At 34.7% G+C, this 62,059-nt stretch overlaps 7 protein-coding genes across 9 annotated transcripts; 4 read left to right on the forward strand and 3 right to left on the reverse strand.

Annotated features, from left to right (window-relative positions):
* Positions 1-23,198: 23,198 nt before the first annotated feature.
* LOC101896214 (uncharacterized) lies at positions 23,199-28,705 on the reverse strand. Its single transcript, XM_005178979.4, has 3 exons — positions 28,404-28,705; positions 23,660-23,827; positions 23,199-23,588 (listed from the first exon to the last, which is right to left on the reverse strand). The coding sequence occupies exons 1-3, from the start codon at positions 28,422-28,424 to the stop codon at positions 23,439-23,441; spliced, it is 339 nt and encodes a 112-aa protein (XP_005179036.1). The 5' UTR covers positions 28,425-28,705; the 3' UTR covers positions 23,199-23,438.
* A 4,903-nt stretch (positions 28,706-33,608) lies between these two features.
* On the forward strand, positions 33,609-38,217 carry LOC101890584 (uncharacterized). Its single transcript, XM_005178942.4, has 3 exons — positions 33,609-33,793; positions 37,851-37,933; positions 37,995-38,217. Exons 1-3 carry the CDS (start codon positions 33,764-33,766, stop codon positions 38,110-38,112), a joined length of 231 nt encoding a protein of 76 aa, XP_005178999.1. The 5' UTR covers positions 33,609-33,763; the 3' UTR covers positions 38,113-38,217.
* Positions 38,218-39,213: 996 nt separating this feature from the next.
* LOC101890755 (U6 snRNA-associated Sm-like protein LSm6) lies at positions 39,214-40,324 on the forward strand. Its single transcript, XM_005178943.4, has 2 exons — positions 39,214-39,366; positions 40,111-40,324. The coding sequence occupies exons 1-2, from the start codon at positions 39,276-39,278 to the stop codon at positions 40,257-40,259; spliced, it is 240 nt and encodes a 79-aa protein (XP_005179000.1). The 5' UTR covers positions 39,214-39,275; the 3' UTR covers positions 40,260-40,324.
* Positions 40,314-41,132, reverse strand: LOC101896386 (uncharacterized). Its single transcript, XM_005178980.3, has 2 exons — positions 40,822-41,132; positions 40,314-40,763 (listed from the first exon to the last, which is right to left on the reverse strand). The coding sequence occupies exons 1-2, from the start codon at positions 40,849-40,851 to the stop codon at positions 40,353-40,355; spliced, it is 441 nt and encodes a 146-aa protein (XP_005179037.1). The 5' UTR covers positions 40,852-41,132; the 3' UTR covers positions 40,314-40,352.
* A 1,941-nt stretch (positions 41,133-43,073) lies between these two features.
* LOC101890929 (charged multivesicular body protein 4c) lies at positions 43,074-45,380 on the reverse strand. The gene is made up of 4 exons (XM_005178945.4): positions 45,090-45,380; positions 44,077-44,254; positions 43,708-44,006; positions 43,074-43,641 (listed from the first exon to the last, which is right to left on the reverse strand). Exons 1-4 carry the CDS (start codon positions 45,265-45,267, stop codon positions 43,601-43,603), a joined length of 696 nt encoding a protein of 231 aa, XP_005179002.1. The 5' UTR covers positions 45,268-45,380; the 3' UTR covers positions 43,074-43,600.
* A 1,144-nt stretch (positions 45,381-46,524) lies between these two features.
* Positions 46,525-47,679, forward strand: LOC101891217 (pre-mRNA-splicing factor 38). The gene has a single exon (XM_005178946.4). It carries the CDS (start codon positions 46,628-46,630, stop codon positions 47,615-47,617), a length of 990 nt encoding a protein of 329 aa, XP_005179003.1. The 5' UTR covers positions 46,525-46,627; the 3' UTR covers positions 47,618-47,679.
* Positions 47,680-48,448: 769 nt separating this feature from the next.
* Positions 48,449-60,630, forward strand: LOC101891392 (ATP-dependent 6-phosphofructokinase). Of its 3 annotated transcripts, none has more exons than XM_011292382.3 (8): positions 48,449-48,958; positions 53,094-53,435; positions 53,515-53,669; positions 56,888-56,996; positions 57,715-58,170; positions 58,243-59,023; positions 59,083-59,305; positions 59,437-60,630. In XM_011292382.3, the coding sequence occupies exons 1-8, from the start codon at positions 48,806-48,808 to the stop codon at positions 59,573-59,575; spliced, it is 2,358 nt and encodes a 785-aa protein (XP_011290684.1). In that variant the 5' UTR covers positions 48,449-48,805; the 3' UTR covers positions 59,576-60,630. The 3 variants fall into 3 exon arrangements, with proteins under 3 accessions (XP_011290684.1, XP_005179004.1, XP_005179006.1); XM_005178947.4 differs by lacking the exon at positions 56,888-56,996 and adding an exon at positions 54,743-54,851 and having other exon boundaries at positions 48,450-48,958; XM_005178949.4 differs by lacking the exon at positions 56,888-56,996 and adding an exon at positions 54,743-54,851 and having other exon boundaries at positions 48,450-48,958; positions 57,715-58,164.
* The last annotated feature ends 1,429 nt before the right edge of the window (positions 60,631-62,059 follow it).

Genomic DNA, 62,059 nt, shown 5'->3' on the forward strand with positions numbered 1-62,059 from the left:
CATGGAATGAAAGACCAACAAAAATTTCCTCAAAAATATTCCCTATACATATGTATGTCTGGCGGGCTTATGTGATGACGAATGAATGGCCTGATAGGCCGTCGGACAGACGAACTGACAGACAACCAAGCGAGTAACTTGTTAAATGCAATAAACATTTTGCAGCCTAAAAGCATGCTATGCAAATATGGCTTAACAAGCGTTTATATAAGCTTTTGTGTGTACCGAGTATATTCATGGATTTTCCAATTTTTATTCGTTGTTTTTCTTTTCAGCCGAAAATTGTGTTGTGGTCGTCATCATCATCGTCGTCGCCATCGTCGTGATCGTTGTCGTTGTTTTTTCTCACTGCGAAAAGGGAATTAAAACTTTGTCTGCAATTGGTTTCAATGTTTCCTCATCCACCCCAGCAGCCGGTTACACATTCGTCATGGCAACAAATGTTGCATACAGTTTTTCTTTTTTTGGTGCATACATTTTGGCGCTTTCGTTGCTGCATTCATGCATGAGCTGTGTGAACGTAATTCATCTCACATAATGAAATTTTTTATATGTTTGTTTCATCAATTGCCAAAAACAGAGGCAAAACAAAACACCAACGATGGGGGTGGAGGAGTGTATGCTTCGCGAAAAAATTCGGAAAAATGTATAAAAAAATAGACCACAATAATCACTCACTCACCCGACGAGACCCATACCAATACATGGATAGACAAAATTTCATTTTTCCCATTTAAATTGTATGTAATTGCCCATAAGCCGCCATGGTATGTTGTTTTTTTGGGCATCCAACGGGTGGTTGGGGATTGGCGACGGACGGGTCTTATCCTCTTTTCAGTTTATTTCATTGTGGCAATTTTGTATTCCCAATTTTTTTGCTGGATTCTTTGTACTCTCATGTATAGCAACTCCTCCCCTCCGCGCCCCTCTTTCCCCCAACCCGGCGAATGTATTGAATTGTATTGAAAGAAAGTTGTATGCATTTACATTTAATCGAAATATGGATATTCCAATCGGCATTTTGTATGGCTTTTATTGAATTTAAATCAAATTTAATTGCAATTTTTTGGAAAAATATAATTGTTGCAAATTGCTGAATGACATTTTTGTTGGAATTTTAGTTTTATACTATTAAATAAAATGGAAATATTTCAATAATGAATTTTAATTAATAGAAATTAAGATGCGCAATTCTTATTTATGGAAATAAGTTCTGATAAAAATAATTTACATTTTATTATAGTACTAAATCAAGAGAGTACGAAAAAAGTGTCTACAGAAGATCTGAAAAATACAGTACACATATATAAAAGACTATGTAGTTATAAAGATGTATTGAAGGTGTTTTACTCATAATAGAAGGGCTTTCGGTGGTATTCTCTTCTTAGAAGAGCTTACAAATGTCTTTCAAAATATTTTTACAAATGAGATTTCAACGATCATTTTTATGAAATAGTGTTTGAATGTTTTCTATGAATAGAAGAGGTTTTGATGGTTTCTTACACATAAAAAAGCTTTTGAAGGCCTCCTTTTCGTAGTAGAGTTTTTGAAGAAAAAAAAATCATGCAAACGTTTTTAAGATCTACTGCTCATAGAAGAGCTTTTAATGGTATTACATTTAAAGAAGAGCTTTTGAAGCTTTTTATTTATGGAGAAGCTTTTGCAGGTCTTCCTTTTATATCCTCCTCCATAGTATGGAGGGTATATTAAGCTTGTTAATCCATTTGTAGAACCTCGAAATATACCTGTAAGACCCCACAAAGTATGTACAGGGTGAGATAAAAAAACTGCAATAGAGTCAAACGCCATAATTTTTACATTTTTTTTTTTTAATTTTCTTGAATGAAATCAAAAAATGTCGGAAATAGCCTGAGAATTTAGAATAAGTTTAGATTTGTCCGAATTGGTCACCTTTGGTATGAATTATGGCCTTCAAACGGTCAATGAAACAATCTTACGCTGCCCGAAGCGGTTGCTTGAGGTAATCGACACTTTGGTATTTTTTATTGCCAACCTTGCTTTCCAAAATACTCCAGACATAATAGTCCAGCGGATTGGTATCCGGAGATTTTGGTGGCCATTTTGCGCTGGAAATGATGCGAGGAACCTCATTTTGTAACCATTCTTGGGTGGCGCGTGCTGGGTGCGTTGATGCTGGGTCCTGTTGGAATATCCAAGGTCGGCGGCCAAAATGTTTGCGTGCTAAAGGCTTTAATACACCCTACAGAATATTTTCGCGATAATATTCGGCATTTATTCTGATGCCACGGTGGATTTATACGAGCGGAGAGCGAACATCGGCTGTTATGGCGGCCCACTCAATCACCATGGCCGGCGCTTGAATTCTGGTGGCCAACCGAAGGTGCACATTTTCAGCTGAACTCTTTGGCAAGTAAACACGATCATTTTGTTTGTTTACAAACTGCTAGACAACGAATGTTTTCTCATCGGAGAAAACCAAATTCGGCAGTTCACCACTTTCGGCCAAGCGAAGTAACTCTTTAGCCCTTTGAGTGTATTTTCTTCCGTTGCGGTGTAAGTTCTTGGACTTTTTGGAATTTCAATGGCCGAATGGAATATTGCGATATGTTCAGCTCACGAGCCATTTTCCGGCTACTGCGACGCGGGTTTCGATCAAGTCCGTTCTTTTCTTTTCGAACCATTTCTGCTGATGTTGCTGTTTTCTTTCGTCGACTTCCTTGACGTCGGGCTACGCTACCAGTATCACGAGCGATGATACGAGACACAAAAGATTTATTCACATTTAAATGCTGGAGTGCTCTAACGATAGCCACCTGTGGTTTTCCAGCCAAATATAAAGAAATCGCACTATCACGCTTGAATTCAATCTAGAATAACTTTTTTTCTGGAAAATTCTCACCAAATGTTAACAGCTGTCGGACGAGTTGTTTAGAAGTGACAGCAGTCTGAAGTTGAAGAGCTTTCAAAGAATAGAATAAGCTTTTAAAGGTACTCAACACATAGAAGAGCTTTTGGAATTTTTTCGATCTATAGAAATCTTCCATATATAGAAAACTTTTGAAAATTCCCTAATTATAGAAAGCATTTCCGTAGTATCCTTTGTGGGTCTCTATATATTGAAGAGAAGTCTAATTGAAGATCATACGTCACAGAAAGCTTTTTAAGGTCTACAAAATATAAAAGATATTTTGATAATCTGAAAATCTCTTTAATCGATAGAAGCCCATATGCATTGATAATATTTGATTTAAGAGGGTTACAGTTTGTACTTACAGAGTGTCTCATAATTTTGAATTCCAAAAGATTTAAAAACAAGTAAAAAATCTGTAAGTTCGGCCGGGCCGAACTTTGAATACCCTCCACCATTTGGAACAAATTTGACAATTTTCAAAAAAAAAAAATAAAATCCGTTAACAATTCTGTTAAAATCTTAGAAATACCGAATGTAGCTGTTATATTAGGGTCAATACGACGACATGGACCTGCATAGGTAACTTTTGTCATAAGCCATTACAATATTCAAATGCGAAACTTAGAAAAAATAATGTAGCTAATGTCATTAAAATACCGAATATCGGGAGGTACCGTTATATGGGGGCTATACGCAGACGTGGACCTGCACAGACAATTTTCTGACTTAGGATGTAGTATTAATTGCGAACTTAAAATACCAATTTTGAAACAATTCCGGTGAATAATGTCCCTAAAATCATCAAAATACCGAATATCGGGAGGTACCCTTATATGGGGGCTGTACCAAAACGTGGACCTGCATAGACAATTTTCTGTCCTAGGCTGTAGTATTCATTGCGAAAAATGTCGCTAAAATCATCAAAATACCGAATATCGGGAGGTACCATTATATGGGGGCTATACTAAGACGTGGTCCTGCACAGACAATCTCCTGTCATAGGCTGTAGCACCCACTACGAAAATCAAATACCAAATTTGAAAGAATTCTGATCAATATTGTCGCTAAAATCATCAAAATACCGAATATCGGGAGGTACTGTTATCTGGGGGCTATACCAAAACGTGGACCTACATAGCCCATTTTCAATACCAAAAGTCCTGCAGATATAATATACATTTGAGTTAAATTTTATCAATCTACTTCTATTTGTTGGGAAGCTAGAGCGATTTCCACAGACGGACGGACATCGCTAAACCGACATAGAATTTTATGCTGATCATGAATATACATACCTTGTGGGGTCTAAAATGTATTTTTCGAGGTGTTACAAACGGAATGACAAACTTTATATACCCTCCATACTATGGTGGAGGGTATAAAAAGAAGGGATCGGAAGAAGAAATTCAAAAGCCACGTTCTAAATGTAACTTATTTATAGAGGATGTTATTAAAAGGATTATTATTTTTCTACGAAAGCTTTTGTAATATTTTTTGGTAGGAATTTTATTTATCACTTCAAAGGATAATTCAGTCAAAATTTTTAATTTTCCTGCAACAAATAAAAAAAAACAAAATACCTGTTTTTAATGACTTCCAAAATTCCAACAAACTCTCAATGACAGAGAAACTCCAAAAAAAAAAACTCCAAAAGCAAAGTAAAATTGATAAAATGAAATCCAACATTTCCTATTCAACTTAACACAGATCCTTCATTTCGTTATCGATATCCTTGACGAAACATTCCGACTAGCTTTTCCGCCTCCAATTGCTCGATTTGTTGTATTAAGTTTCCTCTTCAATTCATTTGATTACAATATAATTTCATTGCCAGCCAGCCAGCCAGGAGGAAAAAAATTGGCAACAGTTAAGAAAAATAGTAGGAATCCTTCGAGAGGCGAAAGGAGAGAGAAAAGAAAAACATTCGATTTTGTTTTGTGGAAATTTGTGGGTGTCTCCCTTCTTCTCCCCGGGGCAGATGCCAAGTGATGTCAAGTCTGTCAGTTTTCCATTTTGTGTGGTCGCCTCTTCGGTCCAATGTCGTCTCCATTGCATACTAATGAAATCAAATCCAAAAAATCAACAAACAAATGAAAAGAAAATTCAATAAAAATCACAAACCAGCAAAAAAAAGTAAATAAAGACAGAGGGCAAAACGTTTTGACTACTTCTCTCTTTCTCCCTAGTTTGATGGGAAGATTGCCGTATAAAAATCTGGAAAAAGTGATGAAACAAAAGAAAAGCCAAAGACTGTTTCCGAAAAAAGTAACCAAACAGAAAATTAATTGAAAACGTTTGCGTTGTTATTTATATGGGTGTCTAAGATGCCATCGAAGCCAACAACAATAAATGCCAATGACACCAGCCAAACACCAAATACGCAATGCCAGCGAGAACAAAAAAAAAACACCGAGAACACCCATTTTTAACACGCATCGCTTAATCACAAGGATAACTTGCTGAAAAATAATCATTACCTTGCTTTCGTCCTTGTTTCGCTACACCCCACCCCCTCTCTAGAAATCAAAGCAAAAAAATCAATTTCGCAAAAAAAAAACACCAATTCAAATGCATTAGGAAAACATTAATGCCACCGAGCACTTGAGAGGTCTGCCGGGGTAGTGGCCTAGCCGTGTTTAGCTTTATTTTATAAATGCTATTAAACCTTTTATCAGGTTATTGCCTGGCAGAGTGCCTCCTTTCTATGTAAAAGAAATAACTCTTTCTCCACCGCCTCTTGGGCCAATAATAGGTATTTGTTACAAATATCCTTGTAACAAGAATTGTGTGGCATTAGAGGAGGAGGAGGAAAAAAGTATGCGGAAAATACAGTGCCAAAAAATTGGAAAGAATTTTTAAAAGTATAAAATTTTGAGTTAGCGTAGAAAGTGGACTTAGAACATTCGCAATTTTTTTAAATAATTTTAAGACCGTTTTTGAGAATATTAAATTCTATTGGTCATCTACTGGAAGATACGTTAATCACCTACCATAATGTCAACTAAAATTCTATGTATCATGGAACTTAAATGAATATATCAAGAGATCTTGATTTTTAATAAGAAGAGTTCATGGTATTTTATGTGCGACTCTGCAGATCTTTCATGGGAAGATGTGAAAATTTTCAATTTCGACATAAACTACGATCATCTCACATTCTAAAATAATGCAAAAAATTGACAGATTTTCTAAGGGTAGAATAAATTATTAAGACGTTCAGACTAGCAATAGATCTTTTATGGACAATAGAATTGGAGGAAAGTTTCTGTAAATAGAAGACCATGCAATGACCAGAAGATCTCCAATATTATTGGTTATACAGGGTTATATAAAAAACACCTGCAACAAAGGCAAACGCCATAATTTTTACATTATTTTTATACCCTCCATCATACTATGGAGGGTATATTAACTTTGTCATTCCCTTTGTAACTCCTCGAATTACTCATGTCAGACCCAACAAAGTATATTCCTGATCAGAGTAAAATTCAATGTCGATTTAGCGATGTCCTGTCTGTCTGTCCGTGTGTCTGTCTGTTGTAATCACGCTATCTTTCGAACGAATTGAGATAGAAGGCTAAAATGTTGCACACGTGTTTATTTTTCCAGTAGGCAGTAGGATAAGTTCGTAAATGGGTCATATAGGTCCACGTCTTCATATAGCCCCCATATAACGGTACCTCCCGATATTCGGTATTTTGATGATTTTAGTAACATTATTTAACGGAATTGTTTCAAATTTGGTATTTGAAGTTCGAAATGGATACTACAGCCTAACACAGAAAATTGTCTGTACAGGTCCACGTCTTCGTATAGCCCCCTTATAGCGGTACCTCCCGATATTCGATATTTTGATGATTTTAGCGACAATGTTAACTGGAATTGTTTCAAATTTGGTATTTGAAGTTCGTAATGGATGCTACAGCCTATGACAGAAATTTGTCTATGATGGTCCAGGACTTCGTACAGCTACGATATAACGGTACCTCCCTATATACGAAATTTTGATGATTCTAGCTGCATTATTCACCGTTTATTTCAAGTTTCGGATTTGAATATGGTAATGGCTTATGACAAACAATGCCTGCAAAACTCAATGCCTCTGGAGGTCCACGTCGTATAGACCCCACTATAACGGCTATATTTGGTATTTTTAAAATTTTAACAGAATTTTTTAAGGATTTTATTTTGTGAAAAGTTTCAAATTCGTTCTAAATGGTGGAGGGTATTCGAAGTTCGGCCCGGCCGAACTTACTGCTTTTTAACTTGTTTAATTTTATTGAATGAAAGCAAAAAATGTCGGAAATAGCATCAAATTTTAGAATAAGTTAAGATGTGTTCGAATTGGTCACCTTTGGCACGAATTATGGCCTTCAAATGGCCAATGAAACCGTCACACACTGCCCGAATGTTGCTCTGCGGTATTTTGGTCCATTCCCAGCGAAGCGCTTGCTTGAGGTGATCGACACTTTGGTATTTTTTAGTGCTAACTTTGCTTTCCAAAATACTCCACACACACAATAGTATAACGAATTGGTATCCGGAGATTTTGGTGGCCATGGAGTGCGCTGGAAATGAAGCGAGGAACCTCATTTTATAATCATTCTTGGGTGGCGCGTGCTGAGTGCGGTGGTGCATATTCCTGTTGGAATGTTCAAGGTCTGCGGCCAAAATGTTTTTCGCGCCCTAGGATTTAATACACCCTCCATAAAATTTTCGCGATAATATTCGTCATTTATTCTGATGCCAAGGTAGATTAGTACGAGCGGAGAGCGACCATCGGTTGTTATGTTGGCCCACACTATCACCATGGCCGGTGTTTGCGTGCCTTAGGCTTTAATACACTCTCCAGAATATTTTCGCGATAATATTCGGCATTTATTCTGATGCCACGGTCGACTAATACGAGCGGAGAGCGACCACCATGGCCGGCGCTTGAGTTCTGGTGGCCAACCGAAGGTGCACATTTTCAGCTGGCCTCTTTGGCATGTAAACACGATCATTTTGTTTGTTTACAAACTGCTGGACAATGAATGTTTTCTCATCGGAGAAAACCAAATTCGGCAGTTCACCTCTTTCGGCCAAGCGAAGCAACTCTTTAACTCTTTTGAGTCTATTTTCTTCCTGTTGCGGTGTAAGTTCTTGCGCTTATTGGAATTTCAATGGCCTTATACCGAGCTCATTTTTCAATATTTGCCGAATGGAATATTGCGATATGTTCAGCACACGAGCCATTTTAAGTCGCTTCGTTACTTTTCGAACCATTTCTGCCGATGTTGCTGTTTTCTTCCTTCCAATTCCTTGACGTCGGGCTACGGGCTACCAGTATCACGGTAACGAGCGATGGTACGAGACACCAAAAATTTATTCACATTTAAATGCTGGAGTGCTCTAACGATAACCACTTGTGGTTTTCCATCACACTATCACGCTCGGATTCCATCACGAATAACTTTTTTCTGGAAAATTCTCACCAAAATGCTTTTGTACACTTGTAAACAATATAATGAGCTGTCAATGGAATAATTTTAACAGCTGTCGGACGAGTAGCTTAGAAATGACAGCAGTCTGAAATTGGTTGCAGTTTTTTCATCTCACCTGTACCTGCACAACTTCTAAGGCGAAGGACTATAGGGTTTCTATTAAAAATTATTTAAATCTTATTTTTGGTAAGACAAATAAATATTTTCTCCATGTATTGGAGAGCACATTTTTTTCATATTCCCTAAGTGCTTATAATGTTAAGAAATTTGCCATTTTCCTCTTGAGGATTTTCCCTCCTTCTCCTTTTCCCTCCATCCCCCGGAGCATTGCTTACGCTTTGTTTGTTAAATAAATCCTTTAATAGTTTGCCAAATGCATTAACTTGGCATGACTTGGCTATGAAATAAGCTTTTATTATAAGCTTATAGACGTTGTTGGACTTGTAATAAAATACAGTAATAGGTTCTAGCCAGCCAGTATTGTGTTCACACATCTCGTGTATCCTATATCCACAGCTTTGCAGAGATGTTTATATTTTCCGTTTTTTTTTTTTTTTTTTTTTTTTTCATTGTTGGCGTCTTTGATTTTCCATTATTTTCTCAATACTAGTTACCCACCATTATGTTGTTGAAGAAAATCGATTATTTTTAAGTATTGTTGGTTTATTATACACATATGCAAATGTGTGTGTATGTGTGAATAAGCCCGTGTGTATAAGCCCGTGGAAATGGGTAGCAGCACTAAGTTAAATGGCTTTGGTTTTGCAAAAAATATTCAGATATTAGCCTTTATTTCAATGAAATAAAATATTTTTTACGTATTATTAAATTTGTTTGTTTACAAAACTCGATATCATAATTTTTTTACATCATAAAATAAGTTCTGTTTTGGAACGACTTTTTCAATTTATTTAAATTAATGACATCGAAAATAGGAAGTCCAAGATAGAGTGTCTTTGGAAATTTTAATGTAAATTTCTTAAAGCAAATATGCCTAAACTGTATATGAAAGTTTGTGACAAGGTCGTTACTTCATGCTCTTTTCATAACCTCCACCATACATAGTATGGAGGGTATATTAAGTTCGTCATTCCATTTGTAACTCATCGAAATAATAATTTTAGACCTAACAAAGTATATATATTCTTGATCAGCGTAAAATTCTAAGCCATGTCCGCCCGTCCGTCCGTCAGTCTACCTGTTGTAATCACACTAAAGTCAAAACGAATTAAGATAGGAAGCTAAAATTTTGAAGAGATCAGTTCGAAAATGGGCCCCGATATTCGGAATTTTGAAGATTTTAGCCACATTCTTCAATTGAATTGCCTCAAATTCTACACAAGGAGTCCTTTGTGGGAACTTTGCCCCATTGAAGAGGATTGTCTATATTGGTCCACGACATTGTATATTCTTCATATAACGGTCGCTTTTTATATTCGGTATTTTCATGATTGTAGCCAAATTTTTTACTGGAATTTTCTGAAAATCCACACAAGGAGTTTCTTCTATATTATATATATAGGTCCAAAATATCGTATATCCCCCATATAACGTTACCTCTCTATATTCGGTATTTTATTGATTTTAGCCACATTTTTCAGTGGAATTATCGTTAAATCCACACAAGGAGTTCCTTGTGAGTTCCCTGAAAGAGAATTATCTATATAGGTCTACGATATCGTATATCCCCCATACAACGGTGCCTCCCAATATTCGGTATTTTTATGACAAAGCCAAAATTTTCCATGAAATTGTCTGAAAAAACACACAAGGATTTCCTTTTGAGTACTTCACCCCCTGGAAGAGTATTGTCTATATGGGTCCACGAAACATTATATCCCCCATATAACGGTACCCCCGATATTCGGTATTTTATTGATTTTAGCCCCATTTTCAATGGAATTATCGTTAAATCAACACAAGGAGTTCCTTCTGAGTACCTTACTTCCTGAAATAGAATTGTCTATATAGGTCCGAAATATCGTATATCCCCCATATAACGTTACCTCCCGATATTCGTTATTTTATTGATTTTAACCATATTTTTCAATGGAATTGTCGTTAAATCCACACAAGGAGTGTCTTGTGAGTACTTCAACCTCTGGAAGATTATTGACTATATGGGTTCCAGATATCGTATATCCCCAATAAACTGTACCACCCGGTTTTCGGTATTTTAATAATTGTAGCCACTTTTTTCAATGGAATTGTATAAAAATCCACACAAGGAGGTCCTTGTGAGTACTTTACCCCTGAAAGAGAATTGTCTTCTGAGTACTTTAACCCCCTGGAAGACAATTTCCTACATAGGTCCTTGATATCGTATAGCCCTTATAACGGTACCTCCCAATATTCGGTATTTTCATGATTTCAGCGACATTTTTCATATTTAAAGCTTGAAGCTCGTATGACGAAAAATGTTCTATACTGGTCCACGTCTTCGTACAGCCCACATATAACGGTACCTCCCTTTATTCCGTATTTTGATGATATTAGCCACATTATTAACTGGAATTGTTTCAAATTTTAGCGACATTATTCAACGAAATTGTTTCAAAGCTCGGCATCGGTACTACAACCGGTGACTAAAAAATTACTTCTGCAGGTCCACGTCTTCGTATAGCCCCTCAAGATCCTTAACAATTGGCCCGACCGAACTTATCTGGTTTTTTACTTTTTGTTGTCTGTTATTTTATACCCTTAGCCATATGGCTACAGAGGGTATACATCATTCGATACGGTCAAAACGTGCCTAGTCGAAATAACGGTTTTAGACCCTAGGTCTCTTCTGACCAAATCCGTTTCAGAACATTTGGAGTCGAGCTATCGATGTCCGTCCGTTCATAACTCTCGTAGGGAGTATCCGATTTAATCTAAGCTTGGTACATCGTAATTTTATTGTCAAACTTAGATCGAGTTCGGTGATGGGCAATATCGGTCCACTCCTTCTGATATATCCCCCACAAAATGTCAACATTTTTAAAGAAAATAATTTACTGCAAAGCAGAGAAAGCATAGTTCGATTTTTCTCCTACTTTGCAAATCCTAATATTTGCATCAGTTCTAGGTCAGGTGCGAAAATATCGATCCACTCCATCCAGTACCTCCCCCACAAACGGTCAACATTTTGAATAAGTATAACTCTTATAGAATGTGATTTAAGCGTCCGATTGTCTTACATAATTGTCAGACATAACCACCATAAAAACAAGATATGTAATAAAGATTATAGAGATCGGACCATTCCTTCTGGTACCTCCCCCACAAAGGGTCAAAGTTTTGAATAACAAAAACGATCATAAAATCCAAAATAAGTATCCGGTTCTCCTCAAATTACACACATCACTATACTTTAATTTAGACAAGGTCTGGTGTAAAATTGGGATATATCGGTCCACCCCTTCTTGTCGAAATTTTGAGTATCCACGAAGCTCTTACAATGCTAAATCAACATCCGATTCCATTCAGACTCGGTACATCTTAATATTTCCATCAACACAAGATCTGTTTAAATATGGTACAGATCGGACCATTTCTTCTGGTACCTCCCCTACATAGGATTAAAAATGTTCAAAAACAAACCGCTGAAAGAAAGCGCGGTAAGCATCCAACTCTCTTCAAATTTCACACATTGAAGTATTTTTGTTAACGTAAGGTCTGTTGTGAAGATGATACACATCTGCCAACTCCTTCTAATACCTCACCCACAATGGGTAACAATTTACAATACTTATATATAACTTGCGAAACAAGGCGGCGATTCTTTACAACTTGCTATATCTAAATATTTTTTTAATCAGAAATCTGATATGAATATGTCATTAATCGAAATTTATGATTTCGCATAATTTCGTTCGATGTTCTTGTAATTTTGGCCATACCAATATTTTCTCTGTATTAGATTAAATATGAAGTGAAGGAAACAGTCGATATTGGACTATGGACCTGGCATGTCGTAATATTTATACCGTCTTTATTTAGATCCGATACGAAATGGACAATATTGGTCCATTGCTTCGGAAGCTACGCCATAGAGGATCAACAATTTGAATAATCAAAAGAGAAGTCAAAATATTTTTAAATCATCGAACATTGGCTGAGGGTATACATCTGTCGGAAAAACCGACTGATACTTTTTAACTTGTTAAATACCTCAAATCTAGGAAGCCCAAATATATGGTCTTTGGAATTATTTCAAGATTCTGAAAACAAATATCGCTAAATTATTTATGATTGTTTGTGGCAAGGTCATTACTTCATGCTCTCTTTGTGTTATGTATTACGAATTTTTACATTTTAACTCAATAATATTAAACAATTTTATCCAGGATATGTAACAACAGAAATAATTAACAAAAGCCAACAAAAATCGATTACCCTGTTTATCGCTTCAAACCGCAATGTGATTAACACGAACTACAAAACATCCATGCAGCAATAAATGGAGATGACTCGATAAAATATTAATAATAATAAACAATCAAATAAACAATAAGCAATACACAATGACATTATTATGACATATTAACTATTTATTAGTGCCATCATGAAACACTTCAAACCAATAACGCTGATAGGAGTCTATCGGGTTATCAAGTCCTCTTTTTTTTTGTGTTCTGCAGAAATAAATTTGAATGAGACCGGCATGTGTACTATCTCTATCTACATATTTATGTGTATAGAATTTCACCTAGATTTTCCATGTGTATTAAACATTTTCCACATTGACAATGATAATGAATACAAAAATAAGAATTATTCGAATACCCAGCCATTCCTCCAACCCCTTTCCAATGATTGAAACCACACAGTAATAATAATAATGGTATTAACTATGATGTTGTTGTCGTAGTAGTAGTTGTTGTTGTTCTTGTTGTTGCTGATGCCATTGGAAAATGTTATAATAAAAATGGGGCGATTATATTAAATTAGTGTTATAAACCACACGTCGGACAACCAACAGCTTTTGTTAACATAAAAAATTCCCACAGTTAACAATCAATAAATAGTCAATAATGACAACAATAACATGTCCACCAACAACAAATACAACAATATGATTTTTTTTAATATACTATGTAAGTATTTATAAACATTGATTATGGGACATACGCATATACCTATATATGCAGATGAGTAGACTAATTTGTAGACAGGTGGGTCTTGTAAAAAAAATTTCATCAAAAACTGTAGAGAAAAGAGATTCTAAATTTGGAAGAACTCAATCGCCGGCCATGGTGGTGGTGTGGGCCGCCATAAAGCCGATGGCCGCTCTCCGCTCGTATAAATCGACCGTGGCTCGTATTAATTCTAGAGGGTGAAGTCGAGGGGTTTTACATGATTATCGCCTTGACGGCTTCAACCATGATGCACCATTGCACAGGGGTCGCGATACGATGCGTCGGCCAGCGCCCCTTTGGAATTACCCAGAGTTCTCTTAGAGAGTGGTAGCCCTCCACGGAGTTCTAGGTCTATTCCGCAGGTACCAATTCGAAGATCAGCTATATGGGCTTCACTTCCCTCTTGGTAAGGGGTTGAGGACTATCTTACACCTCTGCTGCTCTATGGGTCGCAGCACCCGGTTGAGAATGCAACACCACATCGAGCCGAAACTCTACCCGCGATTTGCGTATAAACCACAACCACCGCGTTGCACCCAAAACAGGGGCCTCTCCATAGTCAGGCTAGATCAACAGATCTAGGGGCTCCTGACACCCGCGGCACCAGAAGAGTCTCCGGTCAGACTTCGTAGTCGAAACTACTACCAGTTTTTGCTCCATATAGCACGGGTAATTCTAGAGGGTGTATTAACGCCTTGGACACGCAAACAATTTGGCCGCAGACCTTGGACATTCCAACAGGATTCAGCACCATCGCACTCAGCACGCGCCACCTAAGAATGGTTACAAAATGAGGTTCCTCGCTTCATTTCCAGCGCACAATGGCCACTAAACCAATCCAATCCGGATACCAATCCGTTGAACTACTGTGTCTGAAGTATTTTGGAAAGCAAGGTTGGCGCTAAAAAATACCAAAGTGTCGATCACCTCAAGCAAGCGCTTCGCCGGGAATGGGCCAAAATACCGCAGAGCAACATTCGGGCAGCGTGTGACGGTTTTATTGGCCGTTTGAAGGCCATAATTCGTGCCCATGGCGATCAATACGAACAAATCTAAACCTTTTCTTCAGTTTAATGCTATTTCCGACTTTTTTGGCTTTTATTCAATAAAATTTAGAAAAAAAAATATATAAAAATTATGGCGTTTGACTTTGTTGCAGATTTTTTATCTCACCCTGTATGGGGCCTATACGAAGACCTAGACCTGCATAGACACTTCTCTGTCAGAGACTGTAGTTCCCATTACGAATTCTAAGTAGGAAATTTGAAACAACAGCGGTAAATAACCTCGCTAAAATCGTCAAAATACCGAATATCGGGGGTCACCGTTGTATGGGGGCTATACGATATCGTAGACCTATATAGATATTTCTTTCCCAGGGGGTAAAGTTCTAAGAAAGAACTTCTAGTGTGGATTTTTAGACAATTCCAATGAAAAATGTGGTTAATATCATCAAATTATCGAATATAGAGAGATACCGGTATATGGGGATATACGATATCGTGGGCCTTCCAGGGGGTAAAGTACTCAGAAGAAACTCCTTTTGTGGATTTTCAGACAATTTCATTAAAACATTTGGCTACAATCATCAAAATATCGAATATCGAGGGGTAGCCGTTATATGGGGGCCATACGATATAGTGGACCAATATAGCCCACCTTCGAACTTGACCAGCCTGAAGACAAAATACTGGTCTCTGCAAAATTTTAGCTTAATATCTTTATTCGTTTTCATTTTAGGCTGATTACAACAGACGGACGGACGGACAGGGCTAAATTTTGCGCTGATCAAGAATATATACCCTTTGTTATGTTTAAAATTATTATTTCGATGAGTTACAAGAAGAAGAAGTCACGGAGACCTACCAAAGAAACAATTGCTCTGTTGAAGAACCTTCAGATAATACACCTTTCAGAATATTTTCGCAATAATATTTGGTCACGGTCGATTAATACGTGCGAAGACCGACCATCGGCTGTTATGGCGGCCCACACCATTACCATGACCGACGCTTGAGTTCTGATGGCCAACCGAAGGTGCGTATTTTCAGCCGACCTCTGTGGCAAGCAAACACGATCATTTTGTTTGTTTACAAACTGCTGGACAACGAATACTTTCTCATGGGAGAAAACCAAATTCGGCAGTGCACCACTTTCGGCCACGCGAAGCAACTCTTTAGCTCTTTTAAGTCTATTTTCTATCTGTTGCCATGTAAGTTCTTGCAATTTTTGGAATTTCAATAGCTTTACCCCGAGCTCATTTTTCAATATTTGCCGTATGGAATATTGCGATATGTTCAGCTCACGAGCCATTTTTTGACCACGACGTGGGTTTCGATCAAGTCGCTTCTTTTTACTTTCCGAACCATTTCTGCTGAAGTTGCTGTTTTCTTCCGTCCACTTCCCACGTCCACGTCGGGCTACGCTACGAGTATCACGAGCGATGGTACGAGACACAAACGATTTATTCACATTTAAATGCTGGAGTGCTCTAACGATAGCCACTTGTGCCTTTCCAGCCAAACATTAAGAAATCAAACAATCACGCTTAAAATCCATCACGAATAACTTTTTTTCTGAAAAATTCTCACCAAAATGCTTTTATAGGCTTATAAACAAAATAATGAGCTGGCACTGGAATAATGTTAACAGCTGTCGAACGAGTGGCTTAGAAATGACAGCAGTCTGAATTTGGTTGCAATTTTTTTCATCTCACCCGGTATTTACAAAATTACCCACCTGCATGTAGATCACCTTACACATTTTGTACCCCTTCCAAACCGACTCATCCACCTGCTCAATATTTATTGTTAAGTATTAACAATTTGTTAAACAATTTTATGGTGTTATCTCTGTCAACGCCGTACCGATATGACTTACCACTAGCATACTTATTCATTATTATTTTTATTCCAACCAACCGGCCTCTTCCTCTCCCCCCGTTTCTTGCATTTCCATTGTGGCGATAATAAAATTTCCTGTTAATTGACAATATCAATTGTATTGGTTTGAGTTGAGTTGAGTTGATGATATGCGGCCGATATTGAATGATGTTAAGTATGTACAATCTGATATACGTATGTATGTATGTGTGTAATATTTACATACTTATGTACATACGCAATCATGTGGATATTTTTCCGGCCGATAATAAAGTGGCCTTTGTGAATGCGGTTAAATAACTTAATGTCCGTTTTATTTTGTTCATTATGTACACACGCACACACAAACAGAGATGATGGAATGGTCAAACGAGTTAAGTTCGGTTTTTAATTTTTTTAAGAAAAAAAAAGAGTTTGAAAACAAAATTATTTTTTTGAAAATAAGTTTGAAAATAAATGTGAAAAATTCATTTAAATAAGTTAACAAGTATCAATCGGTTTTGCCGACAGATGTATACCCTCATCCAATTTTCGATGATTTAAATACATTTTCACTTCTTTTATGATTATTCAAATTGTTTACCCTAGGTAGGCGTAGGTTCCGAAGGAATGGGCAATATTGTCCATTTCGTATAGGACCTAAATAAATATGTAATATATATTGCGACGTGCCAGGTTTGAATAATATCGACTACTTCCTTTGAAATTTTAAGAGAGAGGGGATGCTTATTACAAATTCAAAAAATAAATCAAAATCTTGATCCCAATGTGAGGAGAAATAGTCCCATCCTTCCCATATTTACAACAGACCTTGTGTTGATGGAAATATTGAGATGTACCAATTCTGAATGGAATCGGATGTTAGTTTCGTGTTTTATGAGCTTCATGGATATTCAAAATCTTAATCCTTTGTAGGGGAGGTACCAGAAGGAAACCTTGTGTTAGTAGTAATAATGGGATGTGGGAAATATGACGAGACGAGGATGCATATTTCGAAATATGATAGATTTGGTTATTCAAAAGTTCGACCCTTTGTGGGGGAGGTACCAAAAGAAATGGGCCGGTACATTCCATCTTCTCAACCTACCTTGTGTTAGTAGAAATAGTGGGATGTGGGAAATATGAAGAGAACCGCTTGCTTATTTCGGATTTTATAATCGTTGTGGTTATTCAAAACTATGTGGAGGAGGTACCAGAAGAATTGGTCCGATCTCAACCATCTTTATAAAAAATCTTTTGTTGAGCTTTGTCAAGTCTAAATTGAATCGCATGTTAATTTCGCGCTTTAGAGCTTCATGGATATTCTAAACTTTGGCCCTCTGTGGGGAGGTACCTGAAGGAGTGGTTAATAGAAATATTGAGATGTGTGAAATTTGAATGGAATCAGATTCTTATTTCTGGTTCTACGAGTTTCATGGCTATTCCATATTCTGACCCTTTGTGGGGGAGATACCAGAATGAGTGGACCGATATACCCCACCTTCATAGAAGATCTTGTGTGAGTGGAAATGATGGGATGTGTGAAATATAGGGAGAACCGAAGGCTTATTTCGGATCTTATAATCGTGTTTTGATATTCCATCTTCACACCTCACCTTGGGTTAATAAAATATTGTGATCTGCATAATTTGAAGAAAATCGGACTCTTACATCACTTTTTATAAGAGTTATAATTATTCAATATTCTGACCCTTTGTGGGGGAGGTACTTGATGGAGTGGACCGATATTTGCCAAGTTGCAGCAAAATCGGATTATCGTTTCTCTTTCTGTGCAGTAATATATATTTTTGAAAATTTCGAAGTTTTGTGGGGGAGGTACCAGAAGGAGCGCCCAGATATATTCCATCTTAACACCAGACCTTGGATTAATAAAGATATTGCGATGTGTGTAATTATTCGAAATGTTGACCCTTTGTGGGGGAGGTACTAGACCGGTATCGTCCATTTTCGCGTCTGACCTAGCACTGACGCAAGTATTAGAATTTGCAAAGTTAGAGCAAAATCGGATTATCCATTCTCTTCCTGTGCAGTTAATTATTATTATTATTATTATTATTATTATTATTATTATTATTATTATTATTATTATTATTATTATTATTATTATTATTATTATTATTATTATTATTATTATTATTATTATTATTATTATTATTATTATATTATTATTATTATTATTATTATTATTATTATTATTATTATTATTATTATTATTATTATTATTATTATTATATTATTATTATTATTATTATTATTATTATTATTATTATTATTATTATTATTATTATTATTAATTATTATTATTATTATTATTATTATTATTATTATTATTATTATTATTATTATTATTATTATTATTATTATTATTATTATTATTATTATTATTATTATTATTATTATTATTATTATTATTATTATTATTATTATTATTATTATTATTATTATTATTATGATTATGATTATGATTATTATTATTATTATTATTATTATTATTATTATTATTATTATTATTATTATTATTATTATTATTATTATAATTATTATTATTATTATTATTATTATTATTATTTTTTTTTTTTTTTTTTTTTTTTTTTTTGTGGGGAAGTCACCAGAAGAAGTGGACCGATATTGCCCATCTCCAAATTCGACCTAAACTTGATAATAATATTGCGATGTACCAAGTTTGGATCAAATCGGATACTTCCTTCGAAAGTTATCGTGTCCACCAGCCAGAAGACAGACGGGCGGACTGACATCGCTAGATCGACTCCAAATGTCCTGAAACAGATTTGGTCCAAAGAGACCTAGGATCTAAAACCGTTATTTCAATGAAGTACATTTTAACCATATCAAGTATATATACCCTCTCTTGCCATATGGCTGGCTGGCTCTCTAATAATATGACATTTAAAATCAAAAATAAAAATATAAAAAATATATATTTTTTAAATAAAAATAATTATTTATTTTTTATCAATATCTGGACTTAACATCATTTTGCATAAAATGCCTCATTTAAATAAACATTAATCTGTCATTCTCTGCAAGGATTGCTTTTTTCTGTTGACCTATGACTGCACTTCATTTCATTTATTTTTAAAACAGCTTGAAGGTTAATTCGTTGCATATGGCTGTATATGTATGTGTAAATGTGTGTGTGTGCATGAATATTTACGCCACCAATCGGCAGCAAATAATGAGTAACGGAAATGAGCTGTTGTTAATGTTAAAAGGGGAATTCCAGGTAATTACATTGCATACTTTAGGGAGTTCACAACATAATGACCAAATGGCTGTTTTACAGCGAACGTATGTTATGGCAGAGGCACGGTAATGGTTAACAGCGAATGCGCAAATTAACTTAAAAAATTAATTCTGAAAATAAGAAGCTCCAAAAATTGGACCCTAAAATTGCAATTCAAATTTTGTTTATTTTTTTTAAATTTGTTTATTTATTGTTTATACTGATTTTCATAAATCAAGTGCAGTTAAATGGCGAAATACCAATACGCCAAATATTTCCTCAAAAAAATAAACCCGTTCAATGTGTAAAATTCGATAAGACAACTAAAATACAAACTAAATAAAATTGGTAATATTAAAAAACCTCATTGCAATAACCAAAATCAGATCTTAGCATAAACATGCAGACATACGTACATTGACATATTTCATAACACATATACGTTAATACATACACCCATATCCATTTGTCCTAAATTTTAGCTAATTCTGTTCTCAGTACACGCCGTTGCTGCTGATGCTCTTCCGGTTTGCTCTTCTCTCCCTCTCTCACTCTTTTCCTCACTGTCGTTTATATTACAAGTAGAAAATTGGCTCAAATTACGAGTATTACGATTATTGCAACGGCAATAGGCAAATCTAAAGCCAGCTAAACGGACTGCGACACAGTTGCAAATGATGAAATTATGAAGAGACCGTTAATACTAATGTTTGCAACGAAATGTAATTATTTTATAATTGCAATTTTAATTGCTACAAACTTACATGTACACAACACCCCTCTCCCCACTCACTCTCTCACACACACACACCAAGAGACATTTACATTTGTACCCACAAATGAGACTAATTCTCTAAACAATACGCACATTATGAATGATGATTACAAGTACGACTTTTTTCCAAATGCAACTCGTATTGTTGTTAACAACAAAATGACATTTTTTTCTCTCGTGCGGGTGCAACATAATGTATAGCTGGGGTCAATAAAATAGCATAGATTACGAAAATTTGTAATAAATATACTTTTTTTCGATTTTAGTAAAATATAAAAAAATTGTAACATTGATCTTATCATGATTCAAATACAGTCGTTATTAATAAAATAGCATGGTTTTGAGAAAATTAAGAAATTTTGGCTGCATTTTAAATAATTAATTGATCGGTCACGAACTTAAACTTTACCGAACTCTTCTCTCACAATAAAAAAAAAAAATGAAAATAGTATTCAGTTTTTATACCCATACATACTCATTATATTAAGTTCGTCACTCCGTTTGTAACACATCGGAATAATAATTTTAGACATAACAGAGTATATACAGGGTGAGATGAAAAAACTGCAACCAACTTCAGACTGCTATCATTTCTAAGCCACACATCCGACAGCTGTTAAAATTATTCCAGTGAGAGCTCATTATTTTGTTCACAAGCATACTAAGGCATTTTGGTGAATATTTTCCAGAAAAACTGTTATTCGTGATGGAATTCAAGCGTGATAGTGTGATTATTTTATATTTGGCTAGAAAACCACAAGTGGCTATCGTCAGAGCACTCCAGCATTTAAATGTGAATAAATATTTTGTGTCTCGTAACATCGCTCATTTCCGTGATACTCGTAGCATAGCCCGATGTCAAGGAAGTGGACGGAAGAAAACATCAACATCAGCAGAAATGGTGCAAAAAGTAAAGAAGCGACTTGATCGAAACACGCGTCGCAGTGGGCGAAAAATGGCTCGTGAGCTGAACATATGGCAATACTCCATTCGGCAAATATTGAAAAATGAGCTCGTGGTAAAGCATTTGAAATTCCAAAAGTACAAGATTGTTCACCGCAACAGAAAAAAAACAGACTCAAAAGAGCTAAAGAGTTGCTTCGCTTGGCTGAAAGTGATGAACTGCAGAATTAGTAAACAAACAAATTATCGTATTTACGTGCCAAAGAGAACAGCTAAATATATACAGCTTCGGTTGGCCATCAGAACTCAAGCGCCGGCCATCGTGATGGTGTAGGCCGCCATAACAGCCGATGGTCGCTCACCGCTCGTATTAATCGACCGTGATATAAGAACAAATGTCGAATATTATCGCGAAAATATTCTGGAGGGTGTATTAAAGCCTTGGGCACGCAAACATTTTGGCCACAGACCTTGGACATTCCAAAAGGACTCAGCACCATCACACTCAGCACACCCCACCGAAGAATGATTACAAAATGAGGTTCCTCTCTTCAATTCCAGCGTACAATGGCCACCAAAATCCCTGGACTACTGTGTCTGGAGTATTTTGGAAAGCAAGGTTGGTACTAAAAAGTACCAAAGTGTCGTTCACCTCAAGCAAGCGCTTCGCGGGGAATGGGCCAGAACACCGCGGAGCAACATTCGGGCAGCGTGTGACGGTTTCATTGGCCGTTTGAAGGCCATAATTCGCGGTAACGGTGACCAATTCGAACAAATCTAAACTTATTTTAATTTTTTTTTTTTAATTTATTTTGATGTTATTTGAAGGCTCTAGGCCTGTGATATGAAATTGTCTATACAGGTACAGGTCTTTGTATAGCCCTGATATAACGAGAACTCCCTATATTTTGATGTTTATAGCGACATTATTAACTGGATTTTTTTTCTAAGTTTCGTATTTGAATATTGTCTATTTATAATAGCTATAGGACCTATGCAGGTCCACGTCATCGTATTAATCCCTATATTAAGGCTATATTTGGTAATTTTATGATTTTAACAAAATTTTTAAAGGATTTTAGTTTTTTTTTCGAAAATTTCAATTTTTTTTTTACTTTACTTTACTTTACTACATTTTAAAAATTTAATGTTTTTTCAACGGAATTGGCTAATACTGGTACTTCCCTCAATGTGTAGATATTATGGCTGTGATCTCAGACGATATGTTTTTTCAACGGAGGTCCTTTTTTGCGACAGAATTTAATTGCTCCAATATTTTGGCCACATCAATTGGGCGCCACGAAAATGTGAATTGGTGTCTTTGGGAAACATTTTTTTAAACCTTCCACCATAGCAGAATTTTTTGCGACAGAATTTAATTGCTCTGTTATATAATGTTTTGGCCACATCAATTGGGCGCCACGAAAATGTGAATGCTATATGAATATGCCTAAATGTAACATCAAGCATCCCACTAAATGATGAAATGTAAGCTAATAAGTAGTGGTATTTAACAATGCGCTAATAACGTTTATTAAAACCAGATGAGATTTATAACTCATACCATAACATAAAACCATACACACATAGGCACATGCAAATAACATATTTTCTCAAACACACATATGTTAATAATAAGCCATCTCTCCGCTCGGATGAGAGTGAAATTCTGTTGTATTTAATCACTTGTTGGCATAAAATGCCAATGACAAATTAGCAATTACATACATTAGTGAGCAGTTAGAAAACATGTTCATGTATTTGTGTAATTCCTTGAATCCTTTGCCAAGGAAAATAACATAACAAGGCTGCCACGCTCTTGTGTGTGTGTTTGTGCATAATGAAATAGAATGTGCATAGAAAAATATAATTGTCTGAATATAATTAAACAACGACAATGGCAAATAAGTGTATTTAATTTTATAGAACAATTATTAAATCATGTGTACATAGATGTATTGTTTAACATCGAAAATAGAAGAAATCATGTAATGACGTGTAAATAAGGATTGTGCTGTGATGATGTAATATAACATATCATGTTAGACAACGACTTAACAATAAAACAATATAACAAATATTTATTAAGCTATACTAAACAAAGGCAATAGAGGCCTTGGGTATGTGTTTTGTGTGAATTATCTCTTAGGTCCTGGATAATTTATCCAATGTTCACCATTCAAACGACCAAAATCCCGTTGTTGCTGCTCGGCGCGCCTCTCATCCTGCTTGCCATCTTCACCAACACCAATGCGTTCGATGAATTTTTCACCACGAAAACCATGTGTCTGCAAATATTATTTAAGAAAATGTTTTTAATTAGTTTCAATGTGTAAATGAATAAAATATAATGGGTTACCTCATAATATATGGCTCGAGAGTTCCTGGCAGCCTCTGGATCAAAATTCCAATCGGTTCTCTCATGCAATACTGGGGCACCGGCAACGTTATTGGATAATAAATCGGAAATCAAACGATAAACAAAGGCATCCGATGTATGGCATTGGAAAAGCAACACCAAGAGAACCTGTACACGAAGAGTAATAATTTTGAGTTTTAAAATATATCCTTATTAGTAATTAAATACAATAACGGCAAATAAAACGTCTTGTTCAAAAAGCTATTATTTTTCTGTTTTATTGAAATTTAAATTTAATGGTTTCCGGTTTGACATTCTCAGCAAACCAATGCACTGTAAATTTGAGGGAAATTAGAGGCAAAATATACAAAATTGGGCAAATGAGAATCTTCAAGCGATTGTGTGGGACCATCGGCCTGTAATATTCAACAAAAGGTGGCATATTTTGCAAATTCAATTGGGCGCCACATTTGTGTTAAAGCCGATGTAGGGCCCAATATAGGTGTTTTGTTTAGACAAATCACTTGGGCACCGCGATTAAGTTTGGCCACTGTATTGTTCGACAAAATGTTTGTCAAATTGGACTGTATAGATCTACAAAAAGATGTGTAATATTCTGGCAAAATCTTTTTGGGCGCCACGATTGTAGGACAGCCAATGCATCGGTAAAAAGGTATGGCTTATGAGTATAGGGCCATCGGATCGTTCTATTCGACAAAAGGATGTGTCATGTTTTGGTAAAATCAATTGGGCGCCATTATTGTAGAAAAGACTAAGCAATATCATTTGGGCGCCACTACCATTGCATCACCGATTTTTCTATTTTTTGGGCCATTGGACTCCACTGTTCGAAAAAATAAGGATGTGCTAAGTCTTGGCAAAATCAGGGTACACTAAATGCATCATGTTTTGACAAAATCAGTTGGGCGCCACGATTGTGGAAGCACTTATTTATCTTCAAAAAGTTCGAATTATGGGTGTGAGGCCATTGGCCTGTACTGATCGACAAAATAATGTGTCATGTTTTGGCAGCGTTCGAAAATGGAGGTACTGTACCGTAGTGTTCTGTACCGTTCCGACGTGGAGTGGTACACTAAGATAATGTATTTTAGTGATACTGTACCGGAACACAACGATGATTGTAGTGTACCGCCGATTCATGTACAGAGAGTACGAGTTATCACTATCGTCCATTGAACTATTCTCTGCGACAAAATAATATGTTATGTTTGGGCGCCACTATTTTGGGATCACCGATTAATTTACAAAGAGTGCAGGTTGTGCATATGGGGACATTGGACTGTAATACTGGAAAAATAATGAAATACAGGGTAAGATGAAGAAACTGAAACCAACTTCAGACTGCTGTCATTTCCAAGCCACTCGTCCGACAGCTGTTAAAATTATTCTAGTGACAGCTCATTATATTGTTTATAAGCGTACAAAAGCATTTTGGTGAGAATTTTCCAGCAAGAAGTTATTCGTGATGGAATTCAAGCGTGATAGTGGGATTTCTTTATATTTGGCTGTAAAACCACAAGTGGCTATCCTTAGAGCACTCCAGTATTTAAATGTGAATAAATCGTTTGTGTCTCGTACCATCGCTCGTTACTGTGATACTGGTAGCCTGACATCAAAGAAGTGGACGGAAGAAAACAGCAACATCAGCAGAAATGGTTCGAAAAGTAAAGAAGCGTCTTGATCGAAACTCGCGTCGCAGTGGCCGAAAAATGGCTCGGGAGCTGTACATATCGCAATAATCCATTTGGAATAATTGAAAAATAAGCTCGGGGTTAAGCCATTGATATTCCAAAACGCGCAAGAACTTACACCGCAACATAAAGAAAATAGACCCAAAACAGCTAAAGAGTTGCTTCGCTTGGCCGAAAGTGATGAACTGCCGAATTTGGTTTTCTGCGATGAGAAAACATTCGTGGTCTAGCAGTTTGTAAACAAACAAAATAATCGTGTTTACTTGCCAAAGAGGTCAGCTGAAAATGTACACCTTCGGTTGGCCACCAGAACTCAAGCGCCGGCCATGTTATTGGTGTGGGCTGCCGTAACAGCCGATGGTCGCTCTCCGCTCGTATTAATCGACCGTGGCATCAGAATAAATGCCAAATATTATCGCGAAAATATTCTGGAAGGTGTATTAAAGCCTTGGGCACGCAAACATTTCGGCCACAGACCTTGGACATTCCAACAGGGCTCAGCACCATCGCACTCAGCACGCGCCCCCAGGAATGGTTACAAAATGAGGTTCCTTACTTCATTTCTAGCACACAATGGCCACCAAAATCTCCGGATACCAATCTGACTATTGTATCTGGAGTATTTTTGAACGCAAGGTTGGCATTAAAAAACACCTCAAGCAAGCGCTTCGTCGGGAATGGGCCAAAATACAGCAGAGCAACATTCGGGCAGCGTGTGAAGGTTTCATTGACCGTTTGAAAGCCATAATTCATGTCAAAGGTGACCAATACAAATCTAAATTTATTCTAAAATTTGATGCTATTCCGACATTTTTTTGCTTTCATTCAATAAAATTAAAAAAATGAAAAAATTATGGTGTTTGACTTTGTTGCAGTATTTTTATCTCACCCTGTATGTGTATGGGTTCATTGTACTGTACAGACACACCAAAGATGTGTCATTTTTTGACAAACTCAATTGGGCGCCATGGTTTTAGGAAAGTCAATTCAATTGGACTGTACTGAATAATGATTTTTTTTTTGAAAATTCGTTTGGAAAGGGCTGTGGAAAGGACTGTTCGACAAAACAATATATAGTTTTTTTGCGTTATCAATTGGGCGCCAAAAATGTTAGAAAGCCCATGAATCTACAAAGAGTATGGGGTTTGAGTGTGGAGACATCGGTAATATCAATTGGATGTCATATTGGTTTGGTTCCGGACCCTTTAAAAATATTTCTTTGGCCATAAACAAAGCAGAAGGGCTCGAAACAGGTCGAAAGAAAAACTTTTGAAGAATAAAGGGACAGAATTTCTCAAAACATAACAGTATTTAATTTAACTATAAATCAACAGATGGAAGTGTCGATCAAGAACCTTGCATAACATTTCCCATTTTATGTTGTGGGAAAGAGTCGAGTGGTCACTTATTTTGTTGGGTTCCGATGTCTGCACACTCAAATCCCGTACTCATTGTGGATTCATCGGTTTTCTAACGTTTTTGCCACCCAATTGATGGCGCAAAAAATTATACATAGTTTTGTCAAACAGTATAGTCTAGTGGCCACAGGCTTTTTCAACCGAATTTGCCAAAAAAAAAATATATACATCATTAGGTCGATCAATACAGTCCAATTGAAGTGACTTCCCTAAAATCATGGCGCCCAATTGATGTTGTCAAAACATGATACATCTTTGGTGTATCTGCACAGTCCAATCGCTCCAAACACATTACCGGTACTATTTATAGTGAATCGGTGTTTTCACAATCGTGGCCTCCAACTGATTTTGTCAAAACTTAATACATTTTTGGGGTATCTGTACAGTCCAATGGCCTCAAACACAAAACCTGCACTTTTTGTAGATGAATCGGTGATACAACAATCGTGGCGCCCTATTGCCATTACATGGCACTTCCTTTTGTGGATTGATTCGATCATAAACGTTCAATTTGTTTGTACAAAAATTGGATTGGATTGGAAATAAGATTAGAGGCCACAATTTATCGTCGGCTATGCCATCATTTAGGCACATGCAAAATATAAAATTGCGATCTTCAAAACTCCTCAAATCGTGCGATTGCATTATTGTAACATAAGTCAAAAGTTGGTCCTTTTTTGACAATGTCGTATAATTATGTTGATAAGAGCGAAGGGAACCTGTAACAATATAAAATAGCTAAAATCGCAATTAAAAACAGAATACATTCGTAAGAATCGTAAATATTTGCACATAATAATGTGCTAACGAAAATGAGTCAAAAATATACCCGTACTCACAGAAAACGCTCTGAGAAAACAATTATTTTATTTCAAAACAAGTAAGCAAAGGCTATAGTAGTGCGGGGCCGACCATGTGATACCCTACATCACAACAATATGTTAGAAGCCCCCTCATGTCCAAATCCATTTTGGAAGATTTCACTTTTGAAATTATGTCACGGAGCACTGCCCAGATATTTCCCTTAACAATTTGACAAGGGACATTTGCCCAATATTTACAGCTACATATAACCCAAACGTCATCCAAAATGCTAGAATTCTTCCCTGTCCTCAACTCTTTTCTTAGGCGTGTCGATTGGCTTCAATTGTGTGATCGGGAAATTTTTTCTTTTTTTTATACTTTTATGCCAAGAGGTCATTCTGAATTGACAAAATTTGTTAAAATCGGTCCAGCCATTCGTGAGATATAAGCATTCTAGCTAACATCCCATTCCTTTGTATATATATATATAGTTTGTTTCCATAAACATATCTCAACAGATTTGGACCATTTAAAATCATTATTATTTTATCTTTGCTTTACTCCAACGAATAACTACACATTTTAGCCCTCTTAAAAGGTAATAGCACACACAATGACCGTAATAACCTCGCCAGTGGCACATATTTATCTTGCATTAACTGGTTATAACAAAAAAAATTGCCTTGAATTATTATTTTTTCATTTCAAATTAAAAGATTCAATGATCACTATTTTTTTCTTTTAAAATAACGCTTTAATTTAAGTTTTAGATAGGGATTTCTTTACGACATTTTTTTTTTGTCAACTCACACAGCTGGTAATTAGTTTCATTTTTGTTCAGTTTTTTTTTATTTTTTCGGATAAATTGCAAAATAATAGTTGGTGGCTTGGTAAGTTTGTTATGCCCACTTTGATCCACACTTCTTGACTAAATGATAGCCAATTCGGTAAACTTGCTTACAGCCGAGTTTTCATAACAACAAAACAATAACTGCACGGACAGGTGAGTTGGAAGGTATATTGGTTCAATTAAGAGCGGATTTCATAATAAACGAAACTTCATCTCATAATTGAGATCAATCGAAATTGAGACATAAACTTTGCACACAGACTCTTTGCAAGAGATCTCTTTACGTTTAAGAGAGTGCTAAATATTGATTACAAACAACTGGTTTTTGAATTAAAAGAAAAAAAAAACAACAACAGAAGTTAGTGGCACAATGTAAACAAACAACTGAAACAAGGAAGTTTTATTTGTGTTCATTTATAATTTTTTCTTGCTTTTTTTTGCTTTTAGCTTGCCGGCCTAAATTGGTAGGCTGAGCATGCGCTCTCCGCTTCAGTGATTCTTAATAATTTCCATTAATGAAATGAAAATTTGAAGCTTGAAACTTGGTCAATGTATGCCTTGTTATTTTTGTGGGTAGGTGAGCAATTAATTTAATAGTTTCAACAATTGTCTAATAGTTGTTAGGTACTTAAATTAAACTATTTGTTTAACACTAATTCATTGACCTTTGAACTTTTGTGAGCAATACGCATAATATTTGCCGTAGTTAGACTTTAAACCGGCATACACATCTTATGTATAGACCGATCAAATTATACCCTACATCAATGAACTGCAAATTTAAATATGAAAAATATATAAACGGCAAAATGTCAGAACGAACCGGCTTCTGTATACCCTTCGTTATGATAAACAAGTGAAATAGTGTCAGTCGTTATGATTATTCAAATTGTTGAGCCTTTTAGTGGGGGGGTGTTCTCAAGCAGTTGGCCACAATTGACCAATTCGTATCTGAACCAAGTGTAATATAAATATTGAAGTGTGTCATATTTGGCTATATCGACTACTTCGTATACTTTTTACAAAAGATCTTGTGTTGATGGAAAGATTGAGATGTGCCAATGCTTATTTCGGATTTTATGGTCGTTTTTTTTTTTTTTGAACTTTGAACTTTGTGGGGGGAAATGGTCCGACCTCTACCATTTTTATAACAGGTCTTGTGTTGATGAAAATATTGAGATGTGCTTAGCATAAATGGAATCGGATCCTAATTTCGTGTTTTATAAACTTCATGAATATTCAAAATTTTGACCCTTTGTGGGGGAGGTACCAGAAGGTGTGGACTAATATATCTTTACACCAAACCTTGGGTTAATAAAAATATTGTAATGTGTGTAATTTGAAGAGAACCGAATGCTTATTTCCGATTTTATGTTCGTTTTGGTTATTCCAAACTTTGACCCTTTGTGGGTCAGGTACCAGAAGGAATGGTCCTATCTCTACCATATTCATAACAAATCTTGTGTTTATGGGAATATTGAGATGTGCCAAGTCTGAATGGAATCGGATGTTTTATGTTTTATGAGCTTCATGAATATTCAAAATATTTAACCTTTGTGAGGGAGGTACCAGAAGGAGTGGACCGATGTATTCCATCTTTACACCAGACCGTGGATTAATAATAATATTGTGATGCGTGTAATTTGAAGACAATCGGACGTTGGGCTGTTCGGAAAAATTATGAGTCTTTCATATACCCTCCCTCCACCATAACACAGATTAATATTGTCACGGGCCGAACTTTTAAATGCCCTACACCATTTGGAAGGAAATTGAAAAATTGCAAAAAAATCTATATGAAGACGTTGTCACAAACTAAAAATTCCGGTGAATAATGTCGCTAAAATCATCAAAGTACCGAATATCGGGCATAGTACTACCCGCTACGAACTTTGAATACGAAATTCGAAACAATTCCGATGAATGGTATCGCTAAAATAATCAAAACACTTAATATCGAGAGGTACCGTTATATGGGGGCTATACGAAAACGTGAAGCGACATGGCCCATTTACGAACTTAACCGGCCTACTGGAAAAACACAAATTCTGTCTCAACTCGTTCGAAGGTTAGGGTGATTACAACAGACAAACATACAACACTAAATTGTCTTAAAAATTTACGCTGATCCAGAATACTTTGTAAGGTCTACAATGAATATTTCGAGGAGTTACAATCGGAATGACAAAGCTAATATACCCTCCATAAAATGGTGGAGAGTATAAAAAATTCCATGAGAACATCGAAAAATCGGTTCTATAATATCAAAAATACACCCAAAATTAAGAGCTTTACCAACATTTTAGGAAACGTTGCAAATTTTTGGGTGATTGATATTTACAACATAAACTGCCAAGATTCCCTAGTTTCACAATTTTAGTCATATGTTTGCCGTTTTTCTGAAAACTACAAATTTGTTTGAATTTCTCACTCATACTGACGAATAAAACAAGTTCCCTTAAATTGACAACAAAAAAAAAGGAGGTTGCGTAATACACAGCTTCAGCATTGCATGTTTAACGTCATTGAAAGAAAGTATATGCATGCGTTTTTGCAAACTTCAGGCACTCACGCAAAGCATATATTATGAAAAATAAATATTTACATTTTAGAGATACGAGGGTTTATTAAAACAGGTGAATTGAAAATAGAGTTATCATCAGTTCTTCGCACATCATGGTTCATAACATATTCCGAATCGAAATTCAGGGAATTTTTTTTAAAACCAAACAACTTCATTAGCTGATAATGAAGTCATTGCTGAAGTCATTGCATCCTAACCTTAATGTCAAAGCTACCTTCAATTTGATGTCTCTTTAGTAGACTCTGCTGAAACCACCATCGTCTTTTTACACAAAACCACAGAAAAAAAAACTGTGGCAAACATTAGTTCAACTTCAGCTTCCTCAATTTGCAATGGAGACAAAATGTAATGGTCTTTGCGCATGCGTAACTTTATTTTTCCCCAACGTCCCACACACCATTACCAAGAAGTCATTATTACCCTACACAGACATCCCAGAGAACTCGCAGTTCGTTTTAATGAACGTGATCATGATCACGCTGTAAAATTTTGCCATTGTCAGTTTAATTTTCGTTAAATATACAAATGTTTTATTATTTAGATATTTACCAAATAGAAGTGTGTATTTTATTATTATTATGATACCAAGCGAATTGTCTCGAAGGTCTTTTCACGGTTTGTAACTAATACCATGACATGAAAATCTGGGGAGACACCCAAGTGATTTACTGCATACAAGAAAAAAAGAGACTTGGAGACAACTCAACTGAGCATAACATTTATGAGAGCTAAAGACTTTTACTTTTATTTGAGTTGCAACTTGTAAGAGTAAAAGAGAGTTGTCAATATGCACTTAATTTCGAAGAGAGTTTTGACTTTGATTATGCCTACATTACGACAGAGAAGAATGCTGTGCTATGGAATTGGGGATATAAAAATTGTAAAACGGTCATAAGAAATTTAACTTAGAGAGATTTAAATATTAAATAAATATTAACTTAAATTAAAGAAATTTAAATTTGACATAAATTTTGAATATTGCAAGGTAACATTAAATGGCGAGTATGCGAGTATAGTTAAATTTTCCGTCATATAAAGTGGTACCCATTTCGAACTCCGAACGAGGGTATAACTTACTTTCGATAAAGTTGGTATGGGACGATTTGGAATATTTTAATGCTTCTCACCAACCTTCTTCAACCAAATAGCTCTTTTTATTTATACCCTCCATAAGTCATTATTCCGCTTGTAACTCCTCGAAACACTCATGTCAGACCCAACTAAGTGTATATACAGGGTGAGATAAAAAAACTGCAACAAAGTCAAACGCCATAAATTTTACATTTTTTTTAATTTCATTAAATGAAAGCAAAAAATGTCGGAAAAAGCATCAAATTTTAGAATAAGTTTAGATTTATTCAAATTGGTCACCTTTGGCATGAATGATGGCCTTCAAACGGCCAATGGAACCATCACACACTGCCCGAATGATGCTTTGCGGTATTTTGGCCCATTCCCGGCGAAGCGCTTGCTTGAGGTGATCGACACTTTGGTACATTTGGCACATTTACAACTGACCTCTTAAGCAGGTAAACACGATCATTTTGGGGTAAGTTCTTGCACTTTTTGGAATTTCAATGGTTCTACCCCGAGCTCATTTTTCAATATTTGCCGAATGGAATATTGCGATATGTTCAGCCCACAAGCCATTTTTCGCTCACTTCGACGCGGGTTTTGATCAAGTAGCGTCTTTACTATTCGAACCATTTCTGCTGATGTTGTTTGTCTGTTTTCTTTCGTCCACTTCCTTGAAGTCGGGCTACGCTACCAGTATCACGGTAACGAGCGATGGTATGAGACACAAAAGATTTATTCACATTTCAAATGCTGCAGCGCTCTAACGATAGCCACTTGTGGTTTTCCAGCCAAATATAAAGAAATCACACTATCACGCTTGAATTCCATCACGAATAACTTTTTTCTACCAAAATGCTTTTGTACGCTTATAAACAGTATAATAAGCTGTCACTGGAATAATTTTAACAGCTGTCGGATGATTGGCTTAGAAATGACAGCAGTCTGAAGTTGTTTGCATTTTTTTCATATCACCCCTTAAGTCAAGAATATTTGAAATTACTTTTACATTAGAGTTCTCTGCCGTGAAAAATAATATATTTCACTTTAAATTAATGATGAAAGCTCATTTTCACGACGAAGATCGTATGTCACAATAAGGCCTTATAGTTCCTCTGACGTTGCTTATATATTTGCTTATTTAACAACAAATCCCAGGAAGCAAAATAGGATCTTAAAATATTGAATAAGAGATCATCTAAGAGTCAGCTCTTTAAATTTGTATAACATTTCTCTTTACAAGCCTCTCTTTTCTAACACTTGCATGCTTGTTTTGTCAGCATGAAAAATTAACACACGCTCAAGACATTTGAACACAAGTGCCAACTAGTTTCGGTTGTTTGCTCTTTAACTTAATTTTTGTGTAGTTGTAATTTGTACAATTGCATGCTCTGTTGCCTGACACTACCGACACGGCTTGGGACCACGAATAAGACACACACACAGATACAAAAACGAGCAAGCAGAGCCAAGCAATTGTTTGTCATCAACAAAATGATAAATATTCAATTTTTTAGTCACAACTTGGACGAGCTTAAAAACGGTTATAAATAAAAGTCAAACGCTGAGGCAAAAGAAATAACGTCTTTTTCCAGAAACAAAATCCAAATAAGGGAACGATTTTTTAATAATAAGGGAATAACAAAAAATTATATTAACAAAATGTTCAAATTGGGCATACTCCTATTACCTGTAAGTGTGGAATTGCAGAAAATTAAAAAAATCTCTAAATAAAGTAAAAGTGTGGGTAAAGTGTGAAAATCTTTGAAATTAAATAAAATTCACACCTTTTCGAAAGAAGTGCTTATGTACCACTTTAATAAGTGAAGCTAATAACAATTGCAATTAGTAAGAGTTTAAAGAAAAAATCATGAAGTATTGAAACTTTCTTTAGCATGGCATCAATTTCTAAAATGTCTTCAACTAAAAAATTGTCGTCGTTTGCCAAACAACCAACACCTCTCGACTTTCTTTCGTTTTTTTTTTTTATTTGTTTAGCAGCAATGCGGCAATTAGTTGTTATTCTTTAACTACCACTCTTGGTTTCGTGGGGGGGAAACATTAAAAAGCACACACACACAAAGTTTGGCAACCGCAAGCGGAGGGCCAAAAATTAAAAAAAAATACAAAACTTTACTTTCGAAATTGCTGAAAATGTGTTATGAATTTTAATTTAAAATGTAAAAAAAAAGAAAATAAAAAGTTAATGTTTTGGGGGTTTTCCTGTCAAAAAATAAATAAAATAAAATAAAATAAAATAAAAAGAATTACCAACAGGAGATTGACACCAAATGCTGCATAGCCAAATGCTGAAAATCCATAACAATTAAATAAGTCAACATTAAAACTAGTTTGCCTTGAGACATCTCTGTTGTGGCTCTCTGCTGTGGCCTCATTTCATTACTTGGCCTTTTTTGTTAGATGAGAAGGGAAGCTCTTTGTTTGGCGTATTAAGATGAGAGGGAGGGAGGGGAAACGTAGTATTACAACATCTTTTTATTCGCTGTTTTAAAGACCTTGAGGTGTGCATGTGTGTCTCGATTTTTTTTTTGGGTTATCCAAAAAAAAAGTAAAATGTCAGCAGTGTGTCTCGTAGACCATCAAATTGTTCACAGTGGTTCGAAGTTTAAAAATTCGAAAAATTAAAAGAAAACTTATAAACATTTTCATTCAATAATTTGTTAATAATATGTGTGTCTGGTTATCCTAAAATTTGTAACAATTGTTGCTAATTGTTACTGGAAGTCGTCTGTTAACACAAAAGTTCTGAAAAAGAGAGCGATTTGAGAGAACAATTCTAACAGTGATTTCACTGAGAGTTTGCAAATTCTTGCTGCACAAATTTCTTCTTGCAATAAGTTGCAACTCTTCTTCACCTTCCGGTGATGTATATTTGGGCAAGGAATTAAAAAAGACATTTATTTAAAAAAACATGGTTCCATCTGTGTACTTTTCAAACTTTTCTTACAAAAGATAATATAAATACCTCACTCTCTCGGAAAGAAGTTGCTATACAATTTCTGCAGGAAAAGTAACCAGACATACCTAGTAATATCCATTTAAAATAATAATCTGCATTTACTATTATTTACATTTGGTGTGTTCCAGAACTGCAAGAATGAAAAACTACTGCTCTGTTCCAAAAATAAAATAATGTAATTTTTTTTATTTTTCCTTCATGGTATCGAAAAAAAATTAAAAACTAGTAAAAGTACAGAAAGTCAGCACCGAGGCTATGTGTGCTTTTTGTCGGCATAATTCATTCATATTTTTCTTTTTATACCCTCAGCCATATGGCTACAAAGGTTATATATCATTTGATATGGCCAAAACGTGCCTCATCGAAATAACGGTTTAAAACCCTAGGTCTCTTTGAACCAAATTAGGACATTTGGAGTCGATCTAGCGATGTCCGTCTGTCCCTCTGTCTGCCTGGTTGGTGTGCACGATAACTCTCGAAGGGAGCATCCGATTTGACCCAAATTATTATTATTGTCAAACTTATATCGAGTTCGGAGATGGGCAATATCGGTCCACTCCTTCCGTTACCTCCCCCACAAAATGTCAACATTTTCAAAGAAAATAATTTACTGCACAGAAAGAGAATGGATAATCCGATTTTGCTCTTACTTTGCAAATCCTAATATTTCCATCAGTGCTAGGACAGGTGCGAAAATGGACAATATCGGTCAACTCCCTCAAGTACCTCTCCACAAAGGGTCAGAATTTTGCAAAATTATAACTCGTATAAAATGTGATGTAAGTGTCCGATTGTCTTCAAATTACATACATCGCAATATATTTATTAACCCAAGATCTGTTATGAAGATGGAAGAGATTGGACCATTCCTTCTGGTACCTCACACACAAAGGGCGAAAGTCTTGAATAAGCAAAATAATCATAAAATCCGAAATAAGCATCTGGTTCTCTTCATATTTCACACATCTTAACATTTTTGATAACACAAGATCTGTTATGAAGAAGGTAGAGATTTGACCATTCCTTCCGGTACCTCCCACACAAAGGGTCAAAATTTTTCAATATCCATGAAGTTCATAAAACTCGGAATTAACATTCGATTCCATTCAGACTTGGTGCATTGTAATATTTCCATCAACACAAGATTTGTTATAAAGATGGTAGAGATTGGACCATTCCTTCTGGTACCTCCCACACAAAGGGTCAAAATGTTGAATAACCAAAACCATCATAAAATTCGAAATAAGCATACAGTTCTCTTCATATTTCGCATATCCCATTATTTCTACTAACACAAGATCTGCCGTGAAGATGGGATATATTGGCGCACTCCTTCTGGTACCTTCCCCACATAGGGTTCACGATTTTGAAAAACAAAACGCTCAAAGAAAGCGACTCTCTTTAGATTTCAAACATGCAAAAATTTTTGCTAACTCAAGATCTGTTGTGAAGATGATACATATCTGCGAACCCCTTTCTGGTACCTCAACCACATAGGGTCACAATTTTCATTAATTTTACTTCTCATAACTTGCGAAACAAGTCAGCGATTTTTTACAACTTGCTGTATCTAAATATTTCTATAAACCAGAAATATCTTCGATGTTCTTGTAATTTTTCCCATATCAATCTTTTATAGATGAAGTGTAAAAGTTAAATATTTCGGTGCACTGTATTTTTTTAAAAATTATCACATATCTCATATAAAGTGTAGAAAGTAATCAATATTATTCAATATTTTTTATTTTTTTTTACAAATTTACAATTTTTTTAAATATCTTATTTTTTGTTTCCCTAAACCCCCTGTGCAATATGTTTGGTTTAATACAAACACCAGAAATTGCATATGACCGGTAGTTCCTACTTGGTCGTTTGTTGTGTTCGTTTTTTTATTAGTGTAACCCATTTTCTTAAGCTCAGTTTAGTTAAGTGACCCATTCCCCACATTTTAAGGCTAGTCGGAATCAGGTTTTATGACGAGAGAAACGCAAAGCAATTCTCTGTATTTACAAAATAAACAAACGTTTCCTGCTCTTTCCTTAGTTGAGTTTTTGTTGTTGCTGTTTCATACAAGAGATATGATCATGCCATAACTGGTGTAACAACAGCTGATGATGCCTCTTAACAGTAATGAGACAACAACAAAAACGGTAGCAGCTTGTTTACTCTTGTATGTCATAATTGAATATTTGCCTGTGGGTTGTTTTGCTTTTTGTTTTTGCTTTTTTTCTCGAAATTACATAATTTTTGCAATATCTGGTTGAAAGTGTAAGAAAGGCGGGAAGTGTTTTCAAGACATTCATTTTGAAGTAACTATATACATATGTGTGTATGTATGAACAAAAAAAAAATACAACAAAAAAGGCAGCAATTGAAATGTGGGTTTTTAAAGCGAAATGCTTCAATGATTGGCCTAGTGATCGAGAATAAATTGTAAAAATTGGATACTGGATCATAATAATAAAATTAAAAACTGTAGGGCATGGTAGGTTATTGCTCTATGATGGAGGGGACCAAAAGTGGGTTATTTTCAAACTAGGTATATTCAATAGCCCATTACAAAATGGGCACATGTACACTTTAGATGACATTATTAGTTATAAATTAAACGCGTATTATTGATAATATTATGTGGATCTTCACATTACTTATACGTTTAATTGATTCCTCGATGAATATCACACTATTTTACCTATCTATAAAGAAATTCAATTTTACAAAGAAATTCAATTTTAAATTCTTATTTTTTTATTATTTATTTTTTCACAGTTCCTTTTAGTTGTTGTTTGCATGCTGCGCTTAGCTAATGCTACTGTCCAACCAAGAGCACCAAATTTCCAATATTTCGAAAGGTAAATTTGTAATCTCTTGTAATTTAGGAAATAATATTACAATTTATTGTTTTTTTTACAGACCCAAATACCGCTATCCCTATTATGATGCCAATGGTCGTGGTAAATTACTTTATGGCTATGGTGGACCGGATTTGTATCAATACAAAACCTATACCCCACTGGAGGGCATACACTAAATGAGCGAAACGTTATATTATTTATAATTAAAAGTATTCTGTAATTTAATGTTTAAGTTATTTTTTAAATTGACAATAAAGAGAAATTATTTTGTAAACTTTTTATTTACATCTGAGTTTTATTTAACCATGAATCATAAATAAAAAACAAATAAGCTTGGTAAAATAAAGAAGGTAAAGTGATTCCAAATAAGCATTGCCATCTCTGAATTTTCTGTAATTTATCCTGTCAAATGTCACTGAATATGAAATGGCATCCCATCTCTGAATATACATTTTGACAATGAAATGTTGTAAAATGAATAATTCAAAAAAATTGTAAACATCAGACTCATGACTTTGCCTTCCAAATTCTTCCATGCAAATAAGACTGAATTTGTATAAAATTCGAAAACGTCTCATCAGTATAGTTTCAGGAAGAACCCTTCTTTACTTCACTAGAGGATTAGAAAATATTTGATCAATATAATAAATAAGAAAATCACACTCGTACCACGCCCATATATAAATTATGGTTTTTTTAAAGCTAAGAAATGTTGCACGCTTTCTTGTTGAGTTCTTACTAAGTAGAAAATAATTCTACATTTTTTTATGTTAATAGTTTTAAATAATTAATCAACAGTACTTAATTATTTCTACTTTAGAAACTATAAATATGTATAAATTATTAGTTAGCATATTGTCTCTTCCAGAACTACAAGAATTTTAAAGTTTTCGCTACGATAACCAATTTTCCCTTTATGATATCGAAGAAAAATGCAAAAATAGTAGAATCTTGCAGGCACTGAGACGTAGCAATTATGCTGAATACTTGCCTACTTCCTAAAATTAAATTGAACAAACCCTGAAAATATTAAATAATGCCCAATAAAAGAATTTATCAAAAAAAAACTTTAAAAAAGATTACAAATAGTTAATATATTTACAACTAAAAATTAGAGCAATTTTAACTTTTGATTGTTTCTTTCTTATTTAAATTGACTGTCTTTTAATTTTAATTGTCTACTGCACATGTGGCCTAATTTCAATGAAAGTTGCACACATTGACCATCCATTTCTATCGAAACGCAAATCGATCTATAGATCCCTTAAGTTAAACAATCGATAAAACATATAACCCAAAATCAATCTTAATATCCCTACAAGCCACCAAACACCGGAATATGTCTCGAAAGGAAGCTTTGTCGCAATTCATCAATCAAATCCATGGAAGACCAGTTGTGGTCAAGTTAAATAGTGGTGTTGATTATAGAGGTACGTTTGAACTGGCATTTTTCAAAGTTTTCTTACTTTAGTGCTCCACTTTTCAGTAGCCTTTTACTGGCCACCTCAATTCTGGCATGCATGAAAGTTTGCCATTACTTTTAAGGGAATATTTGCACCGGTTTTATTATTAATGTGAAATTGAACATCCTTTGCCATTTAGCTGATTTTTTCATCTTTTTATTGCATCTCCCAAACGCAGTTGAAATCTTATATGGTGCATAAAGTGGCATGATACATGTACCGTGATAGGTACTGCTGCTCGAAACACTTTATATCAGAAATTTTAGAAGCAGCAACACTTTGATTATGCTATGCACATAGCGAATCAGGGTTTGTTGACCAACTTCAACGCTATGTAAATCTATGTTTATAGAATTTGTTAGTAGGGTAGCTATGATGTAAAGTTGTCTATATGCCATTTTAAATGAATAGGAAGTTTATTAATAATTACATTTAAATGGGAAATTAAATAGCAGAAATTGAGATGCAGTGGTTGAATACATTTTAACGTCTTTTACAATTTGATTTCCATTCATATTACATGTCTATAAGTAGATTGGACTGTACTTAGCCGAAAAGATACATTCCAATCTACTAGAATCCGCAATGTCAAATTAAGATAATTATTTAAACACATACCTTATTGGGTATTTATAAAAACTTGAAAATTTTTGTAATTATTAATCCTATCCTACTTCCATTTTAGTTATGTCAATATCTCTTTTTTTTCAGGTGTTCTTGCTTGTTTAGATGGCTACATGAACATTGCCTTGGATCAAACAGAAGAATATGTAAACGGTCAGCTAAAGAACAAATATGGTGATGCTTTTATAAGAGGCAATAACGTCTTGTACATATCCACACAAAAGAGAAGAGTATAGCACTACTCTTAGATTTTGTATAACTCTCTTTTTTAATAAATAAATTAAATTACAAATAAATAAAATATCACTCCATTTTCATATTTTCTCATTTCAATTCGGATAGTATCTGGTTCCATATTCTTTGGGTATGGCCCCATATTGTCGTAGATGATTCAAAGAATAGCCACGACCCAGGGCATCAATTAAACGTTCACCACGCCAACCATATTTACGCACATAATATGGACGCCAGGCACGACCGAAATGGGGATCAAAAGGTATTTCACTTTCCTTTGTGAAAGGAGAGTTGCCCAAAAATAAATGTTCCACATAGTCCAAGACGGCTTTTTTCTTTTGAAAATGTTCCAAAAATAAATTCGCCTGTGCAGCTCTTTTGGGATCTTGTGAGGGTAGATTCTTAAAGAATTGGAAATCTCGTAAATTAACCGAATCGAAATCGATTACATCGTGTATGTCATGAAGCAATGCTTGATGGAGGGGTAAAAATGCTCCCAACAAAAGCTAGAAAGGCAAAGGAAATTACTTAAGATTTCATTTTAGCTTAGATTGTATTACTTACCAATAAAGCGGCAACCAACATTTTCGTCATGGCGCTCTTTTTTGTAATCTTTTTTGTTTTCCTACAAAATACTTGCTTCCAGCTTAAGCTGATGTTAAAGACTGACCCTCTGTAAATCAATGTGGTCTTAATTTACCAACCCCCATCAAGCATTTTGCAGAAGTTTCAAAACTTATCCCAACTTTTGGTAATAAGACAAAATTAATAAAAAAAAAAATACAATTGCTTAATTCTTTGATATGTCAATGACTATGGGGAGACTACGAGCCATTTGTCACCCATTCATCAACATACGCAAGCAAGCCACTGGTTATATTTTAATTAATTATTCATATCAGGTATGGCTATCACTGGCTGCTACTTGTTGTACACTCGCCAGAGTATGGACTTGCCGCTGCATTTTTACAACTATTTTGATTTGAATACAACAAATGGGAAATTCAATCATTTTTTTGTAATAATGGACACAAGGTCAAACACTTATCCCATATTAAAACCGGCATATTTATTGATAGCAATGAATCGACTGCGACTGGACTGAATCGACCAAATGTAAACATCATTTCGCTTCAATATGTGTCCTCTAATATCGCAATGTAGGTTTCAATTGAGTTTAAAATGTAAAAAAAAATACATTCCCAGAAAAAGATTCCTCTTGTCCAGTTGATGGAGATGAAAAGTCAGTCAGATTTTGATTTTTTATCCGTTTCATTCCTTTTTGCCATTCAGATCAAATAACAGTGTTGAAATGTTTAAATTAAAATATTTCCATTAAAAAAACTGCAACAAAGTCAAACGCCATTATTTTTACATTTTTTAAATTTTATTGAATGAAAGCAACAAATGTCGGAAATAGCATCAAATTTTAGAATAAGTTTAGATTTGTTAGAATTGGTCACCTTTTGCACGAATAACGGCCAATGAAACCGTCGCAGGCTGCCTGAATGTTGCTCTGCGGTATTTTGGTCCATTCCCGGCGAAGCGGTTGCTTGAGGTAATCGACACTTTGGTATATTTTAGTGCCAACCTAGCTTTCCAAAATACTCCAGACACAATAGTCCTACAGATTGGTATCCAGAGATTTTGGTGGCCATTTTGCGCTGGAAATGAGGCGAGGAACCTCATTTTGTAACCATTTTTGGGTGGCGCATGCTGAGTCCTGTGGGAATGTCCAAGGTCTGCGGCCAAAATGTTTGCGTGCCCAAGGCTTCAATACACCCTCCAGAATATTTTCTGATGCTACGGTCGATTAATACGAGCGTAGAGCGACTATCGGCTGTTATGGCGGCCCACACCATCACCATGGCCGGCGCCAGAGTTCTGGTTGCTCTGGCCAACCGAAGATGCACATTTTCTGCTGACCTCTTTGGCAAGTAAACACGATCATTTTGTTTGTATACAAACTGCTGGACAACGAATGTTTTCCTATCCTGGAGTACTCTAACGATAGCCACTTGTGGTTTTCCGGGCAAATATAAAGAAATCACACTATCACGCTTGAATTCCATAACGAATAACTTTTTTTTAGTTTTCGAAATGGGAATTTCAAAAATAATAAAGCGTTGCTTACTTTGCGACACGACCGATCCAAACAATAATTTCATTGAAATGCTATTTTTGGTTGAGTTCAACAGTTTTTTAGACAATGGTTTACGTCACAGTTGGGTTTATATACAGGAATAGCGCTTCGGCTCAGATCTGAATTGGAGCCGTTTTATTTTTTGTTAACGTAAAATTGGCGATCGGGTTTACCTCCTTTTACAACGAAAAACGCATTTCCCTTTCAAGATTTCTATCGATATTTTAATGAAATCTTTCCAAACTTCCAGAGAACAAGAATTTAACATATTAAATTCACTTCGTGTTATAAGAAGAAGTATTGACTAACATATCCCTGAAAATACTCTGGACTTTGTCTTGTATATTTCTGCAGTGTATTATTGAGTCTAATTTTAAATGTTCTAATTTTAAATGTTAATTACATATGGAAATATTACTTACAATGTTTTTAAACTTGCGCCTATTTCTTGCCGATAAAAAATCTATGATATTTGATTTCAAATTGTCATAATAGAAGTTAAGAAATGCAATTACTTAGATAAGTGTTTTACGCCTTTATCGAAGACACATTGTCATACACAAGCTATTACTTATCTCTTCTTGTTATCAAGACAAATTTATAGACTCATAAAATAGCATATCAGTTTAAAATTTATACGAGTTTCGTTTATATACTCATGAAAAAATCCCCATTTTTATTTCATTCATTTAATCATTTATTTTCACAAATTCGTAATTTGAATATATAAATGTGTTTTCTTATAAATTTTGCGTTGTTTTTGTTTGTTAAAAAAAACTAATGAAATATGATTAGTTCGGAGCGCATTGCTAGACACAGATGTGAAAAAGAACACAGGATAAACTAAATAGAGGTGATATACAACGAGCATTAAAATACATTGATTTGTAGACGATAATATTATTAACTAAACCACTGTAGCTGGCAATCATTAAAATTCTTTGAAAATCTCCCAATGATTTTAAAAATCAAAAAAAAAAACCATATGACTTGCAGTGAATGCTGCTGATAAATACTATATTTAATGTATGCCAAATTATGTGTTTACGTTAAATTACTTGCAACTTGTTTATGTTTTCCTTGTATGATATAATTATATATAGGCTTAATACAAAAATAAAACTTTGTTTTGTTAACGACCTCTGACCAGTGGTCTTTTAGATGAGATATCAATCGTTACTCTATGTGTGTGTGTTTTCCTTAGTTAGCCCATGCCAATAATTGTTTCATATCAGGATCGTCTGAAAATCAAAGAAATAACATCAATATTAATTTCATTTCTCAATGAAAAATTCATAGCTAAATACCATCTTCGGCTGCACTGGCTGCTGTGGCATTTGTTGTTGTTGTGGCTTTTTTCTTTTCTTTGGCTTTTTCGCTAACATCTTCGTCAGGAACTTCGGGTAATGTGGCAGATGGTTCGGGTATGCCAATAATTTCCTTATCAAAGTTCTCTTGTTCTAATTCATCTAATTCGCGTTCCAAATCTTCGTCATCAATATCAGCACCAAAGGCCACTGGATTTGAAATAGCATCAGAAATTTCACGAGCCACATCTTGTTGTTCGGCAATATCGTCCATCATATCGTGAACCTTGTCGACATCCCTGGGAAAATATAGAAATAAAAGAAGTTAGAAAAGCTCCTGGTATTGTGCAAAACTTTTCTAAAACTTACATATTTTGATGGGCTGCTTTGAGGGCATCTGCGGCATTCTTCATTGTTGTCAATACAGCAGTATTTGTGTTGGCACTTTCCAATGCCTCACGCTGCATTTCAATTGTCGATAGGGTGCCATCGATTTGTTGCAATTGCTTTTCTAAGCGTTTCTTCTTTTTCAGAGCTTGTAAGGCCACTGTAAGATAGTCAAAATAAAACATTATTTTCAATCCAATGAAAAGAGTATTCAAAAATTTTGAGAAAATGAATTTTGTAAAGAAAAGTGGAATGAAACAAACAAAAAATGGGACATTTTACAAAAAGCATTGTGATTTTTTTTAATGGGATATATGACTTTCGTATAGCAGGCACGCCTGGTAGATGATAATGTCATGTAACACTTGCAGACCGTACACTTTCCCAGCATGTAATGGACAACTTTGACCCGCATTTTCCTTTTTTTCAATTTCTTCTTCTAATCTCAATGGCATTCAGAAAGTCTCATAACCATTTTCACAGTAAAGGAGGTGAAAAACCAAACAAAAGAATCATTTGTGTTAGGAAAAATTGGCCAATTGTTAAAACCGAATTATGGACTATAGTAATGTTGGACATCAAATTAAAAAGAAAACATGTTATCACTGGAACCAATATTACTTTCTGTTCATGTGTACATGTAATGGCATGACCATTTTAATGCAGTTGCAGCCAGGACCGGATACGGACATTGACATCAGTGTTATCAGGAAAGAGTTTTTCATGGTTAGCCAATAATAGACAAGAAACAAACGAAAAGAAAGAGATTTTCAATAAAAAATCAAATCTGTGATCGGAACATTATTTGTTTTTGTTGACAAAAACACACAGACACTGCATATGACTCATATCTGTCATCTGTGTAATGGCAAAACAACACCACCATCTTCTACGCCACCATCAAAACTCATCATCCACCGCTTCTCGTCGCCTCAAGGAGCTCTGGGACCTAATCAATTCTGTTGGGTTAATAGCATTCTCCACTTGCAACCTACCTCTTTTGTTTTTGGAAGCATTCTTTCTAGCTATATTCAATTCCTCTTCGATTTTCGTTTCTAGAAACTCTTGTTTTTTGATCAGCATATTTTCGGTCTCACGCAACTTTTGTATGGCCTCGCCAGTTGTTGGCGCCTGTTCCTTTTTGCCACCGAACATTTTTCCAAAGAAACTCATCTTGGCTGTGATTTGTTTTTTTCCTCCGATATTCCTTAAATTACGTTTAAAATGTATTATTTATTGCGAGCTATCTCTCTTCCGTAGTAATATAATTTTTAATATAATATAATTTTTTTCTATAGACGAGACGTGCGTCATCGACTTTGACTGACGTTTCTGTGGGGGACCGCTAGATCGACTTGTCACAACACAGGGTGATTTGTATTTGGTGTTTTTATTCTTTATATGTCTATTTTCAAATTAGCTTTTTTAATATATTTCTTATTTATGTAATTTTTTCATTTACTTTTTAGATATATTATTTATATCGTACATACAAATAAAATAAACGTCGGGAGTAAATACTGTAACTCAAATAAATATGAATATATAACTAAATGACTCTGCGTCAAATTATGCTCTATTCCAGAACCTGTAAGAATATACTAATTTTTCAATTTTTCCCGATATCATGAAGGGAAACCCGGTTAGTGTAGTAAAACTTTTACGTTCTTGCAGTTCTGGAACATATCATTAATGATGAATATTCATATAGTTTATGTCATAGAGTTTGGTAGTCAAATTTCTTTATTTATATCTCTTAATTTTTACAAAGACATAGAATATAATAAGATGGGACATTACATTGTTACTTTTCTTCAATAGATGGCGTTGGTAGTGGAAAAATATGTTATGTCACGATATCGTGTCATAGCATCATGTTATAATTTAACAGAGCTGACACATTTTAAGGGTTGTTGTTGATTTTCATCGATTCAGTGTACAAAGAAATGTTCTGGAATAGATTTTTGAGAGCATGTCTATCATAACTGATTTTTCTAGCTTATTTCCGCCATTTTTCGGCGATATCGGAATAACATATTTTTCTAAAATTTGGAATGCATTTCTGTTATGTCGCCTGCCATCTATTACCTGATAGAAAAATTAAAGCCCAAATACATTTTGTCCAATCTTTATACTTTTATGTCTTGAACTCAGACTTGAACCCGGGTCAAGAATGTGGGGTCCCGAATCCGTCCACCAAGAAAAAAAATTATTTCCCGGATAAAAATACCTACCTCTAGAAAAAATACGAAAAAGAAGAGATTGGAGTCGTTCCTTTATTGTTATTATTATTTTTGATTTTTATTTTATTGAATTTATTTTTTACACCATTTATCTTTATTTGTTAATAAAAAGACAGACCTCATATCACACTTACTCATTTAACATTCTCTGAGGCACCCTGTTTCCTCTTTGACATTTGTCCAAATGACATTTTCTGGCATTGTTTACATTCTGAATATCGTGTTTATTTTTCAACTTGGCGAGCGAATTTTACAAATGCTTTAATAAAATATAAAGTAGACAAAAAACAATGGCAAATCGCACCGTAAAAGAAGCCAAAAACATCCATGGCACCAATCCCCAATATCTCATTGAGAAAATTATTCGTTCCCGCATCTACGACTCGAAATATTGGAAGGAACAATGCTTTGCCCTTACCGCTGAATTGCTGGTTGACAAAGCTATGGAACTGCGCTACATTGGCGGCGTGTACGGTGGCAACATTAAACCCACACAATTTCTATGTCTTACACTGAAAATGCTACAAATCCAACCCGAAAAGGATATTGTCGTGGAATTCATAAAAAATGAAGAGTTCAAGTATGTCAGAGCGTTGGGAGCATTTTATCTACGTTTGACCGGCAGCTCATTGGACTGTTACAAATATCTGGAGCCATTGTACATAGACAATCGTAAGTTAAGGCGGCAAAATCGTTTGGGCCATTTTGAAATTGTTTACATGGATGAATTTATTGATGAACTGTTGCGGAGCGATCGGGTGTGCGATATTATATTGCCGCGTCTGCAGAAGAGAGCTGTCCTAGAGGAGAATAATGAATTGGAACCAAAGGTTTCACCACTAGATGAGGATTTGGATGAAGACGTGATAAGTGACGAGGAACCACCTGCAACCGAACAGGAAGTTAAACAATCTTCTAGAAAATCACGTAAGGAACGTTCAAAATCTTTGTCATCATCTCCAGAACGCCGAGAAGCTGCCGGTACAAGTCAAAATCGATCCCGAGATTATAACGATGGTGATTATCAAAGAGATCGCGATCGAAGGGAGCGTGAACGTAACAGGGATCGTGATTATGATCGGAGAGATAGAGATCGTTATGAAGAACGTGATAGGGATCGTGAGAAGGATAGAAGACGTGATGACTATGATCGTAGAGATGATTATGACAGGCGTGACGACTACGATCGGCGAGATGACTACGATCGAAGGGACGATTATGATCGTCGTGAAAGGAATCGGCACGATAGAGATCGTGATCGGCGGGATCGTAGATATTAGTAAATGTTAAAATAAGACTTAACTTTTTTCAACAAAAATGAATGTTTTTTTAAAAATAAAAATTTAAAAACAAGAAAAATTAGTATTTTATTTTCATTGTATTTTACATTTCTTGTGCGAAGTTAGGGTCTTGGGTGTTATATTATGAAGTAAATAAATAATGTAAATAAGTTTAATACTTTGTGTTACACATAAACAATTATTTATTTTTCAACTTGTTTTTAAAATCTATGTCAATACATTTTAAACATCAAATATTTGCATAATTTCTTGGCTATGCAATTTACATTAAATTTGCCGGTTTCGTATTTTTTGAAATAAATTTCTTTAGATTATGCGATTTTAATAGTGACAACCAATGATGAAATCAACGAGTCTAAAGCTCCCTATTGAATACAAATAGGTTAAGTTGATTCGTAAACAATGACGGACACATACTGTCAGAAAATTTAGTTTATACATTGGAGCCCAATAAAAATCTTCAATTACATTCTTAAACTTCTTAAATTCTTAAACGATTTGAAAAAAAAATGTTTTTTAAGTGTTTATAGTTATTTAATACAATTCGTATATTAAAACATATGTGCATTACTTTTTTCATACAATTGAACAAAATATATATAAACTTCCGTTTATAAAGTATTTTGATTTAAGCATTTCAATCTTTTATTTGAAAACTTTTCAAATTCAAGTAAAAGTATAAAATACTAATGTATTTTTGTGAGAATTGTTATTTTTACATACATTAAAAAAAATTTGCCGCTTGCCATAAATGGTACGTCGTCATAGCAGAGTTCCTTTACATAAAACGGCAAAGGTCACCTTGAAATGTCAGTTCGCGGATTGTCAATTGACCAAACTGCCAAACTCAACTCGGTGTCACCTTGAGAGAAAAGAAAATTCAATTTCGGCAAAACTCATTCATAATTCCAGCCTCAACGCATAAAAAGCTTCACTTGTCCCTTCGTAATTTCCACAACAACAACAAGAAAAATAACAAGAAGGGAAAGTGATTACAACAAATTACATTTTCTTTTACATCAACGGTAATTTTGAGTATACATAAAAGTGCGTGTGTCGAGCGTTGAAGCAAAAAGAATAAAACCGTTGTTCTTAAAATACGTTTAAAAAAATTATTTAATTTGTTGAAAAAAAGCAAGTGTGTAATTTAAAAAGAAAGTAATCGAAATGGCTACGACTACAACGGTTAAACAACGTTTCATCGAACGTGGCTCCCATAAGGGTAAAGGTCTGGCTGTGTTCACCAGTGGAGGTGATTCGCAGGGTATGAATGCCGCTGTTCGTGCCTGTGTTCGCATGGCGATTTATTTGGGATGCAAGGTAAGATTTGGAGTTCTGTGTTTATTTTGTGCTATTTTTGGTCAAAATAGATTCGAAGATAGAAGGCATTAGCCCATTAACCTTTAAATTCTTTTCATGGCCCCCAATTAGTTCAGTGGTTGTAGAATTGTTTTTTTTTTATTAGATGATAAGAGTGGCTGTCGTATAAAAATCTTCTAATTTATTTCTTGTGTGACATTCGGTGGCTATTTTTGGATTGTATCTACATTTCTTCGTATATTTTTCCTTTCAATTGTGTCGGATCAAATACACAGAAACAGAAAAAACAGATGTTTTGTTGTCTTTTTTATCCCCTGAGTTAGGACGACTTTGGTGTTTGTGTGTATGTGCTGCATACAACACACCCAAAACTTTTTGCTTCCCTCTCTCCCTCCCCTTTTGTTCTGGGAACGCTGAGAATGTGCATTGAAGAAAGTACATTAAAAATTACATTGTTTATTTTGTTTACTTAAATCATCAGGTTATGGCAATGTATTGTCTTATCGTTTAATGACTGCCAGTCTAGCCAAGCAAGAGAGTAAATTTGCAATGAGTGCAAGTGACAATAGGCGGTGAGAGCATGAGCGTTTTGTTTACATTGCATTCGTTGTGAGAAGACAGTTTCTTTTTTGCAATATATCTAATTCTATTTGTTTATGATGTAATAATATTCATTTCTTTTAATTATTTTGTCATTGCGCTCTAATAATCTAAACATTTATTGGTAATTGATAGTTGAAGTGGATTACGTCATTATCGCTGATTATCCTGTGCGTTGAATTGAATGATTGATATGGAGTCGAAGTTTTTTATGGAATAATGGAATATGATGACAGTGTCACGATAGGTATATGAGTAATGAAATTTGCTATTCCTAGAATTCAGTTTTTTTAATTGTTTTTTATATTTTTCTTGTGGGTCATTGCCTTACTAAATATATATTTTTAATCCGATGCAATGTATCATTGGATATTGAAATTGTTGAAACGTGTACGTGATGTCTCCATTATATCTTTTTGTTAAGACATTTTTTTATTAGATATAACTTAATTGAAAAATTGAGATCACTTGTAAAAAACATATTCAATTGATTTGCCTTTTTAAATTGATTTTTAAATTCGAATTTCATCTTTTAAAGAATTCATAACGGTCGTCTATTTATTAAACATAATCATTGAGTTGACGTTACCAATCTTAGCATCAGCTGTCGAAATAGTATTTTAAATGTACAAAACCAGTTTTCAACTATGATTTTAATTTAAATTATGTTAATTATGTTATGTTAGTATCTTTTGTGTTTCAATGTATGCCAGTTTCAAATAGCTCTTTCAGAATTTAAGTGTACCATTTAAAGGTGTTAGGAAAATATTTAATGTGGAACATGCAATGTGATGAAATTCAATCAGTGTAGTGGGTATGAGTCATAAAGGAGTTTAACAAAGCTACGTGCGCGTTTGAGCATATTGCTATGCTGTGCATGATGATGTCGTGTTGTAGGATTTTTTAATGAGCAAAACGAAATAACTCAAAAAACACAGAGCCTCACTCAATGGTTATTGCCACAATAAACTTACTTTTCGTGATGCCTTTTTTGTTGATCTATATTCCAATTCTCTTAAACACGTATTGTGGTTGATGTTAACAATAAGAAGCCATTGTCTTTTGGCGCATTGCATTTGTATAGCAAGCTTTGTTTGGCCTTTGTCCAAACATCATTAAACAATGAGTGATCAAAAAGATCATTGACCTTTCGATGAACATCAGTCGTGTTTTACCCAGTGACTTGCACACAGAATTTACTTGCAGGTAGAACTGCAGTAATTCGACTAACCAATACCTGTTTGTTTTCATTAAGAATGTTTGTGTATCTTCTTGATTGTCTAATATATCCACCAAAGAAAAAAATTTTCGAGTTTTATTTCAAGTGTCACGGAAGTGTCTATTCAAAAATTGTCTGTCATTTGAGACATCCTCTACGTTATTTTTAGTGAAGAGATAGTCCAAGTGTTTTTCACTGTTTTTATACCCTTAATCATATGGCAGATGAGGCACGAAGAGGCACATGATATATACCCTATATCATTTGATACGGCCAAAACGTGTCTCATCGAAATAAGGGTCTCTTTGGACCAAATCCGTTTCAGCACATTTTGACTCGATCTAGCGATGTCCGCCCGTCCGTCTGCATGTCTGGCTGGCTGGTGTGCACAATAACTCTCGAAGGGAGTATCCGATTTGATCCAAACTTGGTACATCGTAATATTATTGTCGGTTTACCCCTTCCGGTACCTCCCACACAAAATGTCAACATTTTCAAAGAAAATAATTTCATGCAATTTTGCTCCAACTTTGCAAATCCTAATATTTTGCTAGGTCTGGTGTGAAAACAGACAATATCGGCCCACTCCATCATAAAGGTTTAAAATTTTGAATAATTATATATTTATAAAATCTGATGTATGTGTCCGATTGTGAAGATGGAACATATCGGTCCGCCCCTTCTGGTATCTCCCCCACAAAGGGTCAACATTGTGAATATCCATGAAGTTCATAAAACACGAAATTCACATCCGATTCCATTCAGACTTGGCACATCTCAATATTTCTATCAACACAAGATCTGTTATAAAAATGGTACAGATCGGACCATTTCCTTTGGTACCTCCACCACAAAGGCTCAAAGTTTTGAATAACAAATAACGATTTCCTTCAAATTTTGCACAAACCAATATTTTTCTCTGTATTAGATGAAGAATGAATATGGAATACTTCGGTCCGCTATATATGTTACCTCAAACATATTTCCACATTTTCCAAAAATTTGCACATACCTCATATAAAGTATACGAAGTAGCCGATATAGTTCAAATCAGGCACGTTGTAATATTTATATCAGTTTTAGGTCAGATACGAATTGGTCAATATTGGCCAACTGCTTTGGAACCTCCCCCATAAAGGGTCAATCGTTTGAATAACCATAACTCAAGGCTGAGGTTTTACATCTGTCGGCAAAATGGACTGATAATAGTTTACTTTTTTTTATCCAATATAGCTATGAGTTATATTTCCCAGTTTTAAAAATTTTAGTTCAGTAAATATTTGGCGCGGCAGTATTTATTATGGGTATGAACGAACCAAATTCTAATTCGTTTGGCCCCCAAATTGTGTATTGAAAATGACTAGAATAGTCTAATAGATTTGTTATATGTGTGTTAGTTCGAATATTTCTACAATTTGTTATGTTGTTTGTTTTCCCACGCAAATATTTCATTTTTTCCTACATCACACAGATATCGTCTAGGACAAGGGTTGACAAACCGATTAACCTTGACAACATTTATTTTGTCATATTCCGAAAAACTCAAGTTCAATTAGTTTGAAAGAAAAAACACCTAGAACCTTTATTTTATTACAATATCATAAAAAGTCAATTGGCTATTGACAGCAATTCAATACAATTGAACAAACAAATCGAAATAATTGATAAGGTCAATAATTTGCCACACTTTGCAATAAAATGCTTGAACTAATAAAGAAATGTATTTAAATAATATGAAGTTCTTGTCTTTTTTTATTATTTGAGTATTTTGTCGGTTAAAATAATAAATAAAAGTAATAAAATAATGATAGAGTTGTAAGTAATAGAGTTGTAGAATAATCTCTTAACTCTTATTCAATATATAAAATTTCAGAGAAGCTGTTTTGCGGTTATTGATAAAATTTCCAAAAAATTAATAGGATTATCCTAGAAATTTTTGTTGATGTGAGAATCTTATTTTTATTAAACTATCTGGGTCCCATTTGCTTTCTATTTTTAAATGTGATGTATAATTGTTCTGTTTCAGTTCCGAAATTTCAGATTTCCACTTGGAAACCTACTGATCTTTTGTAATCAGCGAAGAAAAATTAACGTCTTGTTCTCAGACACTTTAGTATTCTGGCTAACTGAAAATGACTGCTAGTTCTGTGCCGGAAAACGAAGGGATCATAATTTGCTTCACAGCTTTCAGATTTCCACTTGGACAGCTGCTGGTCTTATTTTCAAAACACGACCACTGATTTTAGAATTGGAATTTAGATCTAAAAATTGATAATTTATTTCTATTCTATAAAACTTTTCATATTTTCTTTTCAGGCCTACTTCATTCGTGAAGGCTACCAGGGTATGGTAGATGGTGGCGATAACATTGTCGAAGCCAATTGGGCCTCTGTATCGTCCATTATTCATCGTGGTGGCACTGTTATTGGTTCGGCCAGATGTATGGACTTTAAGCAACGTGCAGGCCGCTTGAAGGCTGCCAATAACCTCATTCAAAGAGGAATTTCCAATTTGGTTGTCATTGGTGGTGATGGTTCTTTGACTGGTGCTAATCTCTTCCGTCAAGAATGGTCTTCCTTGTTGGATGAACTTTTGAAAAATGGACAAATTACTGAAGAGCAAAAAACCAAATATGCTGTTTTGCATATTGTTGGTATGGTAAGTGCTTGCATAATTTTTGGATACTTTTTGAAATATGGGAAGGAAAATTTCATACATTTGTACAATTCTTTTCCAGGTTGGCTCCATCGATAATGATTTCTGTGGTACCGACATGACAATTGGTACCGATTCCGCTTTGCATCGTATTATCGAGGCCATTGATGCCATTGTCAGCACTGCTTACTCTCATCAACGTACATTCATTATGGAAGTTATGGGCAGACACTGCGGGTAAGTTTCATGATTTATAAAACAATAATAACTTTGTTCATTGAATTTTGAACAGGAGCGTTAGCTTTAACAAATTTCCCCATACAACCAATCCAATACAAACAAACGAAGAAAAATTTGTTCCTTATTTTCAAAATTAAACTACCTACCAACTGCCCTACAGATTCCCTTGCAACACACTCCTGGCAATTGGCTTTAGAAGATTTCCATTGATGTCACAACAAAGTTTGTCAACATGCAACTTTCCCCTCCAAATACTTTTCCGAAAATAATTAACACTTTTAAATTAGCTATTTACCCGTAGTCACTGGAATTGTATCTGAGGCTGATTATGTATTTTGTCCTGAATCGCCACCACCATCTGATTGGCCAGATAAACTTTGTGATAAATTAATACAGGCAAGATTTCTTATATGAAAAGTGTTTCCGTTCTTTTTTTTTTTTTTTCTTTGTGTAAATTGAACTCCACTCTTCTTCACTCATTTACTTATATTTAAAGCATATACTATTTTACAGAAAGTTTAAAAACAATAATTTGTAATCTTTAAGAAAATCGCTTGACTTGTTTTATATTACCCTAGTGTGGTCACATGGTACTTTTAGTCCCTTATACAAAGAGATGGCTTTGGTATCATATAGCTTAGAAAACACACTTTCAGATTTCCATTAGAACAACCCTTTATAATGCTAGCATTAAATTAGCCATTGAAAAACAATGAAAAAAAATTGGTTTAGATGCTTACACAGCACCAGTTTTTATTTTCTGTATTCTCTATTTTCTGTTGGGACAAAAGTGTGTTACTAACCAGAAACCACCAATCAAAATTAAAGTGAATAAATTTATTGAAGATATTGAAATTTGTATAGGAAGAGGGCATTGTTGAACTCGTTTGCTAAGGAGGGCATTTAGCAGATTTGTATTTGTATTTGTTTCGCTCCTACTTTCTTCCATTTCAGATATGTTTTCATAAATTCTTTGTTTAAATGATCGATCTGTTGTTGTTATTATTATTGTATGTTTTATCATCCATTTTCCGTTTTCTTTGTGTCTTCCATGAACTTTCTTTTTGCAGTTATTTGGCTCTTGTAGCTGGTTTATCATGTGAAGCTGATTTTATTTTCATTCCTGAAGCTCCTCCATCAACTGATTGGCCTGAAAAACTTTGCCATAAATTGAATCAGGCAAGAGACAATTTTGCAAAACAACTACAAGTCGCTATAATCGGCTTTTTGTTTATGAACATTTCAACAATTTGTTGATTAAATGTGTTGCTTTTTATTACATTTAGTGACTTAATTTTTTTAATAGTTTATTTGGCTGTTGTTAAGCTTTTATTTGTTGTTGTTATACAGAGATTACTTCCAATAGCTGCAAGCTACCACAACCAAATAGCTTTGAATGTTTTCTTAAAAAAACACTTATCTTCTACTCATTAATCATAAATCATAAAATTCATACCTATGCACACACAAACTCTGTATCATATGTATAAAAAGTACAACATATCACTACTTTATTTAAAATTTCTTTAAATCAAAAGAATCCAGTTTTAATTAGACAAAAATATCTAGGAGCAGAAAAGGCTTTATGGAAGTCTTTATGCCGTATAATTCTTTTCCGATTAATTATAGAAATATTATATTTACAATCTCCTTGTGTCAGCACCATCACATTCCTGAATGAATTCACATAAATTAGTTGTAGTTAGTACCTTATGTAATTATAAAAAATATTAATTCAATATCTACAATCCATCACTTTACAGGGTGAGATAAAAAAAAAACTGCAACAAAGTCAAACGCCATAATTTTTACATTTTTTTTTAAATTTTATTGAATGAAAGCAAAAAATGTGGGAAATATCATCAAATTTTAGAATAAGTTTAGATTTGTACGAATTGGACACCTTTGGCGCGAACGGCGAATAAATCCTTCAAACGGCCAATGAAACCATCACACGATGCCCGAATGTTGCTCTGTGGTATTTAGGCCCATTCCAGGCGAAGCGCTTGCTTGAGGTGATCGACACTTTGGTATTTTTAGTGCCAACCTTGCTTTCCAAAATACTCCAGACACAACGGATTGCTATCCGAAGATTTTGATGACCATTGTGCACTGGAAATGAAGCGAGGAACCTCATTTTGTAACCATTCTTGGGCGCGTGCTGAGTTCTGTTGGAATGTCCAAGGTCTGCGGTCAAATTATTTGCGTGCCCAAGGCTTAATACAGAATATTTTCACCATAATATTCGGCATTTATTCTGATGCTACGGCAGATTAATACGAGCGGAGAGCGACCACCGGCTGTTATGGCGGCCCACACCATCACCATGACCGGTGCTTGAGTTTTTTACAAACTGCTGGACAAGGAATGTTTTCTCATTGGAGAAAATCAAATTCGGCAGTTCACCACTTTCGGCCAAGCGAAGCAACGTTTTTAGCTCTTTAAGGTATATTTTTTTTCTGTTGCCGTGTTAGTTCTTGCACTTTTTGGAATTTCAATGGATTTAACCCTAGCTCATTTTTCAATATTTGCCGAATGGAATATTGCGATTCGATATGTACAGCTCACGAGCCATTTTCGCCACTGCGACTAGGGTTTCGATCAAGTCTCTTCTTCACTTTTCGAATCATTTCTGTTGATGTTGTTGTTTTCTTCCGTCCACTTCCTTGACGTTGGGCTACGCTACCAGTATCACGCTAACGAGCGATGGTACGAGACACATAAGATTTATTCACATTTAAATGCTGAAATCCTCAAACGATAGCCACTTTTTGTTTTCCAGCCAAATATAAAAAAATCACACTATGACGCTTGAATTCCATTACGAATAACTTTTTTTCTGGGAAATTCTCTCCAAAATGCTTTTGTACGCTTATAAACAATATAATGACCTGTCACTGGAATAATTCTAACAGCTGTCGGACGAGTCGCTTAGAAATGACAGCAGTCTGAAATAGGTTGCAGTTTTTTCATCTCACCCAGTATATTTAAAGTGGATTTGAATTTATTCCGCAGTGAAAAATATGTGAAAACAATGTAAAAAATTTCCACAAACCCTGGAGGTACAAAAAACTTTTGTTTGATTTGTGGAATATGGTCCAAAATGGCATATCATTATCTTTTGTTTTAAAAATTTATCAAAATTTATGTTTTTTGTTTCATACCTTCACCCCAGTTGCCCCAGTTTGTATGTTTTGTAACCCATTTTTATTTAGTTATTTAGCCCTACAAGCCGGTATGTCCTCTGGTTCAGATTATATATTTATACCCGAAGATCCTGCTCGCGAGAATTGGAGAGAAATGTTATGCGAAAAATTACTTCAGGTTAGAAAGACACCTATTTGAATTTAATCAATGGGTTTCTAAAATAAATTTGAGAACTCAAAATGAGTTCTAATTTGGGATTTTATTTATTTGAAAATGTTCTGTGATTGTCATAATTTTGGATAAATTTGAATTTTTAGACATAAAAATGTATCGAATTAAAAAAACGACAATATGAGAGGGGTTATTATTTGATATCTTAGCATGCTAGAACTTATGTAGCCTAACAGGTATGCTCTTAAATACCTATTTGATTTACTGATTATTTTATATAGTTTTCTAATTGGTTTATTTACTTGTATATGCTTTTTTCACTATATATGTCTCTCATCAGTATCGTACATTCATTTTGGTGTTGGTTTGATTTCTTTTTCAATGTACTACTATAGCACTTGTCTGTTGTCATAATCTCTCATATACATACATATATCTCCATTCCATGATTCCATCACGCAACACATAATCTGTAACTTATTTACTTAGTTTTATATTAATGTTTATAATAATAATAATTTTTACATATTCAACTTAATCTGAAAATTATTTGGAAATAAATCAAATCTTAGTAAATTGGCTGTGAATAAAATTTTGAAAATTTTTTCAAATTAAGTTGATTTTTTTTTAGAATTTTTGTGTGTTTAATAAAATGTGGCTCTCTTTCATTTTTCAAAATTAAATTAATCAACATCTGTATTTTATCCAAAATTGCCCTGAATAGGAGCGTAATGCTGGTCAACGCTTGAATATTATTATTGTCGCCGAGGGTGCTATTGATCGTGATGGCAAACCTATCTCTGCCGAAGATATTAAAAAGGTTGTTGTGGACAAGTTGCAACAGGATACCCGTATTACCGTATTGGGTCATGTCCAACGTGGTGGTAATCCCAGTGCTTTCGATCGTGTTTTGGGTTGTCGTATGGGTGCCGAAGCCACATTGGCTTTAATGGAAGCCACCTCGGAATCAGTACCTGTTGTCGTCTCCTTGGATGGTAATCAAGCTGTACGTGTGCCCTTGATGGAGTGTGTCGAACGCACTCAAGCTGTTGCCAAGGCCATGGCTGACAAGAACTGGGAGTTGGCTGTCAAACTACGTGGTCGTTCGTTTGAGCGTAACTTGGAAACCTACAAGATGTTGACCCGCTTGAAGCCACCAAAGCGTGAGGGACAAGTGAGTGTGGGTGTAGATGTGCCTTAGTGTGTGTTGATTCCGTTTGTTTGACATCTTTTCTTGTTATTTTATGTTTAGGGTTACCGTTTGGCTGTCATGCACATTGGTGCTCCAGCCTGTGGTATGAATGCTGCCGTTCGCAGTTTTGTGCGTAATTGCATTTATCGTGGTGATACCGTCTTCGGTATCCACGATGGTATTGAAGGTTTAATTGCTGGCAATATTAAAGAAATGGGCTGGTCCGATGTCACCGGCTGGGTTGGCCAAGGTGGTGCTTTCTTGGGTACTAAACGTACCTTGCCCGAATGCAAGTTCAATGAAATTGCTGCTCGCCTCAAGGAGTTCAAGATTCAAGGTCTTTTGATTATTGGTGGTTTCGAAGCTTATCATGCTTGTGGACAAATTGCCGATCAACGTGCAAATTTCCCTGAATTCTGTATTCCAATGGCCGTTATTCCATCGACCATTTCCAACAATGTACCTGGCACCGAATTCTCCTTGGGTTGCGACACCGGTCTCAATGAAATCACCGAAATTTGCGATCGCATTCGTCAATCTGCTCAAGGTACTAAGCGTCGTGTGTTCGTCATTGAAACCATGGGTGGTTATTGTGGTTACTTGGCCACATTGGCTGGTTTGGCTGGCGGTGCTGATGCTGCCTACATTTTCGAGGAGAAATTCTCAATTAAGGATTTGCAACAGGATGTCTACCACATGGCCTCGAAGATGGCTGAAGGTGTACAACGTGGTTTAATTCTGCGCAATGAAAAGGCTTCTGAGAACTATAATACCGATTTCATTTATCGTTTGTATTCTGAGGAAGGCAAAGGTTTATTCTCCTGTCGTATGAATATTTTGGGTAAGATGAAATGATTTGATAATGAATTTATTTAAAAAGTAATACGTTTTCTCCCATAGGTCACATGCAACAGGGTGGCTCTCCCACACCTTTTGATCGTAACATGGGCACCAAAATGGCAGCCAAATGTGTTGATTGGTTCTCTGAACAATTCAAGAATAACAAGCAAGCTGATGGCACTATTAAATGCACCAACAAAGAGTCGGCTGTGCTTTTGGGCATTGTTAGACGACAATACAGATTTACTCCATTGGCTGATTTAATTGCTGAAACTAACTTTGAGTAAGTTACGAATTTTTATATATTTTTTAAAGTTTTTTTTTTTAATTCTTTCTTTGATTTCAAAAAAAATTCATTTATTCAAAAAGATTTTAATAATTTATTAATAACAACTTTGTTTATTTTCCTTCTAGACAACGTATTCCTAAGACACAATGGTGGCTGAAATTGCGTCCCCTTCTCAGAATATTGGCTAAACACGACTCTGCCTACGAGGAAGAAGGTTTGTACATTACCGTAGAAGAAGAATGCTCTACCGATGCCGTGGCCTAAGTTGTCGTCATGATGTCGTACGCTCTGCAAACAGCGAAATCATTTTCACTCATATGATTTCTTTGCTATCCCGCAGCCAGTCTAGAGTAAAACAAAATGAATGTTCTAAACTACAACTGTTTCAGTTCTGCACAAAAAGCTTGAGATGAAGATTGAGCTTGATGGCCTAAATTAAAAACAAAAAATAGTAGAAAAGCTTTTTATTCTTTAATCGTAACAATTTTTTTTTATAGTTTAGATTGCACTTTCTTTTTTGAAAAGTTGTATTTTTTTAAGTATTTCGAATTGAATATCATAATTCTTATTATTTATTTTTCGAAAATAAGGCATTATTTTGGCGTTTCATTTTTAAATAGTTTTTACATATCAAAAGTTGTTAATAAACTCAGGACAGGTTATTTGTTTTTGACCCAGTTTTTATTCATATTACGAATATATGATAATGAAAACAATCTTCTCATCCCACATTGATTTTTTAGCTATTTATTTTCTTTTCATATAAATTAAAAATCAGGAAACACATTCATTAGTTCTCTATGCCGTTATCCATGAAAATATGATATTGTAGTTACTATTATTATTATTGTTAGAAAAAAAACTATGTATTGTTACAACAACAAACAGCAAAAACACCAATAAAACATAAAAAAGAGAAACCAACACAAGAATCTAATTGGAAACATATTTTTTTGAAATAAATTTCAAGCTGCTATTATTGTATGTAGAGGATTTTGATTGATGCCAGTCAGCATTCTTGTAAATCTCCTTTAAAAAAAAAACCAACAACAACAAATAGAAGTATGGGTTTGTTATAATTGTTAACCAGTTGCAAACGAACTCTATTTATCGAAACAATAACAATAAAGTTAACTTTTTAATAGAAACATCCATACATTTTTTGAAATAGTATTTGAAACAATAACAATATATACTGCATGTGTACTCAACACCACCACACCGATCATCATCTATACAAGATAAATTAATTCAGAAATGTTGTACAATTTTGAATGTGAAAACTATAAATAAATTGAAATAAAAATTAAAAAAACATATATTTAATTCGTTTTATTGGTTTATATTAAAATGGGAACGGAAAGTTTTTTTTTTTTTGTAAATTGCCAAAGAATTACAAAATCAAAATCTTAAATTTAGAGAAAAGAAAATTTAAATTTTGTTTAATCTAATTCAAAAAAATTGTAATTTGTAAATTTGTTTAGATGATAAATCACAGTAGATTAATTTACATAACTATTAATTTAAAAACTTCTTATTTAAATACATACACATGTCATTTGTCAAAAGTCGTTTTACTTACTTACTGCTACCGCAAGAACGTTGGTCTTAGCCATGTTGTATGAATTATGCTTCGTTGTGGATAAATAGAAAAAATAAAAACCGGTACAGCAGAAAACCCCCTTTTGAATTGAGTTAGAGGCATTTAGAAGTGTCAACGTAACTTAAAGGGGAATTCCTCTTGTTCCAGATTAGATTTTTAATTGACTTTTGCAAAAAAAAAACAAGAAAAATACTGAAACTGAAACTCCAGCAACGTTCCGATGTTTTTCATTATCTTCGTCTCCTACAGTGGATGGTTGTAAAATAATGAAATCCCGGGTGGAATAAATGATTCATTTGTATAAATCTTTTGTTCGCATATTAGGGTTGTCGATTAGGAAATTTTTTAAACAAGTTGCGGGATTAGGAATTTAAATATTTTTCATCTTGAAATAAGGTTACCTTGATTTGAATGTGCCATGGTTTCAGGGAAGTATGCATTTTTATAAGATATATTTAGAAGATCGCGCTCGTTATTAATTGCCTCTTTAAGAGTTTTAAATTGAAAATCAGATCAAGGCTATATCGTAATCTTATTCAATTCTCACCAAAATTTACAGAGGTATTTTAATGCCTATTTTCATGACCATTAATGGTTCAATATATAATCGGGTGAAACATATATATAGCTATATCCGGGGCGTTCTAAGAGTGGGGCTCCCTCCGAAATAGTTCGTTTTTCGACATCTTTAGTGCATTTTATATGGTAAATCTAACCATGTAATAAACCACCCATCCCTGTCTATATCTAAACCAAAATGGTCTACATTTGTCAGGCTTTTGTCTAAAATTCGGAACTTGATCTTATGATCCTAAATGCATGATGATTGGACTATTTACATCATATTAGTGGGAAATATATGAGGTAGCTATATCTAAATCAGAAACCGATTTCAATAAAACTTGACAAAGATGGTTCTATCTTGCACTGCTTAATTTATTTACGTTTTTTTTTGTCCTTGAAACATAACTGAAAAGGAAGCTGTTCTAGCGCACGCGGTCGATTTTTATACCCTCTGCAATAGTATGGCGGTTTAAGTTGGTCATTCCGTTTGTAACACCTCGAAATATACATTTTAGACCCCACAACGTATATTCTTGATCAGCATAAAATTCTATGTCGATTTGGCGATGCCCATCCATCTG

Source organism: Musca domestica, unplaced genomic scaffold (genome assembly GCF_030504385.1).
Source record: "Musca domestica strain aabys unplaced genomic scaffold, Musca_domestica.polishedcontigs.V.1.1 8, whole genome shotgun sequence".
NCBI classification, from domain to species: Eukaryota; Metazoa; Arthropoda; class Insecta; order Diptera; family Muscidae; genus Musca; species Musca domestica.

What these genes read in the sequence shown, in the direction of transcription:
- LOC101896214 (XM_005178979.4), bottom strand. Translation starts at nt 28,424, where the DNA reads ATGAAACTAATTACCAGCTGT. An exon ending in TGAAACTAATTACCAGCTGT is followed by an intron (nt 23,828 to 28,403) that starts GTGAGTTGACAA and finishes CTTCGTGTACAG; the next exon opens with GTTCTCTTGGTGTTGCTTTT. An exon ending in CTCGAGCCATATATTATGAG is followed by an intron (nt 23,589 to 23,659) that starts GTAACCCATTAT and finishes TAATATTTGCAG; the next exon opens with ACACATGGTTTTCGTGGTGA.
- LOC101890584 (XM_005178942.4), top strand. Translation starts at nt 33,764, where the DNA reads ATGTTCAAATTGGGCATACTCCTATTACCT. An exon ending in TGGGCATACTCCTATTACCT is followed by an intron (nt 33,794 to 37,850) that starts GTAAGTGTGGAA and finishes ATTTTTTCACAG; the next exon opens with TTCCTTTTAGTTGTTGTTTG. An exon ending in AATTTCCAATATTTCGAAAG is followed by an intron (nt 37,934 to 37,994) that starts GTAAATTTGTAA and finishes TTTTTTTTACAG; the next exon opens with ACCCAAATACCGCTATCCCT.
- LOC101890755 (XM_005178943.4), top strand. Translation starts at nt 39,276, where the DNA reads ATGTCTCGAAAGGAAGCTTTGTCGCAATTCATCAATCAAATCCATGGA. An exon ending in TAGTGGTGTTGATTATAGAG is followed by an intron (nt 39,367 to 40,110) that starts GTACGTTTGAAC and finishes CTTTTTTTTCAG; the next exon opens with GTGTTCTTGCTTGTTTAGAT.
- LOC101896386 (XM_005178980.3), bottom strand. Translation starts at nt 40,851, where the DNA reads ATGACGAAAATGTTGGTTGCCGCTTTATTG. An exon ending in TGTTGGTTGCCGCTTTATTG is followed by an intron (nt 40,764 to 40,821) that starts GTAAGTAATACA and finishes TTGCCTTTCTAG; the next exon opens with CTTTTGTTGGGAGCATTTTT.
- LOC101890929 (XM_005178945.4), bottom strand. Translation starts at nt 45,267, where the DNA reads ATGAGTTTCTTTGGAAAAATGTTCGGTGGCAAAAAGGAACAGGCGCCA. An exon ending in TGCTTCCAAAAACAAAAGAG is followed by an intron (nt 44,255 to 45,089) that starts GTAGGTTGCAAG and finishes ACTATCTTACAG; the next exon opens with TGGCCTTACAAGCTCTGAAA. An exon ending in AAAGCAGCCCATCAAAATAT is followed by an intron (nt 44,007 to 44,076) that starts GTAAGTTTTAGA and finishes ATATTTTCCCAG; the next exon opens with GGATGTCGACAAGGTTCACG.
- LOC101891217 (XM_005178946.4), top strand. Translation starts at nt 46,628, where the DNA reads ATGGCAAATCGCACCGTAAAAGAAGCCAAAAACATCCATGGCACCAAT.
- LOC101891392 (XM_011292382.3), top strand. Translation starts at nt 48,806, where the DNA reads ATGGCTACGACTACAACGGTTAAACAACGTTTCATCGAACGTGGCTCC. An exon ending in CGATTTATTTGGGATGCAAG is followed by an intron (nt 48,959 to 53,093) that starts GTAAGATTTGGA and finishes TTTTCTTTTCAG; the next exon opens with GCCTACTTCATTCGTGAAGG. An exon ending in TTTTGCATATTGTTGGTATG is followed by an intron (nt 53,436 to 53,514) that starts GTAAGTGCTTGC and finishes ATTCTTTTCCAG; the next exon opens with GTTGGCTCCATCGATAATGA.